We start from the raw sequence: 63,640 nt of genomic DNA on the forward strand, positions 1-63,640 counted from the left end.
AGGAGGTAGGTTACCTTGTTACCAGGTTAAATTCAAATTAGTTGAACCGCAGCAAATTTTTGTATTTTGTGTAATATGATGTTTTAACAGCTACAATCTCAATTTCGTTTTTCTCTGGCCCTTCAAGTTCAATTTTTATCCAGGTTTAAAGAACATGACCCTCCAAAGGTATTTTATATTGAAAGAAGAAGGAAAATACGGATATTTAACACTTTTCAGTGTATTTTAGTTTCACTGATATCCGTAGAAGTCTGCATAATTGATAATTTTACTAGTATGCGCGTTAGCTTTCTAATATAAGCTTAAAAAGTATATGTCGCGGGGCTCGTGTTTCCTTGGTAACGCATTTTCGCTCATTTTTAAACAACTATGTATAAAAACGGGGTTTTCGACGGCTTCAGTGCCATTCTGTTAATAACCAACATGGAATATTTCGGTAATATTATTAGCAAAATACCAAGCACTTTACATGGTACCCTATTTTACTTAAAGTTTAAAGTAACCATGGCAACAGAGATGTTTAAAATAGCTTATATCTTGCTTTTTGTCGCAGTTTCTTATAAAAAATATTGAATAAAATTATCTTTCTTGTTAATGTAGCTTCAAAACATATTATTTCAAACGTAAGTTATATTTTCATGTTATTTGTATTTATTCAAACAAATTTCACAGCTTAAAATACTTACAGCAGTACCATTCGTCTTGCATTTTTCATGGAAAAATCGTTCAGCATGTGCTATTATTCTCATGGATGTTGTTGAAATGAAAATAAAAAGCCGAAGCTGTGTTCCTTAAATAGACCAGTGTCAACGCTTTTGAATTTTACATTTAGATATATAGGTCACGGGCTTCGTTTCCAAGGTAACATCAATTCAATTCAAGAAATCACAATTTTCTACTGAAATTTGAACAATTTTAGAGCTTCGTTTTAGTATATAACTAACAAATTATCAACGAAAACTGAAAAATAGGTATTGCAAATCAAACTGCAAGTTTTTTATTGAAAATGGCCGTAACAAGTAAACTTTCACCCTATTATATTCCAAATAACATTGGTTACCATCATCCATTTTCTTACATTCCGCATAAAATTTCAATATAACTACATAAAAGAAGCAAAATATTGATTGTTATTCAGAGGAAAAGACTCATAAATAATATTTCAGCAAATAATATCTGTTTGAAAATAGTTCAAATAAAGAAAATGCACAGAATTACGTACTTTCAAAATAAAAGCTACTAATTTTGCGCGGTAACTGACACGTAACGTCATGACGTCAATGACGTCATTTTAATACAACATTGTTTTGAAGCGTTTCTGCGGCAATTTATTCATTATTTCTGCATTATTAAACCATAAAGCATCAGATCGGAGACAGGTTCATGATTTGTTTTCAGAAGAATGGATATATAAACACATTTAGTTTGTCGTAAACGTCGTCGTAAATCGTCACGTTAGCTTCCGGTTGGACATGCGCACTTACAAATATGAAGGTAACCTACCTCCTTAAAGACCTTTATAAGCTGTTATAAATGGATCTCTTAGGTGAAACAAACTCCGTATTGAAACCTACATGTATATACAACCAGACATAATGCCAGAAATCTGTCACACTATAAATTTCATCAATTCAAATGTCACAGTGACACAAAATAAACCACGCAACCCAATTTGATGAACACAAGTTTCAAATGGGTACCGCTGTCTGCAATATTTTGCCCACCATTGCAATTGTCATGTGATTGGGGCACGCTTCACTTTGAAAACAAACAGGTAGTACAGGACTCCAGATAAAATGCGTATTAGCTTAACTTACGCTTTGAAATAATGCATATACACATATCTGATAATTTTTAAGAGTATATAAACGTATATGAACAGGGTTCTCAGAAAGGCCGAAATTGGCGTCCCTGTACGCATAATTGGTCCCGGTATACGCGTGTTTATTGCAGCTTGAGAGTCCCCGGACGCACGTTTCTGCAGTGAGACGCAATGAAAATTAATTGATTACATAAACCTGCGAATACACAAGGTGTGACTCGAGAGCAAAACATGTGGGCAGAGTTACTCGCTTGTCACGGATAGCCGCATATAGCCAATCAGCGTTGCCCGTTTCCAGTACACCGCGAGACAGGCGGCATATGTATGATCAACTCGAATACATGTGATTGTGACAATTTCTAATTGTTAACGACGGATTACGTGGTTTTAGAAGTAACTTCAATTGTTTTCTCACGTACTAATTACCAGGCAGTTTTCAAGATGTTTTTAGAAAAAGTGATAATTAGGCTTAATTATGAATGTCCGAGTGATTTTAAGATGCTGTCGATGTCGGTCTTAGTAACGTGATTATTTTTCTGCAAAATCGCTTTATTTTTATGTTTTTATGTTTATTTTTACTCTTACTTAAGAAGCATTTATTAATATGTTGATCATAGACATACTGTGCATTCTTAAAATATTTTAGACCAAATGTTTTAACGTTATGCTCTTAATAAGTATTAAAATTAAAGTATAATTGTTCATATATTTTATTTTTTCAATGTATGTTTATATACGTTACCATTCTGAAATAAAAAGGTAAAGAAAAAAATTATCAGGAGGGATTTTGTCCAACTTGGTATTTTCACAAGGGGGATTTTGTCCACCTTGATAATTTCACAGGATATCGTCCAGGAAGACTAGAAACAGCAGGGAGGTGGGGGGGGGGGGGGGGGGGGGGGGGAAGTGTCCAGGGCCTGGGTGATTTTGTCATACATTAATTTTTGACTACACCTATTTTACATTTACCTTTTTATCTCACCTTAACAATATTTGGGTGAAGAATTGTGATTACAAAATGTCTGTCGGTCTACACTTAATTTGACAGTAAAGTAGAGGCCTGTGTTTTGACGAAAGTTTAAGCCTGTCTGTCAGGTCTAGTCAGTAGTTGGGACTGCAACTTTTTCAGCTTTGGGAGTCCCAGGACTGCAACTTGAAATTGCTAGTGAGAACCATCAGTCCCTGATGAAATTACAGAAACGCACGCAATTTTTACTAGCATAAACAAAATCTAAATCGTCTGGATGTTTTACGTAACAAAGCACAGTCGGCATTATTTCTCCCTGTCCCACATTGAACATACACACACATTAAATGGTACTCTATAAATCTAGGTTAAACTATATTATACACTCAATGTGTGCGTAAATCAAATGGTTGGGAATCAAATCAATATTTATGGTACGGTACTGTATTTTATAGTGGTGTTGTTTTAAAATATCAACTTCCGGTGCAGAGTAAACAACAAAAATTTATGTCTCTTTCTAAGAATGTAAAAATTGCTCTACGCATTCTTTAAACCAACAAAAATGATCCTCAAGACATAGTTAAAGGTATATTGGATATTCCAGGGATCGAATTTAGCGGTCACTAACTCGAAAAATTCGAGTAAGAATAAAAAAAAAAATGCGATTAGGAAACCATAAGCCTCTGCTGATTCACAGGAGTCTGAAATTCTATCAATAAGACCATAGAAGTCTATCTTTACAAAAATTACCCCCTATATATATAAAATAAACACCAGGAATGAAATGTCAATAACCCAGGGTCGCCTGAAAATACGAACGGAACGCAGGGTGATCGGAATTTAGCGAGCGTGGTGAAGAAATAACACTGAAATACACCTACCCCACTCGACAGTGTTCAAATCTGATACACTTTACGACAGAAATCAGACATTTTCTGAGGTTTTCAGAGATTTTTCATCTGTCGCTGAAGCCATTCGCTGACGTCACAACAATAACAACAATTACAGCGCCGAGATAAAGATAAAATATTTATTTTATCCTTTAAAATTTGTACAGCGAGTAAATAAGTATGAGAATATTTATCTGTTTATATCATTATTATCAGTCTATAATATCCGCTGGATTCCTTTTGCAATAAAAAGATAATTTACAAAATCTGACTGGGAAAGCCCATAAGGGGAGGTTACTCTTTGGAGAATCCTTTTCCGATGCAGCGGAATATCTAAATTTCAGTAGTAAAATTTAATACTTGGTGTACCATAATTTTTGATAATATATGATAATGCCTTTTATGTAATTTGCCCATATGGAAACCCGAGAAAGTTCGGGAATCGCTACTTGTTTATTTTTATCCCGGCGCTGTAACTGTTGTTACTGCTGTGACGTCAGCGAATGGCTTCGGCGACAGATGAAAATCTCTGAAAACGTCAGAAAATGTGTAATTTCTGTCGTAAAGTGTATCAGATTTGAACAATGTCGAGTGTGGTAGGTGTATTTTAGTATTATTATTTCACCATGCTCGCTAAATTCTGATCACCCTGCGTTCCGTTCGTAATTTTCAGGCGACCCTGGGTTTTTGACATTTCATTCCTGGTGTTTATTTTATATATACTGGTATAGGGGGTAATTTTTATAAAGATAGACTTCTATGGTCTTCTTGATAGAATTTCAGACTCCTGTGGTTGATTTGATCACGACTGATCAAGTCGGCAACGCTTCAATAAGATAACGCACTGACACAAGCTTGCATGAGATTATCTCCTGTTGCCATTCCATGTATTTTATACTTCTTTGGTTATCTGTTAACTATGGCAAGAAGTATAAAATACACAGAATGCCAATAGGAGAAAATATCTTTACTTTTTAAAATTTTGCACCAATAGTAAATTTCAAAACATGCTGAATGTATAACAAAATAACTGACCATTGATACATGCTTACTTAGTGTTTTTTTTTAAAGACTAAATATATTGGCTGAGATTAGGCAGCCTGGCCCTCGAGTGTCAAAACAAAGAAGTATAAAATACACAGAATGGCAACTGGCTGTAATCGCGCGTGAGCTCGTGTCAGAGCGTGATTCGGCGTTATCTTACTAAAAACAAACATCGGCGAGCATGGAGTTACAATTTGTACCTTTAAAACTATAGACATTTAGAATACATGTTAGCTTCTAAAACAAAATTAGTTTAATGTGAAATGGTCTTAAGACACGAAGTACACCTTTTTTTTTGTCATCGAAAGAAGTGTGGTCAAACGGTGATAATTATTTTACCGATGAATAATTGCTTTCGCATACAAAATGGCGCGTGGAGAAAGCGCCACTTCCGGTAAACGAGATCTCGATTTTTTGTCACGGGAGGTTGGCGAGATTTGCTCTATATGCCTTTCAAGTTGCCAATCTATTTATTTTTATAGCTCTTTGGTCAAAACAAGTAATTTAGTAAAAAAAAAGGAAGTGTCTAGGGGTACGGATCCGTACCTCTAGAATCTGATTCTAGAGGTACGGATCCGTACCTCTAGACAAGCCTGTTAGGGGTTTTCTAGGTCTACAGACCTCTTTTTTCTAGAGATTTAGGGTTATTTATATCTTAAATTTTGTTGAAAATGAAATAACAAATAAAACTTAACCAGTGTTCACTTAAAACTTGGATCTAAATGGTTTACAGATACCAGCATTCACTCGATTGTTTACCTTATCTTTCAAGACCTAAATAGCCGAGGAACTACGAATGAATACACACTATTCTGTGCCGATTAGTTTGTTTTAAAATAAACTGTTGATAACAGATTAATGAGTGAATCTAACCATTAAATGAATTATGTTTTAAATTCAGCAAAAAAATAATAAATTAGGCATAATAATATGCACCTATTTATTTTGTTATTTAACAAGATATAATGATAATCGGCACGGAACTGATTGTTAAATAATCAATTAACCGACATTAAATAAAAGAAAGTGTTTGTGAAAACGTCCCTTGTTTCTCGTAACGACTACAAAATGTGTGGAAAACATAAAAATTATCAATAAAAATAGTTTTTCCCCAACATATTTAACATTATTTTGTTTAATCTTTATATCTTTTTGTCTTCAGTTCGAATCCTCGTGGTGTTCCTCGGTTAAGTACGTTCCGAAAGAAAATGTATCAAATCGGATGACTGATGTTAGAGCTGTAAACCATTTAGATCAATTTAAGGTGAATTCTGATGAAGTCTTATAAATTTGTTATTTTATTTTCAACAAAACTTGAAATGTAAATGACCCTTAATCTCTACAAAAACAGAGGTCCGTACCCCTAGAAAACCTCTAACAGGCCTGTCTAGAGGTACGGATCCGTACCGCTAGAATCAGATTCTAGAGGTACGGATCCGTACCCCTAGACACTTCCAAAAAAAAAACACAAAAAAACAACACAATACAACTGTTGAAAACAATGCAACTTCTTCCATGGTGACATGTCAAGCGTTTACATGCATAGTATATGCTTGTCAGGTGATCATATGCATTGTGTAATTAAGCATGTTTCTTTGTTGAATTTGATATTGAAAACATAAACAATATTACTGTCACGAAAACACATTACAAATGGTATTTTATACAAATCTTAGTCACTAACTATCAAAGCTATATGCTAATGAAACATATTCTTAATCATAAATGACCTGTTATAATAAAAGAATTACCCTTGCTATGAGAGAATCAACACTTGATATATAGCGTGTGTGACTTTTTCTGTGTTGAGCGAAGAATTTGTTCAAATCCCGCGCCATCTTAGGCTTCGCTAAGTTTCAAACTGCATCGTTATCATCCTCGCTGCATTAATCGGCGGGCTCGGCATCTGCTAAAAAGGAAAGCTGTTATGTTATGATCATTCAAGTGTAAAATAAAGCTTTAACTCAATAGAAAAATCATGCTTTTTATACATCTATAGATCTATGTTACAGCAATCTGATTAAAATCTCGATCTAAAAGCAAACCAAAGAGCTATAAAATAAATAGCTGTGTATTTTATACTTCTTTGAGCAAACAAACAAGTTTCATGGTGGTCAATCACATTTTAGCAACATTTTCTGACATTTTTCAGTTTTCTGTTAGAGATTTATTTAAGGAACAAAATGAACCCATTAGCCTACAATAAGTTAGATTCCTGTTAGAAATGTATAATTATTTACTTTTCATGAAATTTTGTAATACTCTCCCTTTAATACAAAAGTGTTTAAAAAGTGGATAATTACTTTGATCTCATTATAATTTCTAGTTTTACATTTGCATTTGATAAATATTGGAATATTTCACTACCTGAAACAAAAGGCAAGTTTTAAAACAACGTGTACTGTAGCTTCAGAATTAATCTAAATGGCACTACCTCGATCTGATGCCATCCCAGTATCATCAGGTGTCCCGCAGCGGTCTGTACTTGGCCCCCTGCTCTTCCTAGCTTACATAAATGACCTCCCACAAAACATCAGTTCCAAAGTCCGTCTGTTTGCAGATGACACGGCAATATATCTAACATTGTCATCTGCAGACCAATCTGTCACTCTCCAAAATGACCTAAAACTTCTAGAAAAGTGTGAGTTGGAGTGGGATATGGAGTTCAACCCCTCCAAGTGTCAAGCGATCCATGCCACTAGAAGGAAACATCCTATCCCTACCCAGTATTACCTACATGGAGTCCAACTTGAATCGGTCAGCTCAGCTAAATACCTAGGCGTGGATATCTCAAATGACCTATCATTGGACAATCACATAAATAGGTCAACCAAAAAAGCTAACCAAACCCTAGGGTTCTTACGAAGAAACATTAAGGTCGAATCCCAACCCATTAAGACCATTGCTTACCAGACTGTAGTCCGACCCCAGCCCGAATATGCTTCCGAGGTATGGTCGCCCCACACCCAAACCCAGATCGACCAAATTGAAAGCGTCCAAAGGAGAGCCGCCCGTTGGATCAAGACTGACTACGGCTGTATTTCTAGTGTAACAGATATGCTACACTCCCTAAACCTTCGTCGACTGGATTTAAGGCGTATAGATTCTAGGTTATCACTCTTCTATAAGATTCATCATGATCTGGTTGCTATCCCAATCGTAGATTACCTTACCCCAATGACCCGATGTGTCCGCTATGGCCATTCCCTAAGTTATAGGTTAATTACTTCAACCACTGACTATTACAAGTTTTCTTATTTTCCGAGAACTGTGTACCATTGGAACCAACTTCCCCCCCCCCCCCCCCCCCACACACACACCCAGTGTCGCCCACCTCCCTACCCTAGAGCAGTTCAGTGCCGAAGTTTGCAGCCTTGAACACGCCTCGCCCTAGTTATCCTGCAAACTCAAGTTTTAACCTTTTTATATCACCAAAGTTATTTTTTAGTTTCTTCCACTCTAAATTTTTATCACTATATTCTTTCTCTTTATGATTTTGACGCGCAAAACGTCTACGTTCCCGCAAGGGGTTTGACGTCTACGGAAGATTGATAGATAGATATTTTCAGTCTATCTTGGTTGCACCCCAAGATAGACAAAGGCGGATAATAATATTTTTATTAACTTGCATTTCTAATGGACTTTAGCAAAATATGTACTTGTCAAGGAAATCTTTGACAATTTTGTTACAATGGTGCTTATATTCATATCAATCCTGAGGTAAAATGTGTTTATTAAATTTTTACTTATGCTAAAATAACGCTATCTTGGTTGGGCAACCAGGATAGGAAAATCAATGTTTAAAAATACTTAGAGTGAAAATCTGACAAACATTAAGAACTCGGTAAACACAAATAAGTGAAAATGATCAGTTGGTCTAGTTTCAAACAAATTCATCAGTTGACCAAAATCTGATTGACCACCTTTAAACTGTCAGTGAACAGCGAATATTCCCCCAAAATGAACAGTTTACTCTAGCCTGGGAAGCCGTTGATAATATTCATGCTTTGTCAGAAGAAATCATACCTAATATCTATGCATTAAAGATGCCACTTAATTTGCGCAAATTAGTGTTATTTGCAGTCATCGAGTTTCGGATATTGAATTTACAGGTAGAAAAAAGTTAGAATTGTCAGACTGGATTCCCAGGCTACATATACCCCCGTAATCCCGCTTAGCTCAACAGGGAGAGCGCAGTTCTACCGATCACGGGGTCGTGAATTTGATCCCTGGACGAGGCATATATATGTTTTCCGTGACGATTTGATAAAAGACATTGCAATATTGTGTCGGAAATCCTTCGTCCTCCATCGCTGATTCATATGTGGAAGTTTGAAGTTACTTGCTGAGAATAGGTTTGTACTGGTACAGAATCCAGGAACACCGGTTAGGTTAACTGCCCGTCGTTACGTAATTGAAATACCCTTGAAAAACGGGGCTATACTCTGAACTAACAAGTATTTCGAAATAAATTACACACCACGACAATTTTCTTACAGTGGTAACATCACAGCAACAAAAACAACCGTTTGAAATGAATTATTCCTACAATAGTGATATATAAAGCTATTAATCATCTTTTTATAACGGAATGTTTATGTGGTATCAAGGCCAGTCAAAAATATTTGCTTCTGATTTTCTCCAAGAAAATGAACATTAAAACTTACGCCAAGCTGTGAATATATCACATAAGGTACATATTCCCATTCTTAATTATTCAAACGATTGAAATATCAACTGTATTTGATTCTACTTTCCATTTAAAAATAATTAAGTCTGATTTTTCAACCCATTTGCCTAGACAGTTTTGCACCAATACATGTTATGTTGCAATCTCAAAGCAGTCTGCATAATTATGTATAAACTGGTCACATTTGCTTGATAGAGGCTTCAAAGACTCATTAAACAAAATGTCATTTCAGTGGCACATAAGAATTCCATCTACAAACAGTCTCTGAGAGGTAGGTGCATTAATTTCCTATTTTTCATATAAAATTGCTTCACGGAGCCGTTAGATGGATTCTCAATCCTGAACATCTGAATGTCTTAAAATGTGGAATTTATGTTCTACAAACGAAATTAATTCATATCAATCCATCCATCCGCACGTACTGCTTCAAATGTATGTAACACTAAAATTTAACTTGACTAAATTTTATGAAGGTAGACAGGTTTTGAAATGTATGAATCCTGTTTGATAATTAACAATATGATTATACATCTCCTGTATTTAAACAGTTTAGACAATATATTACAATGACATGTATCTTCTGCCATATGTTTACAACTCGGCTCATCCTACCGGGGACGCAAAGTTGAATTTTCGTTTCATTCAGCATAATTGAAAACCATACATTTTTTACTTGCATCTATCCCTCAAAATTCAGTACATTTTTAAAAGATATGAAAATACTTTAACATTGTGTCACTTTTGTAGAAATAATCTATTTTCAACATTTACTATTTCTCGTTGTGAAGTTACCGATAAGAAAGAGGCTGTGGTGCCCAGTTCATTTCGAGATATTACAGAGATATAAAGAGATATTCAACTTACTTCGACGCGGACTGCGTACTTACAGTAGGTGTTTTCTCAGAATATTTAAAGGTTCACAAGAAAGAAAAACATATATAGGGTATATATGTTTTTTACCTATATGTGTATATATAATAACTTTTGGCTTCGTCGTAAAAATTGGTGTATTGTGATATAATTATCTGCTAATACAAAACATACATTTGAAAATATATGGATAGTGAACAGGCTACATTTAGCACACGTATTCGCAATTTTCAGATGTCATATTCTATTATTTGTTAGTTCATGACATAATTATTTTAACGATTCGGCTTCATAAATGTCTTTATGTAGGATGCCTCTAAATTCAGCTAAACAGTACTCTGTCGCATTTTATTTGCCATGTTTTTCATCTATCCGTACGCTTTAACACTTTGTTTTGATATTAAAACCAATCTTCCGCGCGACACGACATGTGAAGTTTCGAACACACGGTACTACGATTATACTTCACTTTAATTAATATGTTCACACGTTAAAAATACAACTTGAAACATGGAATTGAAGATAAAGGCGCTTTCTATAAAAACAGTTTGGTTTTAATTTGTGTCCGTCCGTACGATTCCTAGACTTGTTTTTCCTAGCAATTAGATATGAGAAAAAACAAGCAAATTCGATGAATTGGTATCCCCCGCCAAAAGGGCTTGTGGTGAGGAATGGCAAAAAAAATATATCCGGCAAGAAGTTAAGGATGTTACTATGAAGCAAATAATTTCATTAGTCAAAATCATTTTAACAGAAAATGATTGTTTTGGGGTTTGTGTGTGAAGTGGTGGGGGGGGGGGGGGGGTGGCTGGGGGGCGTGGGCAGCGGGGTGACCAGGTGAGGGTATAAAATTTCACATATTGATTATAAATATTGATGGAAAATTAAAAATGATGAAAAAATGGGTGGGAGATGGGGATGCATGATCGGGGTGGTGGGCAAGACTGAGTGGAGAGTGAGGTGGGGGAAAAGACTGAAAGAAGTTTAATAAAATTCTACTAATTGGTTGGTTTGTTATGTACAAATCTGTAGTTTTTTAAACAATTAAAGGGCAATAACTCTAAGGAAAATTGACCAATTGAAAAAAAATTGACAGGCACCATCGAAGTATGTTGGTTCATATTTATGTCAAGTTTCATGAAATTCTACCAGCTTATTACTGAGAAATGGCTACAGACGTGGATTTTCATTAAATCAAGGGCAATAACTCTAAGGGAAATTGACCAATCCCTCCCCCCCCCCCCCCCCCCCCCCACCTCCAAAAAATCTTGACGGGCATCATCGCAGTATGTTGGTGCATGTTTATTTCAAGTTTTATGAAATTCTACCTGATAGTTACTGAGAAATGGCTACGGACGGACATTTTTCATTAAATCAAGGGCAATAACTCTAAGGGAAATTGACCAATCCAAAAAAAAAAAAACTTGACGGGCATCAACGCAGTATGATGGTTCATGTTTATTTCAAGTTTCATGAAATTCTACCAGCTAGTTACTGAGGAATGGCTGCGGACGGACGGACGCACGGACGGATGGACGGACGTACTCACGGTATGATACTTAAGTGACTTTTCAATGTTAAATTTTAGCCACATAAACCCAAAAATTAGTCACATAAACCCACTTTTGGACACTTTTTTAAGTGACTGTCATATAAACAAAGAGTCCAAACCCTAACCTGCTAGACACTCAAGTACCAACTCGTTAGCCCGGACTGACGGACGGACAACGCCATTTCAATACACCCTCCCGATTTCATCGGCGGGGGATAAAAAAACGCAGTATAAAATATTGTTGTGAAAAAAAAATCATTCTTAAAAAATTGAAAGTCAGTTTAATATTTGTTGCATAGTATAAATACTGGGTTCTCGTAGAATTCTGTACGGAGAAAGTCACTGTTTTTCATTAATTTTGATAATTGTAGGATGTTCCATAAAATAGAAATTTTAATGAAATATCTTGAATGATTTAGTTCAACACTTTGGCTTAACATACAAGAAGTTCTCATACATGTATCTTTCATCCCCGTCGAAACGAGATCCGATGCATTACCATAATTTAGCGAAAACTTCCTGATTCAGAATTAGATATGTATCAGCAATTCAACATGTTTGAAAATAAACAGGAAGTATCTTCAAAAAAGATAAGCAGCCGCATAAGTCAATGCACACTTAAAGCTACGAAACGTGCATGCACTCTACACGTTTAACTACGATCGGGTATTTATAAAGCAAAATAAAATGTAGTTTTTAAAGTAAAATTTTCAGGTTTATTATGTAGAACATATTTTACTGACCACATAGTTTACATCATAATTATATTAATCATAATCTAGGAAACTTTGACAAAAATAAGACTAAAACGGAGTGGGCGGAAAGGTGGGAGGTGGTGGTGGGTTGGGGGAGCATTTTTGGATTCGTCAAGGGATAAGAAATGACCAAAAAGGAAACGAGTTGACTGGGGGACGATTTGACTAGGGTGTGTGTGTGTGTGGAGGGGGGGGGTTGACTGTAAATCGTTTACTGGAGATTACTCCGTATCAGAGTGGCAGAGTCGAACTGTGCCGCAGGTGTAATACCGGATTCGGATTCATGACTTTTTATATATTAATATACTGTCTAACAATACGGCTCAAAACGCCTGTAAACCCTAAAGAAAATATTATCTTTTCAAGTTTTATTTCAAATCTCGGCCCGTTCAGGGCATCAGCATTACAAATAAATGCATGTACAAATTAATTGCCAAAACAGTTCAACAAACAAATATCACAAACCATCTTAACACTAGTAACATTTACTAACATAGCAGGAATGTGACCAACACAAACTCGAAGTAGCATGCATGAGCCATACAAAATCTTTCTTACTCAAATACAAAATTATTTGCATTAATATGGGATGGTATGAAAATTGAGCATTTAAGTATGTAAAGTTTGTTGACCCGGAAGGTGGTATACCATTAATCAATTGCAGACATAATCTTTTGCACAAAAACAGCTAATTTAAGTAAAGTTGTCCGGTCTCTATTTGCAAACAGTTGTTCAAAATTATACATGTTTGGTCTTCTGAAATGTACCGATAAATATTTTCTGCGAAGATCATTAAAATGGGAACATTCGAAAATATAATGAAATTCATCACCTAAAGAGTGGTTTAAGTTATGAGCTAAATTAATAAAGCGACCTTCCTCAATCGGTAGTTTGTGACTGCTGCATCTAAAACGACAAAGAGACTGAGCCAGATTTTTTGGTAAAAGTTTAAGTTTTCCAGTTAAAAATCAGATTTAAATATTCTGTAGGTACAACATTTACTAGATCTGTTTAACTGCTCATTCCAAAATTGGATATATTGGTCCTTTATTCTATTCTTAACCATATGTTTAAAATACAGTGGAGACACAACAGATTGGCTTAACCAATAATCAGCAAAACCCAACTCTTGCAAAGAGTTTTTAACATAATTCATCCAAAAAAAAAAAAAAAAAAAACGAGTGGTAAATATTTTTCTTATCCAACTCATACATAAGTCTATACATAATGCTACAAATTTTATCTTTTTTAGCATTAATTATTCTACACCAAAAGTTAAGAATTCTACCTTTTATCACTAAATCTATAGGCTGTGTGCCAAGTTCACCAAAAAACCATAACATTAGGTGTACACTTTTTAACATTCAGTAACATTTTTAAATATTTCAACTGGAATTGTTTTATAATTTTAACATTACCAACACCCCATGTTTCTACACCATACAACAGTTTTGGGCACATCATTGTACCAAACAATTGTAATTGTAGGTCTAGATCAGGAAATAATGCTCTTGACTTCTAAAGCACTGCAAACATTGCTTTCCTTGCCTGATCACACAAGTACTTTGTAGTCTTATTAAACGAACCATTATAATTAAATTTCACACCAAGATAACTGAAGTCCTCTACAACTTCTAACTATTCCGACCGGTGGAATGTTTTATCCGCTACGTACAGTTTTAATCAGCTGTTAAATGACCTTCACCCCAGATATAAACAGGAAGTAAAAATGAAATCAATACCGGCCTTCGTCCGTAAAAAGGGAATAACCACTTTGTAGTTTCATAATCCGATATCAGATTTTGAAAAATGATCAAGAAAGGCACGATCTTGATAACTTAGGCCACGCCAAGATTGAATTCCTGGACTTCCGTTTTCAAAACATTTTGAGTCTCAGCTGAGTTTGATAACGAAACTTTTTCATTGATATCAAACTTACATGTTAGAATTTAAGTTTTAAATTCATGACAATTTTCAAGTGACTATTCAGTATGTATTGTCTGTCTCAACTGGAATTTAATCTTAAAGTGCCATTAAAACAAGCTGTCAAAATTTCAATCTAATACCCAGCTGAGACTGAAAATTGTTTTGTGAACATGGGGCCTGGGAATTAGCGTCCGATCATATTCCAAAAATGTTTAATGGCCAGTACATGCATAGAATTGTGAACAAAATTAAATTTTTGACTTAGTCAACTCCAATGCCACCATTTGAGCAATTCTGTGTGGTCATTTGATGCAACTAGCTTAGTAGTCGAGATTAGCCTTTTTAGTCGAGTACGTTTTCGAACACATGCGTATATGGTATGTATAGATACTCTTTAACAAAGATTAAACTCATGAAAACATAAGGTCAATTTTGGATTAAAAATTCATAATGTAGCCATCGTGTAAAACTGAGTGAATTCAGTTCCGTATAAAACTGAATTTGTAGGGTTTGAAATGGTTAAGAATATATAATACCACGTGCGGCATTTTTTTTAAACCGCAGTGCATTAAAATGTCACGCATCGTATAGTGCATATTCAAAAATTTGCGTCGCACAGTAGCATTTCCGCGTCGGGAGTGCAATGATACGAAACTCCTTGTTTCCATATACACTATATACATTCTTTGATATCAAATATTCAATTAAGTAATAATTTGTAACATATGTTGTTGTGATGCCCTATGCCTGCATAGGGGACACCTGATCTGAAATAGGTGAACTTCTTGCGGCGCAGGGGAAGAGTGCCTGTCTCCTCACCAGGAGGTCATTGGTTCAAATCCAGGATTATAGGGTATGTTGGTCATTGAATCAAACAGCCGCTTTTACTGCTGGCGAATACCGGCTAGACCTCACGAAATTGACAGCAAGCATATCAATAATTAAGTTGCAACACTTCAAAATAAAAAAGAACAACTTTGCGATACAGAAACTCTAGCTTCTTGTTCATAAATACGGTAGTCGAAAGATTTGAATATATAGACACATTAATAAACAAGAGCGCCGCCAAGTGGGGCAATATACGCCCGAAGGGTTACATCAGAGGATGGGAGCAAAATTTAAAGAACTTGACTGTTGAAGCCCAAAGGACAGGAACAACAAAAACAAGAAATTCCAAAATAAATTCTAAGTCAACAAAAAATTCTTACCAGGTAAAGTTATGTCAAAATACATCTAAAAATTGTATGTACCATCCATGTTGTACCACAGAAAGGTGGTCTCAGTTTTTCCCTTTGGCCAATAATAAAAAACGTTTCAAAATAAGCTATTTATAGTAACAAAAAAGGGAAGTAATTCACTAAAAATTTATTGTAAGAGAACAAAAAAAAAGGGATCTGCCTAATAAAAACAAGAGCACTGCAATGCAGAGCAATATACACAAAGCAAAGTCATATATGACCTTTGACTCCTAAGTGTGACCTTGACCTTGAAGTGAGTCATCCAAAACATGCACTCTGCGCGTCGCCTCAGTGTGATGAACATTTGTGCCAAGTTTCTCTGAAATCCTTCAAGCAGTTCCAGAGTTACAGAGCGGACACAGCAAAGTCATATATGACCTTTCACTCCTACGTGTGACCTTGACCTTGAATTTAGTCATCCAAAACAAGCGCTCTGCACGTCGTCTCAGTGTGGTTAACATTTGTGCCAAGTTTCTTTGAAATCCTTCAAGCGGTTCAAGAGTTACAGAGCGGACACGAAACACACTCATATGACCTTTGACCCCTAAGTGTGATCTTGACCTTAAAGCAAGACATCCAAAATATGCGCTCTGCACGTCGTCTCGGTGTGGTGTACATTTGTGTCAAGTTTCTTTGAAATCCTTCAAGGGGTTCAAGAGTTACAGAGCGGACACGAAATTGGTAACGAACAGACTGACGGACAGACGGACGGACACCGGGGTTATAACATAATACGTCCCTTCGGGCGTATAAAAAGTGATGTAAAAGTTTTTCAAAATTTGCCCACGCTGTTAAAAATATATCGGTAATTTATATACAATAGAACCGGATGCTTAATATGCCACTGTTCAGTTATGCACAACTATATATACAGTTTGAGAAAACCCCTATAGTAAGTCCGCAGTACGCGTCGAAAAAAAAAGAAGATTTTAACAGTGTTCATCTTTTAGCCTTCAGCCAGAGCGGTTAGCGACAGATATGAAGACATGAGATTTACAGAGTAGTCAAAGAGACCACAAACAATTAAGATGCCAGTTTACAATGGAGAATGTCATGAGGAAAACAGATGAAGACTTTGAAAAGATCCAAAATGTATCTCTGATTTTGGCCACTGTTTTCTCCTATAAAACACGAAACACCATGGCAAACATTAAAAGAATTTGTACAAAACGTTGTATCCAATAGTTTTCTTTTTTATTAAATGCTAGGATGGTCTTCTTTATCAAAATGAAACTTCATCATCCAAACAATTTTATAAATTTCAGTGTGGAAATTCATGTTAAAAACCTTCTATATGAAGTCGTCACTTTTAAATTTTCTGAAACTTTAAATAATTAATTTCGATTTTTTTTGCTATTCAATGGATGGTGTGTTTCTGTTAATAACTGAACTCATTATATTTTGACAACCTCTTACTCCAGATAGAAAGTTTTAAAAGTTCCATGAAACTGCATTTTTTTAGTTAGTAAGAGGTTCACAGTCTTTCTTAAAACCTGTCACCTCTTTAATCAAGTTTGCAAGGTTAGAAAACTCCATACGGCTGGTAATGGTTTGCTTTTAAAATCACAAATTAGATAAGTAAAATCCCCATTTGTTTCACAGTGATCAAAACAGCTTGTTCATTTATCTAAATTCGTGCAGAAAAGGTCCGTCAATTGTCACCGTCGATATACAAATAAATAGCACCGTTTTATTTCTTAAAAATATTGTTTTGCAATCAAGATATTGGCCCGCCCGCTAAGCTCAATAGGGAGAGCGCAGATCTAAGGATCGTGAGGTCGTGAGCTCGATCATGGCGAGGCGTATGTTCTCCGTGACGATCTGATAAAAGACATTGTGTCTGAAATCATTCGTCCGCCACCTCTGATTCATGTGGTAAAGTGGACAATTACTTGCGGAGAACAGGTTTGTACTCATACTGAAGAATTGGATAAAATCGATTCTATTATCTTCCCTTGTTAATTAAGATCAACGCTATAGTAGTTGTCTCCCTTCCGGAATCCAGGAACACTAGTTAGGTGAACTACCTGCTATTACTGTAAATACATAACTGAAATACTGTTGAAAAATGGCGCTAAACCAAAACAAACAAATAAATATCGTTCCATCATATAAACGCAACGTCCGCTCGTACAAAAGCAGCAACCCTTCACCAAATGTTGATGTTTTTATTTCTTCTTTCGAGTGTATACCCTAATGTCTTTACATTGAACAAGTTAATATCTAAATGTCCTATAACGATTCTGCTTGTACTTTTTCTTGTTCAACGAAGAGAAATCGACATATTCACATCTGCGTTCAGCAATGTCGGTATCACTAAAGGAGAGTCCGTAAACTGGAATTACCACGTGTTACAAATCCATGCTTCTTCACTAAGCTGTGCTTGTTTTATATTTATCCGGTGAGGTTTATCCATATTTGATGTGTTGGTGTACTAAGTAATGTGGACTTGTGGGATGACAGGATTAACAATGTGTCTACACACTGTGCCGACATCGGGGGTATAGCAACAACTCTTGTGACATTACTTTCCGTTCTAATTACTTGATGATTGCCACAGCAACATTGAAAATATCGATCAAGGTTAACTCTTACCATGCTGGACAGGATTGGTTCTGCCTTTGCGACCAAGTTTTTCTTTGAAATGCTCTAGTGACAGTTTTTGACCTCAGGTATCCCACTTTGGATCTTTACATAGATTTGATAGAGACAAACATTCTGAAAAATATTTATAATGATTGATCAAGTTGAAAAGTAGCCTCTAAACAAACGTTTTCTGTAACTTGACCTTGTGACCTATTTTTTCTCAAGTGACCCAGTTACATGTTTTCGTTAATTTTAAACAAACAAACATTCCGACCAAGTCTCATGAAGATCAGGTATAAAATGTGGCCTTTTGAGTGTTAACAATGTCTTTCTATTATCTGACCCAGTGACCTAGTTTTTGACCTGGATAATCTAGTTTCAAACTTGACATAGATGTCACAGAGACAACATTCTGACAAAGTTTTATGAAGATCAAGTAGACAATGTGGTCTCTAGAGTGTTAACAATGTTTTTCTATGACTGGACCTAGTGACGTAGTTCAAGTAACCAAGGTAACCCAGACCCAAACTTGACTTACATTTCAAACAGAGAAACATTCTGACAGCAAGAAGTAAATGTTGCCTCTGAAGAGTGACCGATGTTTTTCTATAATTTGACCTAGTGACCTAGTTTAAGATCTCAGATAATTGAGTTATAAACCTGACCTGGATTTCATAGTGACAAATATTTTGACAAAGAATTTTTATGATCAAGTAGAAAATGTGGCCTCTAGAGCGCTGACAAGGGGTTTCTATGGTTTGACCCAGCGACCTAGTTAAAGACCTTTAGACTGAACACCACTAAATCCAAGTGTTCTTTATTTCTTATAAAATCTACTTACTTAATTTTTTTTCGACATTTCTTAGCATAATGAGATTTTTTCAGTCACTTTTCGGGACATAAAATTCTTACGCCGCCATTTTTACTTGGCATGCAATAGGAACATGCAGGTTTCGATAGAATGCTACAGATACATACTGAAACGCAGTAGAGTAAAAGAAAACACGATGCTATTGAGAAAGGGCACGAGGAAAGGAAGAGAGATTATTACTATATATATTTGACTACTTGAAAGATTAGGACTATTTATTTGGACTACTTGCGGTGAGGGTAGGCTTATATTTGATTTGGTAGATATCAGCTTATATAAACTTAAACTAGATTTCATAAGGAGAAACGTCCTGAAATAAGTTTTAAGAAGATCAAACAGAAAAGTTTTAACAAGTTTTTTTTTCTATTACTTTACCAAGTGACCTAGTTTTTGACCTTTGGCAAACCAGTTTTGAATTTGTACTGAATTATTACAAACTTTCATAAACATGAGGTAGAAAATGTGGCCTCTAGAATATTGCCAAATTTTATCCATTAACTGGCTTAGTGACCTAGTTTTTGACCAAGAAAAGAACTCTCCCGATATTTTATTGATGGTAATATTCTGAGATTTTGAAGACTGGGCAAGAGTTAAAAATCAAAGTGTTTAAGATACACGCCAAAGGATGATGGACACATATCACACCTAGATCATTTTGTGCTCAGGTGAATTAAAAGACTGAAGACGTCCCAGGGTCTCCGTAGAAATACAAACCACTGTTTATCTCATTAACAACTGGGAAGACTCTTTCATCAACACATACTTAGCATTCTTAAGCAATACGTAAACCGTCTATAATTAAAAAATAATCTGGCATTAATCTTTGAAATGTACCTCAAACACATGTGACAGTATTTCTTAATACATGCTGATAAATTTACTGATATGTATTTCTAAGCTAGGAAGAAAAAAACAAAGTTTATCAAAGATAAAGAACATGTACAATACATTGCAATTTATAAACGATAGAAACACAAATCAATCTCAACTTATTTTCAATCAATCTGATTTATTGCAATTCAGTGTTCACTTTTTATATGTCACATGTGAATTATCTTATTTTGTGTTCCTGGTTAATACAATGAATTACTGAATATGCAGACATAACTCTGTCACTAACGAAATTTAGAATCCCCATGCGTTTTCATACCCATTTTGAATAAAGTTTCTCCTTTTTTAATAAGATAACCTAGTAAACTTGTAGGCAGTACTAATCAGCGACAAGTAAAGAGAGTGAACGGGGTATGCATTGAATCATTAAATTTCCCCGGCTAAAAACCAGCATACCTACTTGGCGTAGATACACGGCACGTGACATTTATACAAGACATTGACAAGCACAGGACCCAAAAGAGACAGCGAGATAAGAAAACCTGTCGTCGTCATATGATAGCAGGGAATATGGACAAAATATCTTGCGAAATAATTTCTTTATTTATTATCATAAATTATCATAAAACGCTTGAATTTTAATTCCGCCTGTCGTTCTTATACGGATATACATGAGGCAATAAAATATATCCAGAAATTATACCCAGAGTGCCGTAAAGGGTTATTTTATGTATCGAAAAGCGGGTTTTCTTTCATTTCTTTTTGAATTATTGCGCATATATATATACATTTTTAAAACGGTTTAGCCATATCAAACAGTATCATGAACGTATTACAATTTGAACACTCTACATAACTAAGATCTTTTTAACGCTATGAAATCCTTCAGCAGATTTGAATATAATAGGGTTATAATAACAGTAGATCGATCTGGGATGCTGTATTCGGCTCGTGTGGATTTTACCAGATCGGATCTCACGAGGCCCGCAAGCTAGATCCGAATACAAAATCCCAGATCTAGCTACTGTTATAATGACCCTTTTATTATATACCTCTAACTTTTTGTTTGTTGTTTTGTTATTGAACGAATTCTTTAATGTTTATCGATATTAAAATGGAAAAGTGAAGTTTTTTATGTGCACTATTTATAGAACTGTGTCAGGTAATGCATTTTAATGAAAGTAGTCCGGCAGGTACAATACGGAAGGTACAATACGGAATTTAAAAGGTACAATACGGATTTTTTTCTGTCTGTTCATATTTAATTGTGGAAAACAAGCCGATTTTTTACAGAATTTACATAGGTATATAATAATGTTTTTACAAATGTTTTTACAAGGGCTACATAATAAATGGTGTGGAGCTTATTTTTCCATATGAAAAAATGTCAATTAAATTTCTACAAAACTTTAAATTCTATATAAAATAGATGAAACGGAAGTCCAAATAGATGTTATGCATACTTATATTGTTTGAAAAGCGCTACTTTTTATACTGCGCACGGGCTTTTATATTTAGTGGACAGAAAATCAATAAATAAATTCAATTAAACTTTCTACTATGATCATCAGTATTCAAGCCTTTGAAAAATATTAGAGAAAACAAAAAATCTATATACAATGTGTTTTATGTTCATAACAGAAAATGTGGCAGCCACATTTCAAGACTTTATGAGCATTTTTTATGTGCTATTGAAGATCCAGCCTTTACTCAATTCAACTTTATTCGGCATTCGGCATCTATATACATACAATGACATTGGCCATTTAGATATGATACAAAAGTGAAATACGGCGAAGACGATATCAGCATATCAAATATTTCACAGGTCTAACATTATCTTAAATAGCGTATGATACTTTACACATACGTATTTACATAAGATGCATATCCATAATGATAAGTTATTATTCACAAATGATTCAGCTTACATATTATTAAGAGGATAGTACCTAACATCGGATGAATTTTTATGTACTTAGCAATTTTGTATTGCACAATTCTAATTTTTTTAACTAACAATGTAATTGAAATTGCCAATGGAAGGCCGTGAAATATTCAATAACGATGTTTTTTTCTTTAACTGGACAAATAGATTTAAAAAGTGATACTGCAGTCTCAACACTTACTTCGTTACACAATTGTCATACTCGTTTATACCTATCAATACCATTAAAACGACCTGTTCCATCGGCCAAGTTATGCGCTGATATACAACTGTTTTTAATTTAATGAATGTTCTGTGAAGTAGTAAGATTTTTTTTGTTCCCTTTTTCCTTTCCATTCCAGGGCTGCTTTGTTAAAGTTTGCTTTTATCGATCCTAATTTTTGACTTAAAGTTTATCAATCATATTTATTTTGCAAAATTTACAACAACTTCCATTTATAAACCCCCTTAGGTAAATCCTTATAACTGGTATTTTTATCATTGCACCTGTGTATTATAAATGTTTCCTTATCAGAAATAAATGAAGATAAAAACTTCCTGTTGTCATAATAAAGTAGGAGTTTTGACTTTTGAAGTTTGAATCGTAAGCTTTCATATAATAAATACTTGTAAATACAGAATGTAAAATACACAAAACGATTTACTCATAAACACACTTGTGTTTCTAACAGTTTTGTAAACACTGCTTCTTTTCTTTTTTCAATATCACCAGCATTCATAGAAACAACATAATTAGAAAGTCAACACATTTCATGTTTTTATATTTCAATTAACGAATTGTTATTATATTATTCCAAAAATAGCATACATTTGTATATCCGTAAAAAAAAAGAAAAAAAAAAAAAGATTAAATATCTTGAACTGCATTTAATTGGCGACTATGATAAACGGAAGAGAAATTGCTGCAACAATTAAAACAAACGCACTTCACCGTGTGTTTTAGGTGTAGACTTACTTTAAATTTTAGTAATACATCATACAATGCGCTGAGATAATGACAAAACTATAGAATAGAACAGAGCAGAACAGGACTTTATTCATAATAATATGACTTGAACATAAGAAGTTCCTCGTTATCATGGCTATTTACAATATGCAGTAATAAACTTTTTACATATACGTACAGTGAGAATGAAAATATATACAGACATCAATGATAACAATAATTTCAATTCAAATATTAGCAAATACACTTTGTATGGCGATCAAATTTTATGAATTCGTACTAAATATTTCATAGACAAACTGCACGGAGGAATATATGTTTAAATACTAATCGTTTCAATCATACTAGTAATTTAAATTATCATTTCTCATTTTAAATGGTTTATTACAAAATTACAACCTATTTAAAATGTTCAAATTAGTTGTGTTTAAAAGTTATATGAAATGAAACATACTTGAATGGTTGTAATAGTAAAGTGGTATATACCTTTTTCTCAGAATAAACAGGGTATTTTAGTATAAAGTGATATTCATCTTCCAAATCGTTGTGTTCACATAAAGAACACTTTCTTTCAGATCTCGATATATTTCTATGTCTACCAGTTTCAATGTTTAAATGATGAGACGACGTTCTTAATTTGGCAATACTGTTTCGCTGTTAAACACAATTCATTTTATTTAGGCATACATATATTCCAAATGTCAACTTAAGTTCTTTAAACAAACAAAGAGATGATTGTTATGCATGTCATCACAGTCATGTGTTCGTAGTACCGGAATAAACAGTTTGATATCAACTGATTTTGGATATAATCATACATTATTAAAACCAGATTCTTTTAATAACTGTTTTACTTTTTAAGCCCAGTTGATCACATTCTCATCTCTACCAGTATCATGTCTAAGTGACATACAGTTGTTTACAAACAGTTATTACTTTTCTCTAAATGTTGTTTTAAGTAATATTTAACTATTCTTATTTGTCTAATTACAAACAATAGGAATCTACTGGTTTCACTATACAATGCGGCGTTGCATGTTGACATTTTTACATTTAAAATACAAAAGTTGGAAATGTGTGTAAGTCAATGGGAAAATGTTCTTTGCAGTTTAATTTTGCAGGTAACTGTAGTTAATTTTACTGATTCAAATAATATTAAAGCTTTTTAAACAAGTAACTGTATATATAAATATTCATAGAAAGTTACAGCTCGTCATCCAACCACATGTTTACAATCCTAATTGTTTAGAGTCAGTATTAACGGCTAAGTGGTAGGCACTTATTTGAATCACTCTAAGCCTAGTTACGCTTTCCTTACTTGAAAGTGTATGGTCTTTTTTATAATCTACAATGATTATAAGTGCTTTTTCGCAAAGACTCGGACGTTTCCGTATCCTTCCGTCAAATTAAAGATCAACAGCGTACTTATTGGCATTGAGTACTGCGAAAAGTAGTTTCATTGACCGCAGTTTAAAAACGTGACATAATGTCGTCAAACTACATGATCTTCATATTTCCTAAAGGAATAAGTTACAACATATTTTGACGTCCGCGCTTTTATATATTCCTTGTCATGCATGTGCGTTAATAAACATAACACATTATAATGTAACCTACATTAATAATGAAATCATATCATTTACATCACGTAATTTATAAACTGTTTTGGACAACTCAATACATTACTACTAACATTTTCCATAGCACGTATACTACATTACACTATATTTTCACAGGGCATTTACAACGTAGGAAACTTACTACATTTCTCGTACATTTTAAGCCATTCGTTATACTGCACTCAGCATTTTTACCATTGAAATCGGTAAAAAATATTCTCACGAAACCTATACTTCATTGCACATTTTCTCTCGTCACATGCTTTCATACCTTCACATTTTTCCCTCCGCAAATGGTGCATTTTCCTTACTGACATTTTCCTGCTACACCTGACACTCATACTTTCACGAGATTCTTTATGCTCACAAGGTGACTTTATGGATGATTTATAGGACAAGAAAGGCACAGTCATTGTACGCAAAAACAATATGCCTAGAGGGTTTGCAGAAAGTAGGGCGGTTCCACCGACACCCACGCCATTGTCAGTAATAACGACGAGAGTTCACCATCTCGTAAAATTAACGCTGGGAAGTTGCCATGTCACATGAATCACTTCAAAATGAGACAAATCTTCCGCAAAAAAGAGGTATATATTTTTGTTCAGTGTACAAGGAAGTATGAAAAAGATATCTTAGATACATGTTACACTTTAAGTATAGGATTTATAGCTGTCACGAACAAATTATTGATGTAAATGATCAAGTGTTCTCTTTTCGGATTACCGTTGGAATTTTTATAAACGTTTTATCAGATATATTGCATTTGGGACATCTTAACACGAAAAATAAGATATTTCTTTGGCACTCGAAATATGCGCCTGTCAGTTTTGTTTCGTAAATTAAGAGCATAAAGGCCGTAAATTTCAATGATTGTAAGCACGTATTTTCATATATTATGTTACTGTTAACAGATTTATTATACGGAATGTTTAAAAATATCAGATTAATTTCAGACATATACATTTTATTGCATTCAATATTTTGTTGCAATATTTTACAAAGTCATGTATTCAGTTTGATTCCAGTAGTTTTCCTTTTCACATTCCCAATTGATTGGGGTTATAAAGTAATCTAATATTTAAAACTGCGTGTAACTTTAGATGATATATCTTGGTTGCAAAACCACGATGCACAAAAGGGAGGTAATCATAACATTCAAAATCTGAATTTCTGTTGAACTGCTGTCAAAGATAAATATGATTTTGATACAAATCTTTGACCAATGTATTTTTTTTACAAAATAGTCTAAATTTCATGCATTTGCCATGCAACGTTGGTAAATATTTTTTTCTAAAACTAACTTGAAATCCCTTCTTTAGTTGGACAACCTGGATAAACAATCAAAATTCATAACGAGTGCTCACTGGATATTAATTAAAATCCAGCGATCACCCAGCATGTAACGAGTGCTCACTGGATATGAATTAAAATCTAGCGAATACCCAGCATGTGACGAGTGTTCACTGTATATGAATTGAAATCCAGCAAATACCCAGCATGTGACGAGTGATCACTGGATATGGATTAAAATCCAGCGAATACCAATCACGTAACGAGTGTTCACTGGATATGAACTAAAATCCAGCGAATACACAGCATGTGACGAGTGATCACTGGATATGGATTAAAATCCAGCGAATACCAATCACGTAACGAGTGTTCACTGGATATGAACTAAAATCCAGCGAATACACAGCATGTGACAAGTGATCAATGGATATGAATTAAAATCCCGCGAATACCAATCACGTAACGAGTGTTCACTGGATATGAATTAAAATCCAGCGAATACACAGCATTCGACGAGTGATCACTGGATATGAATTAAAATCCAGCGAATACCAAGCATGCAACGAGTGTTCACTGGATATGAATTAAAATCCAGCGAATACACAGCATTCGACGAGTGATCACTGGATATGAATTAAAATCCAGCGAATACCAAGCATGCTACGAGTGTTCACTGGATATGAATTAAAATCCAGCGAATACACAACATTTATCGAGTGCTCATTGGATATTAATTAAAATCCAGCGAATACCAAACATGCAACGAGTGTTCACTGGATATGAATTAAAATCCAGCGAATACACAGCATGTGACGAGTGATCACTGGATATGAACTAAAATCCAGCGAATACCAAGCATGCAACGAGTGTTCACTGGATATGAATTAAAATCCAGCGAATACACAACATTTATCGAGTGCTCATTGGATATGAATTAAAATCCAGCGAAAACCAAGCATGCAACGAGTGTTCACTGGATATGAATTAAAATCCAGCGAATACACAGCATTTATCGAGTGCTCATTGGATATTAATTAAAAATAAGTGAATATCTAGACTATCTAGTGGATATGCATTATTTAGAACTAAATTAAACGTGTATTTTATGTTTGTTTTTTTTTTCTTCTAATAAAGTCAACCCTTTTAAATGGCCAAAGTTAGATCGACCGCCAGAGGCCATTAGGTCGAACCTTTTAAAAAGTGCGAAGAGCAATAGTTTCAAATGTTTAAGTTAACAAAACGTCAGTAAACAAGATGGTAATAGTTAGCTTGGCGACTCATGCTTGGCTTGCGTTAATAAGAAGAAAAATGCCAAAATCAAATTGGTTTCGGAAGTTTGATATTAAGTGGCTGAGCCTCATTAGTAAACATATAGGCTTAAACTTCCCCACTCCAATACACGATTTTGATATACCGTGTCGCATAATTAAAGACGCACCGAGTAACGTTAATCCTAAATTTGTTTTCATAAATAGGAAAAGGTCTATTTACATTGATTTCTAAAAACCTTTTTGTGAAAATATTGCAAATGCATGTTTAAAGAAGTAAACACCGGTAGTTGCATCAATAACATTTTTTTAGAATATAATTGTGCGTTCTAATTTATGTGTCATCTAATACTTAACACAATAAGATGCTAGTACAAATGCACAAGTTAAAACAAACTAAGATATCCTATTTTGATAAAAAGTGTTGTTATCTATAGATATCGTGGATGTCACGTGAGTGTTTACTAAAACAGGAAGTTTAAATTGAAATATTCGACTAGATGTGTCGTAAACGGGCTGAAAAACAAATATAGTGATCAAATTTGGAATTAATTAATTAGTTTTATTAGCGTAGTTTGTTGCCGCGAAATATTTAAATATTTGTGAACAGTGGAAGAGTGATATTTGGACGTTTAAACCGAGGATATAGATGTTAATGTGACAAAATTGACACTCCTTCACAGAATATGTAAACGTGAGTATTTGATCTATATACCCACTTCACTTTGCCCCAAGATTAAAAGTATTTACCCGGAGTGAAATACGAAATGCTGTCTAGAACTTTAAAGTTAATGTCACATTGCTGGGTTATCAGCAAAGTATCCTCTCACCCTCTCCCCGTCTCTTTCTTACATCAAACACTTCAGAGTGCATTTTTACCAAAAAAGAATCCCTAGTCCTATTACAGTCACACGCTGTTTACTGAATAAATGCATTCAAAACAGACAGGTTTCTTTATTTAAACTGAAAAAGTAACTTCAGCTGTTTAAGTGCAGATATATGTAAATATGAAAACAAGAGTTAAATCATTTTTATATGTATTGCATGAATTTGTGTGGAAGATTTTATAGTTCTACGTTTACGGAAAACTGATGAAATGATTGCTTAAATGAGGTCGTACGTCAAAAGAACACATTAATACCGGGTATGGCAACCTTGAGCACAGAGGACTGTCTGGCATCGTTGGCGCATAGTACCGACAAGTATGTTGATTTCGGCCTGTGGAATGTTGTTCCACTCCTGAATTAAAGATTGTGTTAGTTCATTGACGTTCGAGACAGTAGAATAGGGCGACGTCCAAATTATCCGACAGGTGTCCGGTAGGATTCAGACCTGGACTTTTGGCGGTCCAGTCAGTAATAAATGCAATGTTATTCGTCCTAGGAAATTCAAAGTATCTCTAGTTGCATGGCTTTTAGCATTATTCCGTTGAAACAGAGTGACATTGGAATTAATTAAAACAATGGGATGGCGTGCCTCGCAAGAATCTCATCTCGGTGGTGTTGGGCATTCAAATTCCCATCGATCACGACAAGTGCGTAATGCGTGCACAGACCAAGACGGAAACTCCATCCCCCAAAATACCTCTCTATAGTACACAAAAATCGACGGGCATTTCTTCAGCGGTGTACTCAAACCCTGCCATCACTTCTATGAACGGAAAATTTTGACTCGTTGGAGAAGAGAACTGCCTTAACCAGCGGTGGTGTGTTCGTGCCCAATTAACACAAATGATGCGGTGACGCGGAGTCATAACACAGCCAACGTAAGGACGACGTCCACGTAGACCACACTCGAGCAGACGATTGGTTTGGTCAGATATTCGGCTGAAATGTGTACCAGGGGTGTTAGTAGCAGTGGCAGTGGCAGTTTGGGAATGACTGCGTAAGTGGGTATTCATGATATAGCGGTTTTCTCAGGCGTCTTGACGCGTGGACATCCACTACTCGGCAAATCTTCCGTACGCCTTGTTGCTTGTAAACTTTGCCTAAGGGTTTTTAAGCATACCAATGGCACGTTCCCGTAAATTTGGTGCAATTTTAGGCATACCAAAAAGAAAGAAAAATGAATAAATTTCAGTTTTAACGTCTTTTCCTTACTGACAACAAAGTGAAAGTTTATAAAATCAGTCTGATTTTATAAACACGTATTATACTAGATGTGCGTGAAATTAGCCAGAGCAGCCAGAGTAGCCAGAGTTCAGCCAGAGTTTAGCCAGAGTAGCCAGAGTTTAGCCATAGTTCAGCCAGAGAAGTCAGAACTCTGGTTACTCTGGCTAGCCAGAGTAGCCAGAGTTCAGCCAGAGAAGTCATAACTCTGGTTACTCTGGCTGGACAGAGTAGCCAGAGTTCAGCCAGAGTAGCCAGAGTTCAGCAAGAAAAGCCAGAGTTTCTAGGATGTTAAAATATTCTGGCTACTCTAGTCAGCCATAGTATTCAGAATAGCCCGAGTCGCCTGGATTTTATTTGCTTTGGTTAGTCTGGCTGGCCAGAGTAGCCAGAGTTTCTAGGATTTTAAGAGTAGCCAGAGTAACCTGGTTCACAAAACATTTTCCGTCTTAGCTGAATTTGATTATGAAACTTAATATGTTATTTCTATCTAAATAGCATGCTTAAACTGAATTTCAAGTTAATTAATATTTTCAAGTGGCTATTTAGGATAGCCAGAGTAGCCAGAACTCTTGTTACTCTGGCTGACCGGCCAGAGTAGCCACAGTTCAACCAGAGTAGCCAGAAGTCAGCCAAAGTTCAGCCATAGAAGCAAGAGTTTCTAGGATTTTAACATGTTCTGACTACTCTGGTCAGCCAGAGTATCCGGAGAAGCCCGAGTCACCAGGATTTCATTTGCTCTGGTTACTTTGGCTGGCCAGAGTAGCCAGAGTTTGTAGGATTTTAACATGTTTTTGCAACTCTGGTCAGCCAGAGTAGCCAGAGTAACCAGGTCCCATGTTCACAAAAGTTTTTCAGTCTTAGCTGAATTTGATTATGAAATTTAATAATTGAGCCGTGCCATGAGAAAACAAACATAGTGGCTTTGCGACCAGCACGGATCCAGAACATGCTGCACATCCGCGCATTCTGGTCAGGATCCATGTTGTTCGCTTTTAAAGCGTATTGGACTTGGAGAATCTGTTAGCGAACAGCATGGATTCTGACGCTCAGGCTGGTCTGGATCCATTCTTGTCTCAAACCCACTATGTTGGTTTTCTCATGGCGCGACTCATATGTCATTTCGATCTAACTAGCATGTTTAAAACTGAATTTCAAGTTAATAACTATTTTCAAGTAGCTATTTAGAGTAGCCAGAACTCTGGTCGCTATGGCTGGTCAGAGTTTAGCCTGAGTAGCCAGAGTTCAGCCAGAGTAGCCAGAAACCTGGTTACTCTGACTCGCCAGAGTAGCCGAGTAACCAGGATGTCAGTTGCTCTGGCTACTTTGGCTAGCCAGAAACAGCCAGAATTTCCGAGATGTCTATTGGTTCTAGCTACCCAGGCTAGCCCGAATAGCCAGAGAAAATACTATTGCGAAATGACCCTTTTGGTTCTCTCAGGTTCGATTTTTTAGTGTTTTATATGTATCAAGTGATTCATAAAACGGACTTCAAAAACTTGTCTTATTTTTCAGACAGCAGCCAGAGTAGTCAGACGTTCTAGGATTTTAATATGTTCTAGCTACTCTGGTCAGCCGGAGTAGTCAGAGTGACCATGATTTCATTTGCTCTGGCTACTCTGGCTAGCCAGAACAGCCAGAATTTCCGAGATGGCCATTGGTACTTGCTACCCTGCTGATCAGAAATAGCCAAAGAAAATACAGTAAAACCTGTTGCCAGAGTAGCCAGAGTAATCAGAACTCTGGTTACTGTGGCTGACCAGGACAGTCTGTTTCATAATTGTTACATAGTCTGGCTACTCTGGCCAGCCAGAGTAACCAGATCTATGACTTCTTTGGCTGAACTCTGGCTGAACTCTGGCTACTCTGGCCAGCCAGAGTAACCAGAGTTATGACTTCTCTGGCTGAACTCTGGCTACTCTGGCTTTGGGTAAACTCTGGCTAATTTCACGCATATTTATACTAGTCCGTGCATGCACGAGGAAATTGAGTTCAACGTTTTCTTTTTCGTGTAATGCGTACAATAATTGGTGTTTTTCGCCCGAACATATGTAGGCCATTTCACATGTTGATTTCTTAATAACATTAAAAAATATGTATAGAAATAGGAAGTTTTTTTTGTTCTGTATACATATACAAAATTATTTTGCAATATTCAATACAAATTTAAATGTTTTCTTGTGCGTGTTGGAGTGGGGAGGAGGAGAGGTTACACTAACATCAAGAGTATACAAATTGCAAGGCCCATCAAAGACTACAGCACTGACAAAAAACAAGTTTCAAAAAATGGGCACTAGCTTGGAATAGTTAAAGTAAAACTGGAGGTTCAGAAATTCGAGGATAAAAATAATTTGCCTACCTATATGAAAAAATTAGAAATCTGCAATCAATTGAAATGCTTAACAGAGTTAATATGACGAAATAAAAACAAAAAACACCCAAACAATTATAAGTAATTATCAAAAATATGTATTTGTCTAGTGTTTTTATTTCTTTAAGTTTTGTTAAAAAAAATGTTAAGAGTTTCTATGGTCTCTAAAAAGCCCTACCCAGTCAATGCCAAAAAATAAACAAAGACTTATTTAGGCACCAGTTTTATAATTTACAATAATGTCAATGAGATTTATTATTTCTCATTCTTAAATCAAATAAGTTATTTTCTACACTCAGAAATGCAGCTTCTTTCCATTGGGTGTAAAAATTGTTTTCAGTATCCCGACCACCTCTAAATTTTTGGCACGACCCTAAATTTTTTATGGCCTTGGAGAATGTTTTTTTTTTCAACTTTTTTTTTTTTTAACAAAAAGTTGCAAAACGCACGTTTTATGCTTTATACATGGTCAGTGATGTTAGAAATTAACTTACTGATGCTCAAAAGGCATTACCCCTTCTCTGTATTCATTTTTATTTGACAAAAAAAAACAATTTCCGAAAAGTCTCATTTAATAAAGATTCCCCCCCCCCCCCCCCCCCCCCAAAAAAAAAAAAAAAAAAAATCCGAACTACATAGTATTACCCTAATTTTTTGAGCATGTTACCAGAAACAAAGAGTTTTTTCTTATCATTGTACATATATCATATTACGAGTCACAGCAAAGTAAAGGAAGAATATTCATTTTCATGTACCTTATGCAAACAAAATTAACATAATTTTAGCAGATGGCATGTCGGCATTAAAATGGAATTGGCAATTGGCAAAAGTACAATTGATATACAGTCTAATTCATATATAGAGGCATTCGAATGGACTGACTGGAAAATTATAACTACATGTAATTGTCATGATGAATCTAGCTCTTAAAAATGTTGAAAAATTCTGGGCCAGAAACTATAGAACGGTATCTCTGACCTTCAGAGTCTGTACGATAATCAAACAAATAATTGTAAGCAATGTTGAGTGTTTTAGATACCTTCTAACCCTAATCATAAACAGCAAGTAGTAGTAGACGGAGCAACCTCATGCATGATCCCAGTAGTGCCTGGGTTTCCACATTCTTCTGCTTCTACTCTACAGTAATGACTACGAGGGTCATTCAAGATATAATGACTAACGCGTGATTCCTAGAAGTTTCAACAAATTTCGTTATCAAGTAATTTTATTAGCCGCAACGTCGCGTTGACAACAGACAGTGACTGCGAAAAAGTGACCGTAGACCAGCAACGCAAAAAATAACTGAAAGTATCAAAAATGTTTTGTGTTCCACCTTCTTTAACTCAAGGAGTACTGTTGTACAAGTTCCCACACCGTCAACAAAAGTCAGTCACTGAAAAGTTTTATAGAGACAAAGTACCGAAAGCTGTTAAATGAAATACAAAAAAAAAAATACGTGCAAGGAATGGTCCGTGATCTCCAGCTGATCCATGACAACGTTGCGGCTCACAGAAGTGCTATCGTTCAAAAGTTCCTGAGAGATGAAAAAGTGGTACAAATCAATCATCTAAGTCCTTGTGACTTTTTCCTCTTTCTAAGTCTGAAAAAATGCTGGCTGGGCGCAAATGTTTATCAAAGAAAGCACATGGGAGTGGTATTTTTCAGTTACTTAAGACCATATCAATAGGTCACCTCATGGATTTCTTTGCTGCGGAAGGGCATGGGCGCTAGGGAAGGGCGAATACTTTGAAGAAATAGACTAGATTTGAAGTCTGTATGTCATTGTCTTTAGAATGGCTCTCGTACTTGATGCAATCCGTCATTTTCCCATCCAAACCGTCACGCATGACCATACAGATTTGAAGCAATTATTATATCAGAAAATGTTTTGGGGATATGATATGATATGATATGATATGATATACTCTAGTACAAAGAAGTGCTTTTATAAAGTGTAGAAACGATATTTTGACGCATGCGCGTGTTTAATTGTGCTAGAATAAGGATAAGAATGAACATGTGTATGTTTGTGTTCATCATATTATTTCTTCAAAACCAGTCCATCCGTCCGTCCGAATTTTTGTCGCACGTAGCTACAGTGTAGTTGCCTTAGAGTCATCAAACGTCATAGTGTCATTCAGCAAGTGAAGATGTCAGGACCTAATAGTTTGTCCGCATGTTTAGCAAAAGGTATTTGAGTTGGAGTCATCAAATATCATGATTATTGTTAAGCATGTGAAGTTGTGCAGATGTGGTTTCGTTTAGGATTTCAGCTATGGCCCTTGTCTGAGTGAAAATAATTATGTATGAAAGACCTAAAAATTTGTGTCGCACATACCTCAAAAATATTTTAGATAGACTCATGTAAGTTTGAAAAACAAATATGTAGTTAAGCATGTGAAGTTAGGCATTTGTGCATTATTTTTGGATTTACTTCCCCTCGCCCCAATTTCTTTTTCACTTTTCACTCTCATTTTCTTTCATCTTTCATGATGATGTTTTGTAGTACATGTATCCTTAACAGCACCAGCATCCTCCCCAACCCTCCACAGGTATCACAATCACAATAAAGATATAAAAGTTTATTTACATTGTCAGAGAAAACATATGATCGTATAGTTAAAGTAAATCAGAAAAAATGTCCTGGGATGTTGCAAAGACTTTTCAGTTTTACTTAAAGTTTTTAATAAAATTAATAGAGACTTTTGTCATTCTGATAAATTGCCCACATGAACCAGAGACCTTAGACGTATCGACACACGTTTCTCAAATAAAATGTACAATAGATTTAATCAGCTTTGATGGGTAAGTCCCCACTGGTGTCACACCAATACAGGGCGTAAATATATTGTACGATCATTAGGGAAGTCTGATAAGAACGCGTACTTAGGGAATGGTTTCTTTTGCATTTAATTAAACAAACACATTAAAACTTCAATTCAATTATAATGAGAAACATTTTACTATTAAACTTTCAGATTTAAAGAACGAGGACAATGTTCAAAATGGCAAGCACAACAAGAATTTTGGCATTCCTACTTATAGTTTTGGTAAGTACATGTTTCAAGACTACTTTTGCTTTTGCTTTTATTCATTTTTGTCAAGTTACCGTGAAAGTGTCTTTGAAAAAAACCCCAAACATTTCATTAGTACTGGTTACAAGATTTACATTTCAAGTCGCTTATGGCTTAGGAATGACTTTCCATAAGACATTAATAGAGTGTTTTTATTTAAAAAAACAAGCTTCAAATAACTTAATCTTTGTAAGAGACGTAAAACGCAAAACTGATTCTGGGATAATACATATATCATCATGGTCATGTACCTCATATTTGTTTTGTTCTATTTTTGTACATGGATGTACATGTTCATATAAGATTATGCCCTTTGTAACTCATTGATTCAGTTACGGAAAAGTTCTCTCTGATAGTGAAATTTACGATGACACGGCTGTAGTTTCCAACACACATATTTAGCAACTGACACATTTTCCATATAACCTGTCAAATTTAAAAAAAAAGTAATATTTTGGAAACATAATATACATGTCCATAATAGATCAACTTATCTATGCCGAGAGTGAAAGCAGTTGGTAATAATACAACCTCAACAACGTATGCTTCTGAATATACAAGCGTAACGGATTTTTCTGCAACAACCACTCCCAATGCACATGTAACGACAGCAGTAGAGGAGACGGTAACATACATTTTTCCAATATATACGCCCCGCCTCTTGCTAAATGATTTGCTTAACATACTAATATACATTCGTGAAATTCTGACTATATCTTGAACATATTTTTCTCCTAAATCTATCTGTTACATATATATGGCAATGGTTTATGAACATCTTCGCCTAACTTATATGCTTAAATTCTGACTATATCTTGAACATATTTTTTCACCTAAATCTATCTGTTACATATATATGGCAATGGTTTATGAACATCTTCGCCTAACTTATATGCGTTCGACTAAATCTATTTGTAGCTATACCGTCTTTAAGAAATAATACTAGTGACGGCTTTCAAGTTAAAAGGTGACTTCTCTGCGACACATCAAACGGTTTGAAATTCTACACTGTCACGTTGTTTTGCTTTTCTGCCTTATGTGGTCACGTATATCTTTTCATGCTGCCTTTAGATCTATTATAACATTTATGTTAAGAGACTATTCGTTCAGGGCAGTTACTTAATAATGCCTTCAGTAAACAGTTTATTGGAGAGGTCTATCAAGACTCTCCATAGTGTTGGCTTTCAAAATAGGAGGATTTAGGCTAATCTACTAATTTTTCGGCGTTAGATTTCCCTTTCTAGCGCAAATTACGGTGAGCCAGTCTAAAATGGCCCAATGCGCTTGCGCACAAGTAAGTTTTGAAATCCTCTAAGACGAAAATAATTGTTCCTTTAAAATAAAGAAATATAGTGTAATACGTACTATTGTTACAAATGTTGGAAACGGTTCAGTTATTGACAAAAAATATATATAGATAATATTTAATATTCTTTGTTCGCAGTATTCAAAGATATGCATATGTCTCTTGTTAAATGATAGGTTGTGCTATAGACGAAAAACAGTTTCCCTGTTGCAGGTCACTGTGACCTATTAGGGGTCATAGTCGCTGTGACCATGACCTAATGACCTCAGAATGAATAAGTCATCTTCAGGTTATGATCAGCCTCCGCCAATCCGAGGACTGTAGGCCCAAGCATTTCCTTGTTACTGAAATTCATTTCAAAATGTTCAAAAGCAACCACTGCAATAATTGTACACTGAACTTGGCCCTGGTGAAAGCTGCCAAATTAGCATCTTACCATTTCTGCGAGAACCTCATCTGACAGGCTTGGTTGTCAAATGCCCCGTTCGTTTGGGCCCAAGAAAAAAGCTTCCGAGAAGCTTTAGAAAAGCTTAGAAGAAAATCCCAATCGAATGGACGTCTGCCGGAAGTAAAAAAAAAATATCAGTCTTTTTTAAAATGTATTTTTCAGAAATTTTTATTGTTAATGTGCTATTTGAAAAAGAAATACTAAACATTTCATTTGTTCTAGTTTATTACTCAGTTTGTAAGTTTATATGTCGAATTGCCGCCTTGTTTTATCATGTGATTAACATCTCCGACTATCAGGTGGAAGACACAGAAGCTCGGAAGAACTCTTCTTATTCCGGCAGATCTTCCGAATGGGGCAAACGGACCCACCAGTTAAACAATAAATTCATTTAATTGAACGAAATACATTTTAACGTGATTCGATAACAATTGTTATCTATGTCTTAGATATAACTTTAAAAGGAGCAACACTTGACCTCTCCTAGGTTTCTTTTTTATAAGAAGCCTACTTGTTTGTCTTGCAGTGATACGTTTAATGGAGTTAAAGAAAAAAATACGCATGACCATAAGTAAACCCTAGGTAATAAATGAAAATACTTGACACTCAGTGACTGCATTATATTATCAATTATAGATCATTTAAAACAGAATGTAATTTTTGGAAAAGTATAAAGTAATCCATAAATATGCAAAATATTTACAGTAGCGTCATCTTGTCACCTTACCATTTTCAACAGCCTCCTATTTTCAATGGTACTGTGTTCATTGATCTATTTGGTGATAATTTCCTTCCATAACAATTTAACGTAATCTTCTATAAAAATAGTACTTGTATTTGACTTTAATTAATAGGAAACGTAAATGGCAAGAGTTGGATGTTAGCCGAGGCTCAGCATGTCACTACTGAATGGCGCTTTGTAAGACACATTATCTTTGGTTTTATGCATAGGCCTTTAATTATGATTCTTAAAGTGACTATTTGGTATCATATAAAAAATAGATATGATGGATTTGCATAGTAATCAAGGTATTTAAATTAGAAATTAATCCACTCTGGAAATTCAATTGTACTTTCACTAAAATACACACCCTGAAAGATATATAAGTGTGGATCTACATTACCACTGTTACGTTAACTTTCTTGCGCCATCATACCTAATATTGTTTTCAGTCCTTCTCCAGATCTACTTCTGATAAACGGAATTAAACCATCTCGACCTTTGATCACCTCGAGCACAAGTTCTAACAGATATTGTCCGTGTGGCAACATTTCAATTCAATGACATAGTTAACAGCAAAATGTTTTTATTTTTGTCTTGTCCTCAGAGCTGGGATGTTATATCATTATTGATAAATTGGCCAAATACTGCATTAGACGCCACCATCTTTTTGCGATAACTGTCGAATATACCAAACAAGAGGGTCTTTATGGCCCTAGGTCGCTCACCTGAGATACACTGCTTGCTTCATTAGTTTTGAAAGATAATTATGCCAGGAAAATGTCTGTAAAATTATTATAAAACAGTATATTTGTACAATCTATGTAAAGGGCCAGCAGTTTCTGTCTATGAATTTAAAATTGGGCCTGTGATTCCTGACAAAAGCATTTTTAAAGTTTGCAGGATACAAAGATAGGGAAAATAAAAATAATTTGAACAATCTTGGTAGAGAGTCACATAAGGGCCATTTATTTGAAACTATTAAAATTGGGCCAGCAGTTTCCTACAAGAAGATTTTTAAAGTTTCCAATATACCGGTATACATATAGGGGAAGTGACCACTGATCTTTGTGGCCATGTTTTTAGACGAATCGGAAAAAATGAACAATCTTGGTTGAGGGTCACACAAGAACCATTGTGTGAAATTATTTTAAAATCAGATAAGTGCTGTCATACAGACAGATTTTTAAAGTTTCAAATATATATAAATGTAGGGAAAAGTGACCACGCCCTCTGGTGGCCATGTTTTTTGAGAAATCAAAATTATTTGAACAATCCTGGTAGAGAGTCACACAATGGACATTTGTGTGAAATTATTTCGAAATCAAGACAGCTGTTTCATACAAGAAGATTTTTAAAATTTCCAATATATATATACATATAGGAAAAAGTGACCACGTCCCCTTGCGGCCATTTGTTTGACAAATCAGGATAATTCGAACAATCTTGTACGAAATTATTTCAAAATCGGACCAGCCGTTTAGGAGGAGATGTCGTTTAAAGATTTTTTCTATTTTTAGCCCTGGCGGCCCTTACGTGCAACCAAGCGGAACTATTTGAATAATTTTGGAAGGGGAACACCCGAAAAACATCCAGGCCAAGTTTCATGTACTTCCGCCAAATGGTTTCAGAAGAGATGTTTTTAAAGGAAAGTGTGGACGAAAAAATAAAAACAACGAAAAAAAAAAGCATTTGGGCAAAACATTGCGACAGTGGTTCTAGATCTCTATACAAGCAACACATACTTTAGTGATTGCCAAACACTATTTTCATTATCGTCTGTAAGGGTTTGAAATACTTCATCATATTAAAGCTGTTCTTTTACAAGTGAATTCATCTTGCAAACGATGGGTTAATGTGCCATTAAATTTCCATATCCATTCATCACTTGAATCATAGAGTTCTCTACATCCCTACGTCAAATTGCCCCCATTATCGCTGAACAGCTCTGATGGCCTCACTCTGCGACCCTAAGCCGTTTCAAAGCACATAAAAATTAGTCATTATCAATTTTATATGCAGTTTCAATATGTACAGCTCTCGTTGCCAAGCAAGTCAACAAAAGCTATAAATAAGTGATGTATGCGCCCTTAGTTTATCCTGGACACATAACCATCATTGGTAAATAAGACATGAATGAACAAACAAAAATAACAACGAAAAGGAATATAACTCTTTCATCATTGCAAAGTAGTTACAGTTTAGTTATTCAAAATATTATTTGAAACCTATTATACGAACAATATTATGCAAAGTCCTATTGCAAACAGGGGAGATTAGGCTATACTTAATTTTCTTTTCCCGTTTAAACATTTACCCGCATCAGTCATCAGAGACTTTTTTTTAGTTATTCATCAAGGATAATCTTGGAGGTTTGACTGTACAAGTTGTGTGTTAACCACGCGTTAAGGACATTCCGCAAATTTAAACTTCTATCAAAAATTGAAATTTTCGAAACAGTAAGGCCTAAGTTGTCTGCGGATCAGTAAAAATATATTAGTTGAAAAGTGCCTTCATTCACCAAAAAAAAAAAAAATAAATAAATAAATAAACGAGTATATCTAAACTGTAAATATATTTAGCAGCACGATCAGTGGTTGTCTCGGAATAATGAATGTTGCGAAGGATGCGGAAATATAAGGGCCGATGTTTCACGAGTGTCTCGAAAGGTATTTGCATATATCGGGATAAAACAAATATTACGAACTTCAAGGCTAATTAAAGTTTGCAGGAATATACAATTACGTATGTGTGTAAATGTTACATTTAGCAATATTTTAGTACTTATCGCGGAAAGTGCCGAAAATTCCGTTTTCATCAAAAGAACTGAAATGAGCATTTTCCGTGAAATAAGCAGCGCATAATATTTTTCAATTCCAGTGTAATAAATTAAGCCTTTATTTTTGGACAGTCCCTAGAGGAAATTTTGCTAAACCTAGTTCACACTGCATCTGAGACGTTTCTTGCAATTTCTAGGTATTTTGGTGCACCATGCACAGAAAAAATCTTTCTGACACCTTGTACTACTTTTCTGTACGCTCAAAATTGCAGCATGCATTTAACATATTTGAAAACTGATTTTGAATTAAGTTTAGTTCTATTCAGTAAGATAATTCTTCTAATGATTTTAAAATTGTTCATTTGAACTAGCTTTTTCCCGTTCATGAATATTTATGATATTAATTAAAAAGGCTCTATAAATGCTACCGAAAATTCAGAAAATTACAGGTAAATATCTACTTTGTTTATTTCTGAATTTTGCAGTTTTACTTCTTTACAGCTTTGTTCGGCTCTTGCAAACTGTGCTGTTTGGTGCTATGGGACAGTTGCATTTGAATGTTTTGGTTCACTATTTTGTTACCTTTTACATGAAGGTCATTCTATATTCAAGATGGCAGAAATTCCTTAAATTGTAAAATCGTCTGCTGATTTGATCGTCTTCATAAAATGATAATGGTTGTTGCTACTCATTCAACCAAAGCCGGGGTTTTCTTTGACAAAACCACTCAGAAATCTTAACAGTTTCGGTTTGGTATTACTGGACAACCATTGATTGATTGTTCGACCTAAATAACGCAGGAATTAATATGTGAAATAATTAATGAGCTTGCGCGGACGATATATTATTTTAAATATGTAAAAAAAAGTTAGACAAAAAGACAATGTTTGATAAACAAATAATCTGCTTTTTGCTTGAAATCTCTCACCTTTCTGTTCTCTGGCAACATTTCTGGAAAGCGCTAGCACTTCTACACTGTTTTTGTACTCGAAGTGTCAAGTTGCATGTCATGCCGTGAATTCCCAGTCCAATATTACAACTTTGTATGTTCGCAGTAGCGAACTGTGGCAAGTCTATATCTGCATGTAGTTCTCGTGTGGCTATCGGTGTGTAACATTATCGTGTTTGCATTAACCGTTAATTATAGGCTATAGCGTTTATTTTTATCCATCGGTATTCAAGAAATTAGAAGTGTTAAAGACCCACCAATACTTAGTGGTCCACTTTTTCCTCTCACATTAACTTGGTGCAAATAATCGTGCATACTACTACATTCATTGAATAATATATTTAGACATTAAATACATTGTCTTAACCCTATATCTGTAACTGTCAAATTGTAACTAGATACTTGTTATTTCTCATTTCTTCATATAAAATGTATAATTACCATCATGGAAATACAAAACATTACAGTTATTTTGTGGTGTGTCTTAAAGGTAACTTAACAATAGCCACTACTGACCTTGACATTTTATAGGGAAAAAAACAAGTATATACAACTATCAAAAGATACTAAGTATTTAGAATTGAAGCTCAAATAAGAGCTGGCACTCTTAGTGACTAACACCCCCGAAGTCACGAAGTGTGACCAAAAATGCTACAGTTGTCTGTGCAAAATATGCCAGCATAGTTTAGGTATGACTCATTTTGCGACCAGATTAAACAAGTTCTCCGAAGATAACCTTGACCTTGGAGCTAGGGTCTGGGTTTTGAGCATGACACACCAGCTAATAACAGCTGACAAGTAATTTCTGATGAATGGCAGTTATTGACCGCACAAGAAAGATACAATGTTAAGTCTAACAGTGATTTTGACCTTGAAGCTAAGGGTCTTGGGCTTGTGTCTGACACGTCATTTCAATAGAGGGAACATTTATGCCATGTAATTTTAAAATGGAAGAGTTATGGAACGGACAAGAAACACACTATGTAAACTGTTAACCTCTAAATGTGACCTTGACCTTAGAGCTAGTGGTCTGTTTGTTTTCTCGTTATAGGGAATATTTATGCCAAGTAATTTCGAAATTCTTTGATGAATGACGTAGTGACGAATCGGACATGAAACAAACTCTATTACAACACACAATTGGAATTTCGTAGGAATGAAACTCACTCGGTTAACCTTCGTCTTTTGTCTTCTTTCGTGTAAGGTTAACTTTTCTGTTTTGTTTCATTCCGTTCTGTTTCTAGTTGCATAACATATTTTATTATGTCATATATGTGACATAATTATATGTACAGACATATGTAGATTTTGAATGTAATTTTCTGCATAATATTTTAATTGTATACTGTACCATATATTGATATATGTCACAGATATAACTGTAGAGACAGGTGTAATATGTAGTAGTGTTGTTTTTTCATGTATGTAAATGTGTATATTATATACCGATAACAAATTTCTATTTCTCAAGAAAGTATTACAGAACTTTGATAATGTCAGAAATATCTAGGAGTGTTTATTGCCACGAGTGTCAAGTCATTTTTAACAAGTTACAATCGAGTAAATTTATGCATTAATATTTTGCAGTACATGCTGGAAACTAGTCCAATATTTATTGAAACAATAACAACAACAAAAACGTTTACAACATTTTGATATTTAAATAGTGGCACGCATATTATTATTAGTGCAAATGTCAGAGGACAGAATTTTCTCATAGTTATTTCTGACCTTCTCCTTAACAATATTTCTAATTCCAATCTAAAAAGATATTTTACATAGTAAAATGTTCACCATTGTTTCGCTATATCCTGTATTATGTAAATTGTATGTCATCATGGGTTTTGTAACCTATATGAAAGTAATAAAGTTATCTATCTATCTACCTATTAAACTTTGACTTGACTTCTAAGTGTAAATTTGATCTTGGAGCTAGGTGTCTGGGTCTTGATCGTAACACATTGCCTCATTATGGTAAACATTTATGCCAAGTTGTTTCAAAATCCCTTCATGGATAACAGAGTTATATACCGGACACGAAAAAGATCCTAATAACCTATGACTTCTAAGTATGACCATGACCTTGGAGCAAGGGATCTGGGTCTTGCGCATGACACATTGTCTGATTATAGTTACCATTTATGCTAAGGTATTTCAAAATCCCTTCATCGATGGCAGAAATATGGACCGGGCACAAAAACAGATCCTGTTAACATTTGAACTCTAAGTCTGACCTTGACCTTGGAGCTAGGGATCTGAGTCTGGCCCATGACACGTCGTGTCATAAAGATAAACTTTTATGCTAAGTAATTTCAAAACTTCTTGATGAATGGCAAAGTTACGAACTGGACTCGAAACAAACACTATTAACGTTTGACTTCTAAGTGTGATCTTGATCTTGTAGCTAGGGGTCTGATTATTACACACGAAACGTCGTCTCATTCAGGTTAATGTTTATGCCAAACTATTTCAAAGTTCCTTCATGGATGGCAGAGTTACAGTCCGGACAAGAATTTACAAAATTACAGCCGGACGGACGGACGGACAAGGCGAAATTAGTATGCCCACCTTCGAGGCATAAAAAATCAAAGAACATACTGTAGTGAAAATAAGAAGTTATTTGCTGAAACATCGTTAAAAGATGTAAGGATGTTTTTGATAAATTACACCTAAAATTATCAACTGCTTTTGTAAATAGATATATACTTATTAGTCCCCTACTGGTTGAAAACCAGTTTTGGGGACTATAGGAATGCACTTTTCCGTCATTCCGTCATTCCGTCCATCCGCAATTTCGTGTCCGGTCCATAACTCTTTTATCCATGAAGGGATTTTATTATTACTTGGCACAAATGTTCCCCATGATGAGACGACGTGTCATGTGCAAAATCCGGACCCCTAGCTTAAAGGTCAAGGTCACAATTGGAGGTCAAAGGTCAACAGGGCTTTTTTCCTGTCCGGTCCATAACTCTCCCATCCATGAAGGGATTTTAATATCACTTGGCACAATTGTACCTCATAATTAGAAGATGTGTCATGTACAACTTTCAGACCCCTAGCTCAAAGGTCAAGGTCACACTTAGTAGTCAAATGTTAACATGGCATGAACAGGGTCTGTTTCGTGTCCGGTCCATAACTCTTTCATCCATGAAGGGATTTTATTATTACTTGACACAAATGTTCCCCATGATGTGACGACATGTCATGCGCAAAACCCACACCCCTAACTCAAAGGCCAAGGTCACAATTGGAGGTCAAAGGTCAACAGGGTTTTTTTTCCTGTCCGGTCCATAACTCTCTCATCCATGAAGAGATTTTAATATCAATTGGCAAAATTGTACCTCATAATAAGACGATGTGTCGCGCACAACTTTCAGACCCCTAGCTCAAAGGTCAAGGTCACACTTAGTAGTCAGATGTTAACATGGCATGAACAGGGTCTGTTTCGTGTCCGGTCCATAACTCTGTCATTCATTAAGGGATTTCAATATTACTTGGCACAGATGTTCTCCATGATGAGACAACGTGTCATGCGCAAATCCCGGAGCCCTTGCTCAAAGGTCAAGGTCATACTTAGAGGTCAAAGGTCTAATTCAAGAATGACTTTGTCTGGAGCATTTCTTCTTTATGCACGGAGGGATTTTAATGTAACTTGGCACAAATGTTCACCACCATGAGACAAATTGTCTTGCGCCAGAACCAGGTCGCTAGGTCTAAGGTCAAGGTCATACTTAGAGGTCAAAGGTCAAATTCAAGAATGACTTTGTCCAGAGCATTTCTTGTTCTTGCATGGAGAGATTTTGATGTAACTTGGCACAAATGTTCACCACCATGAGGCATACTTTTTTTAGAATTACGTCCCTTTGTTGTTACTATAAATAGATTACATTGTAACTTTTTAATTACTGGCCGTAGGGAAAAATCGAGACCACTTTTCTGTGGTACAACATGCATGTTACATCCAATATTTAGGTGTATTTTGATCTATCTCTACCTGGTAAAGATTTTCTTGTGGACTTACATTTTATAGATTTTTTTTTTTTTTTTTTTTTAGGAATTATTTCACTTTGTTGTTACTATAAATAACTTTATGATAACTTCTTGTATAATAGGCCAGAAAAATTTCAAATGAAAACAACTGTACGTTTTTATATATGCAAATTTTAATCCAAGTGCTTTGTTATATTATATTGTATATATAGTACAATATTGTTTATACATCATTCACAGATACCAGTTTATTATGTTATACTGCAGTAGAGAAAATTAGGTGCCTTCCAGTAGGGGACTTTGTATTGCTTGGCAATACTTCATTCGCTTGTTAACTTAATAATATATATATAATTAACAAAATCTGAAAAGTGGATCCCTCGGAAGCACTGATGACAAGGCTAATAGTGAATATTGCAGACTCAGTTTGATTGAGGCCGCATCAACTGTAGTTGGTTTATTTTGTACACTAGTCAGCATTTGCTAAAGTATAAATCCAGCACGATAACTCAAATGATAACATGTTTGATAATTATGATTTTTCTTCATTAAAACGTTCCAATACAGAAAATATTTTTGTATAACATTACAGTATGCACTTAACTTCTATCATTGACAACCTTTTTGAGTTCAACGATGCATGAGAACCATAAGAATCAAACAATAATACAAACATGCTGTCGTTTAAATTATCGTGTGGGAGTATTACATGTATCTAGATAATTTGCAATCATGCTTTGCACGGAATGTCACGGATCAGAGGGATAGACTGGCTATATTCATCACTACAACCCGGCAAACTGTATGAAATCTAAAGTGGTAGTATAATCATGGCATGCGAGATATTAGTGAAGGAATGAACCGGTATCAAATGTAAAATGACCACGTCCGTGAACTGCTTGTGCGTGAAATTGATTTATAATGACACGTTTTATTATATGGACTGGACTGACACGCTAAAAGGAATAGGCAGAAAAAATTGACTTGTGTGTCTACTAAAAATAACATTTATTTATTACACAAGAGAACATGAATTCCTATATTTTTCCGTCCTACATAGCTTATGTCAACACACTTATTTGTTTCAGACTACCCTGACAAGAACATCAGTAGCTACAACTAAAGAACCACAATCATCATCAGCAACAACGGCAATTCCAATAAGTATGTTTTATGAGGTTTTAATATGCGCCTAAATATATAGTATATAAAATGTCCAACTTAGTTTATTGTATGTAATATATAGCCCAAGAAAAGATTCGTCATATTACCAATGAATTATCAGTATATCCTTACCTTCGGAAACACGGGCAAGTCTGTGGTTTTGTATTAGAAAAAAAGCAGTAATCTTTTGCAAATTTACAGATTGAATATTTCTTAGACTGAGTAATTAGTTTATTTCGTTTTGTTGGGTCAACACATTTTAGGTCAAACAGCAACTTTCCTGCTTTTATTGTAAGAGAAATACCCTTAGTGATCTACCCCACGGGCTGACACCTAGTATTACCAGTCGGCTGGATAAATTGTTCACATGAACGCATTGTACATTCCTGGCGGCTGTTGCAATTAGACCTTTACAACGGACACGGACAATGTATACGTACTATGTACTATGGTCAAAATCTAGATTTCTCAAAACATGAAAATTGTAACTCATAATCAATACACAAATCCACAGGGATTTGTTTTTTTTTGTTTAAAATATAGCATACAAATGTTTTCGCCTAATTATCAAGGCACAGCATATCTTTATAACTCTTGGCAGTGCCATCCACTGATCCAACAGCGTTGTAGGTAGCATTTCATTTTAGCTATTGAATGTTCAACTGTTACTCGACACTTACGTACAAGAGCCTCTAATTGACCCATTGGTCTCTACACGCTCGTTGTTTGTTGATGGATATGTCACAGCCTCGCTTGACAATATTAGATAACACGATTATATTTTCGTATATCTATTTGTACATATTCCTTAGATAATAATTTAAGGACAAACTTAGGTGCCGAGGGGTGACTTGCTTTAACATGATCTTTCTCCACATGCATGTTGTGTGGCATACCAAAAACAATGTGAAAGATTGAACTATAGCATGGTACTATTTTTATAACATTTTATGCATCATGATTTTTGAAAATAACAACATATGTAAAAATCTATGGTTTTATTGAAATAGATTCAACTCTATCACCAGCATTTCAAATGTGTCTTAATTTTGTGTGGAGTATGGGAGGCCCATAATTATTTCTTTTAATCCTTCATAACACGAAGAGATGAACAAGATACATAATTTGTATATAGAAACCACAGACAACAATGAAACATGATGATAGATACCTTATAAACAATATTCACAATCAGTATGAACAATGAAACATGATTATATATAACTTACAAACAGTATTCACAATGAATGTGAACAATGAAACATGAATATATATAACTTACAAAGAGTATTTACAATGAATATAAAATAAATACATAATCATAGATTTCATCAGAATTTAGAAAGTCAACATCTTTAATTGCATATAACTTCTACATTATATAATAAGTAACTGATATTGTATCAGACTATACCACGAAACAACACTCGAAAAGGTATACAGTCATGTAAACTGATAAAAATACATTTATAGAATAAGCATATATTAGGCTATACCGGTCCGCTTAAATACGAAACGAAAAGAATTAAGCTGGACTTGAAACTATTGTTAAGAGTTTAGTGAGACTATTGACTGTACAGCAACACGGTGATACATCGTACAGCGGATATTATAAGATTCTTTCACTGGTTGTAGGTGCAGATGGTAATATCCGGCCTCGAGGGTAACTGTTTAGGCGGTAACGTGGCTCCCTGCCGAGTTACCGCCTAAACAGTTACCCGAGAGCCGGATATTTCCATCTGCACCTACAACCAGTGACAGAATCTTTTTCTTGCATACCGATTTCAAGAAATAATAATAAAAATAAAATCAATCGAACGGCTTTCTTTTTAGAACTATTTCTTATAGCAGTGTATTTAAACAAAGCGCGGGAAACCAACGTCCGTAAACAGGAAAGACGTCATGACGTTTCAAAACAAATAATGTTTAGTTCCGGTTTTGTTTTATCAGTTGCAGCGTAACGTTATGAATTTTTGATAAAATAACGTGATTTGAATCGAAAAATGTATTATCAGGAACCAATAGAAACTGACAAGGTATTGAATTTTTATTCCGTTTTTTAAATAAAATATAAATTACTACATAAATCTTCTACATATATGTAGTTCGTAATACGTCACTTACAGCACGAGAGTCATCTTACACCCCGAGGTGTAAGATGGATTTTTCCAGCTCCGGTAAAAATACCGGAAATCCCCGTCTGGTATGCAAGAAAGCTAGTTATTGAGCTGTAAATAATGGCGTCTTTTGAAAATCTGCATTACCACTGGTTAAGATTTGACATTATTTCAACACCTATAAGACAAACATTATGTAAACGGCGAATTTTATCAAAAGTGGAATAATTTCTATGCCCGAAAATACATCCATATAACTGGTAACGTGCGGAATGGAGTTTATAAATAGACTGATGTTCTGTTTGCTCACTGTCGAACCTTTATTTTTGAGCTAATTTCAATAACTAGAACGCTTTGAGCTAGAGTCTTAAAATTTTATATGGAGGTTGGACACCAGTAGTTCAAAACCCAAAACGCCAAGAATTGTTCAATACCCTTGCCTCTAAAGTTAAGACTGGCGTTCCCGTTGGAACAGAAGTAGAAAATCGCAATCATGTTTTGCATAGAATCTTATGTAATGTCCCCTACCCCCACTTGTCCAGTTATGTAAAATATGCCAAACCAGCCAAGCCTTTCCTTTTTAAAAGGAAACTTTATTTTGTATTACCCAAATGAAATTTGACACGAGTGTACGGGGTATAGACATTTGCAGTACGGGGTATAGACCGTTCACAGAAATGTCCTGTACGGTGTATAGACGAAGAAAATTGAGATGTACTGAAGGTTTCATTCAATATGATAACTTATCTTTTCTGCCAACAATGATGTACAAATGTGGAGCCAAAACATGAAGCTTAAAAAAGATAATGAAACATTATTCAAGTTATGAAACCTCATTTCATTTCTTAAGTATTATTGATATGCTTATTCTTCTTTTTTTTCATTAATAGTCATGTATGTAACTCTGTATAAAATTGTGAAACGTTATATAATGATTTGTCGAAAGGTGCATGCTGCAAACATTTAGGGGTCTTTCTGATATAAGTACCTACACTTTTTTTAGTACTTGCATTCATATCTTTCCTGCTGCATTCATTATAAAAATAGATCATATAAAAATAAAAATGTTTTATATATCAAATCAATTATGATTTATTGAATTATGCATTTACAGTGCTTGATTTGCACTGTGTAGACATGTTAACATTTAAATATGTGCACTTGTTGTCCATTCATGTATAACAGAATTATGTCCCTTCAGATTGTACATTAAAATAATTACACTTAACAAGAATGTTAATCAGCTTGTGAAGATACCCACTTAAAGTTTTGTTTTTGCAGAAGAGTTATGACCCTTTAATCAGTATTTTTTTTATTATTTCTAAAATCTGGTTGAAATTCCTAACAACATTCTTTTAAAGACAATATTCCAATTCATCAATGTCTACATAGAATAAGCAGCTGTTATGTTGCATTTGCTGGAAAGAATCCAATTTATTCTAATTAAATCTTGCACAATGACTAAGGCATACTAGTATATTACAGACTATCATTCTCATCTAACTCATACAATTTAAAAACTGCAAAACAGCTTCATTCCCTGAAAATATTTAAACACATAACTTTTGGGTAATGAATAAGGCTCTTACGTTGTACCATAGACCTCCCACAATGATTAAGGCAGTAAGAATAGTTACTAAATTATAATTAAATGTTTTACTATCATGTAATAAAGTATCCCGAAACTCTTGTGACAAGAATGACAATTTATCAATTACCTGAATTTTCAAGAAAACTTGTCACTGGGTAAAACACATTCTATAAATTGTATTCAAGGGAAATTAATACATTTCAAAACACTCTTCTATCCCACTTTTAAGTATACATCTGAATATTTTCCACCAGAAAAGACAAAGGATGATCAGGTAATAAAAGTTATTTTCAAAAACTGTAAAAACGGAAAACTTAAAATCTAAATCACATATTACATGTAGTAACAAATAACAGCAGCGTAACTTTTTCATTGTAATTATGATAAGAAGTGTATTTCTTTGAGAATTTATTGTAATGAGATTTTTTTCAAGAAGATAACTTAAATAATTCTTGCCCAAATCTAACCTAATTACAAGTTAAAGCATAACCAATGGAAAATAAGTTATGTAATATATATTTTTTTGGTGAAAACAGTAACAATGCATCTTGTTTAACATTTAATTTCTGAGAAGAATCCCATGTATCAAATTTGTAAGAACGTTTTAGCCTAAAGCAAACAAAAGAAACAACTGAAAATATAGGTACGTAGTATATGATACCATTTTTGCAACTTCCAGTAAGACACCTTATAGACAAACAAACAATCCCATCCATTACAGATATGTACTTCTAATCTATACTCCGTACAGATTAAAACTATCCCCCTTACAGTATACAGGCGAGAGGAACTATACCCTGTACAGTCCATGCATGTGATTGATGATGAATTTCTTTGCAACTTGAACACGGAAAACTCCAGTATTTGGCATGGATTGATCTAAGATTATAATGTTATTAATCAAGCAATTTCATATTGGCCTAGTTATAGGCCAATATGAAATTGCTTGATTAATGATAATATTATTATTCAACTTTCGACTGTTGGCGGTAACAGTATAAGAACTCTGTGAGTTAACTTATTGCAGCTATGCGCGTTCAGGTGAAAGATCTTGACAAGTTGTTTAGACTTATTTTAGAAATCATTATCATTTTAGCCGGTAAAACAGAATGAGTTGTATGTAGGTACTTGAGAATAATTTTGAGAGATATTTTTGATGTGACATAATCAAGAGTAACTAGAACTTACCTTATTTTTGAATTCCTATTTATTTTCTTTAGTGAGTTATCTTAGCATTTGAACTGTGATAAAAACTTCTTTAAAAGTCATTTCCTTTTAGGCTGCAGGCAACGAGATACAAAATTGTACACATATGTGTTGATCAAGATAACAGAACCAACCAAGCACAAATTATACACTCCCATGCCTCGTTTAATTCTTATCCGAAATTGTTTGCAGTTCATAGGTATTTCAGTGACTTTTTAAGATAAAGAGTTTTCATTTCAAAAATGATGCAGATGTGTTCATTAACATTATATCTTTCATAATAATACAGTATTTTACCATATATATTGTTTTACAAAAAAATACAGCACTTTCAACTTTTGCCTCCCATATTTTGTAGGTCACTATTTTTCATAAAAAATTGTGTAACTAATTAATTTCAGCGACAAATATTTTAATTCTTGTATTTTTCCTCAAATTATATGTTTAGGTATTGAGCATGATATGGTTTATCATTCCAAGAGTCAGTTAGCAGTTTCTCAGAAATTTTCATATAGATGAAGAAGGAATTATTGGAAGTGGTCACATTTTTCTAATTTTTAACTTATTTTGGACAAAAAGAATTTCTGCAAAGTTGTATCACCAAATTCAGAATATTATTAAGATTAATAAACAAAGTGTTTTGGATGAATTTATTGATTCCTGACTAAGCTAAAGACACTTTCCACTTTAAAAAGCTTTGTTGACAATAGGGGTCAAGGTCATTGAAATACCTACAGTTCACAACTGACACTCATGTTCGCCAATTTATTCATCCACTTTCCAGCATTTGAATCGCTATTTATCATTGCACAAATAGTCCTCACTATCAAAATGTCTGTTAAAGATAAGCCTCATCCTTTTAATTAATCTGAGTTTCCGTATTTTCACATTATTTTCCTTGACAACTGCCAGAATTTTTGACAGGAAACACTTGCATTTTACACAATACCGAATAAGCGAAAGTATCGGTGTAATCTATGGAGACGTACATCCCGCTCAATCATACTTGGTTATTACATGAACATGCAAGATGATTTTTTGTCAAAATTTAAAAAAAATTGTAATCTATAACTCTGATGTAAAACAAAATGGCGTCATTTAAAAATCTCACGGAAGTGACTTCTCCGTATTGGCCCTCTCTTTTGAACCAATCAGAATGCTTGAATTCCGTATTGGCCCTGTTTTTCTCGTATTGGCCCTGTTTTTCTCACATTGGCTCAGTTATGTTTTGTATTAGCTCTGTCTGTTTCATATGATGTTTGCAATTGATTTTATACAGTGTGTAATATTGTAAAGTTGAATAATAATACAATGAACACATTGTACGATTCACATTTTTGATAACTTATGCAGTTACGTTTCTAAACGAAAGAAACTTTGCAGGTGTGTTCAAAGCAGCGGTGAGTATCCGAACTTTACACAGTTAATTTCGTCTTTTTGGCCACGGCAATGTGCTTTAAATGTTCCACTTGCATTGTCTATACACCCTAGCTATTTACATAAGTTTGAATGCAAAAGGCCTGTATGAAAAACGCATAAAATATGGATTCAAAATTTTATTACCTCGATCTTCTCGTTTATTTTGGCTCACTATACTAGCTACATCCGCTGTACGATGTATCACCGTGAGCAACGACCCTGCATTTTCTTTTCAAAACACAATGCCTAAAAAGTATTTGATAAAAATTGATATGATTTAATACCAACGAGTAATACTGACAATTGTTCATGAACGTTAATTATATTGTACCAGAGACGGTCTTCACATATGCTTATAAACTGGGAAGACCGCTTGATTACTGAGTACACAGTTTTAGTCTCAACTGACTCTGCACAAAACAACAACAACAACTGTTTTGCAAGACGAGACGCTTATTTATTTGGTTAGCATAACTGATTGGGAGTCGGCATACAAAATACGTAACTGATTACATACAACATGTACTTTGTTTACATACAACAATATAATTACTAAATATTCTGTTAACAGAAAAGTTCAATCTTTCACGGCATCCTGCATTACAATGCAAAGTAAATATTGCTCACATGTGTAAATAAATATTTGATACCGTTATCATATCTATTATGACGCATGCCACAATCGAATCTGTAAACTAAACAATACCGTTTTAACATCTACATTGTGTTACTAAATTAAACAAATTCGATTGTATATTTGTCAAACGGAATACGAGCCGCCCACGAAAAAAACCCTCTCCAATTTTTACTTTTAGACAGAAGGAAACGTGTTTCCGTATCCAATGCATAAAACATTGAAATGCTCAGACTATTCCTCGAAATACTGAAAAACGAAACGAGTTCAGACATGCTAAAACATATATCAAACATACACTTATTTCAATACCAACATTTAGTTTAACCTTAATACCAATTTAAATATTGAAAAGTTTAAACATTAATCTTCTTTAAAAAATTGAATTTTAATGCTAAGTATGCACTAACCAAAGAGTGGTCTGCGTAGAACTGACTATTCTACAAAATCTCCGTATAAGCTGAATTTTAGCTAAAAACATTGTGTTGGCAGTGATCAATGAGCGAAGCGGCAAGGGAGATCACTGCGTTGGAGTTTGATCAGTGATTGTGAATTTGTTTTGTGTGATATTTTCGTGTGTGTATTTTTAGTTGTGTTATGTGTTTTACTGTATTTTAGAATTGTGTTAGCACCCTCTTTATTTTACTGTTTTTGAAAGAGTGGAAATTTGGGTCCAAGGATCTAGTTTAGAATCAAAATTCTCATTTTTCGAGGAAAGAGTTGATAAGAAAATTTAATTGAAATTCGATATGATTTTGCAAGAATTAGACAGTCAGAAATCACGGAATTCCAGGAACTGTAACTGTAATAATTCGCCCAACCGTTATTATAACGAAACAAATTATACCCCCATCTCTCTCTTCATTTCTTGGTTCATACCCCCAGTCTTCAGGTCAAGGTCGCGGTAGAGGTCCGGCCAGTTATCATGGAGGTCGAAGAAGAGGTCATGGCAGTTACCATGGAGGCCGAGGTCGAGGTAGAGGCAAATAGAGTTACCTTGGATACCAAAACAGAAACAGTGGTTACCATGGCAACCAGTCAAACAATTGACCTCTTCTGTTAAAGGGCGATACTGGGGAAGGTGAGACGACAGCCCGATGGGAATCCTTTGTTGATAGACTCAATGGTACTGCAAATGAGAATTCTGTTACTATCAATGGAATATAGTAGAAAAATACCACCAAATACGAAAAACTATTACAATTTTAATATACCGACGTTTCGCCGAAAGGCTTCATCAGAGTAATACATAAATAGCGGAACTGACGTAACGTCAGTGTGAAAAATAGCGACAACGCGCTTAACAACGTTACATACATAAGCGGCAAAATGCATTTAACAAAAATACAACAAAATGTATATTTGTAATATCAGGCTGTAAGATACGAAAAGTTTCTATAACTGTTACTATCAATGGCAAGTCTTTTAAATGTTTGCTTGATGCAGGCTCCATTGTGTCTACTATGAGCCATTGTGCTATTCATTAACACTCTTTGGATTCTCTTGGCCTTTCATTGTCAGTTGCAGATGGTTCTACTCTGAAATACGATGGATACATTAAAGCAACAGTTTGTTTACCGTTTTATCTTCTTTTAATTTAGATGTACCCATTCTGGCCATACCAGACAATTATTTTAACCATTGTTGTCCTGTTATTATAGGGACAAATGTATTACGCGATTGTAGTGTATTTTAGATACCGTGCCAGAGCAGAGTACCGTACCACAAGAATGGCAATTAGAAATGGACAGTCTCAATTCGCGCACTTACCCAGTTAAAATTAGTTGAAAAAGAGCCATTTCTGAAATTTATACTAAAACAGAGGCCAAGGTCATTGATTATATTTCGTCTTACATTTCTCAGAAGGTTCCCTCTGAGCCACCCATCAATGATATTTCGGAAGACACATCCAATTTGTCTTCTGAAAAGACACTTCGTTTTTATCTCTATTGACTTCTTGAAGCCCAGTAAAGGTGGTATCGAAAATATTCTGGTTATAGTTGATCATTTCATGCGTTTCGTGCCGGTGTAATGAAGTATTTCGACCCCCATAGAATAATGACCCCCCCCCCCCCCGGTCATTATTCTATAGAAAAAGTGACCCCCCGGTCATAGTATTATGACCTCCAGATCATAGTACTATGACTCCCCCACGTGAAGTAAACTGAACCTCACGAAGAATATTGACTCCAATAAAAAAACGACCCCCGGTCATTTGGTCAAATTTAGTGATAACTCATGTATCTAAGGCCTAATTGCTGCATTTTATGCCCCCACTCGGGGGAGGGGGGCATATAGATTTGCCCTTGTCCGTCCGTCCGTCCTTCCGTTTGACCATTAGCCCCAGATACCATCACTTGACACAGAAATCAGAGCATTCCGCAACGGGAAAAGGGATTCTATTTCTACACGCTTTATCTTTGTGTATACATTTTTCAGGAAAATAACAATTCACAATACGTTCACAAAACACACCAGTGTCAATAATCACTGCAAACTTCGGTATGAAGTAATTCTTCAGAAGAAAACTGCACAAGAAACTGCTAGCATAGAACTTAGTATTAATAGAAGTTGCAATACTTAGCAGTGGCAGTAAAGTACGGTAGCGGCAACAATAGAAAGTAGTAGTAGTAGTAGTAGTAGTAGTAGTGGCAGTGGTAGTGGCAGTTGCAGCAGCAGCAGCAGCAGCAGAGGAATAAGTGACAGCAACAACAGCAGCAGGAGAAGAAGAGGTAGATGTACAAGACGTATTAGTGAAAGCAGGTATAGTAGTATCAGTAGTAGCAGTGGTAGTAGCAGTAGTAGTAGTAGTAGTAGTAGTAGAAGAAGAAGAAGTACATGTAGTAATAGCAATAGAAGTAGCGGCACCAGTGGTAGTAGTACAATCAAAATGTTAACTATTGGCAATGGAGGGTATTAGAGTTGTAGATCTAGTAAAATTGTCCGTTAGGTTTGGTGGGGATCACTTTTTAATAGATATTATCGTCGAAAGTCTTTTTAGGAGCCGGTGTTTTACACGGAAAGAGTAACTTTTTTAAAATAGAATAATGTCCGGGAATCGATATTGTATGAGAGTTCGAATGTAGTAATTTCGGCAGTGAGTATTTTACATGGAAGGAGTCACTTTTTCTATAGAATAATAACCGGGGTCGTTATTCTATGAGATTCGAAGGGAGTCATCTTTAGGGAGTCAGTATTTTACTTGGAGGGGTCAGTTTTTCTATAGAATAATGACCGAGGGGTCGTTATTCTATAGAGTTTTCAAAGGGAGTCAGTTTTTAGCTCGACTATTCGAAGAATAGTCTAGCTATTCTACTCACCCTGGCGTCGGCGTCGGCGTCGGCGTCGGCGTCGGCGTCGGCGTCACACCTTGGTTAAGTTTTTGCATGCAAGTACATACAGCCATCAATTAAAGGCATATAGCTTTGAAACTTATTTTTTCTTTTTCTAGGTCAATTACCAACCTCTCTGGGTCAAGTCCCATAACTCTGACATGTATTTTGAGCAAATTATGCCCCCTTTTGGACTTAGAAAATTTTGGTTAAAGTTTTACATGCAAGTTACTATCTCCAAAACTAATGCAGATATTGATTTGAAACTTCACATGTGTCTTCAGGGTTATAAAACTAGTTGATAGCAGCAAGTCCCATAACCCTGACTTTCATTTTGGCCAAATTATGCCCCCTTTTGGACTTAGAAAATTCTGGTTAATGTTTTGCGTGCAAGTACATACAGCTATTTCTAAAAGGCATATAGATTTGAAACTTATTTTTTCTTTTTCTAGATCAATTACAAACCTCACTGGGTCAAGTCCATAACTCTGACATGTTTTTTGAGCAAATTATGCCCCCTTTTAGACTTAGAAAATTTTGGTTAAAGTTTTACATGCAAGTTATTATCTCCAAAACTAATGCAGATATTGATTTGAAACTTCACTTGTGTCTTCGGGGTTATAAAACTAGTTGATAGCAGCAAGTCCCATAACCCTGACTTTCATTTTGGCCAAATTATGCCCCCTTTTGGACTTAGAAAATTCTGGTTAAAGTTTTGCGTGCAAGTACATACAGCTATTTCTAAAAGGCATATAGATTTGAAACTTATTTTTTCTTTTTCTAGATCAATTACCAACCTCACTGGGTCAAGACCCATAACTCTGACATGTATTTTTAGCAAATTATGTCCCCTTTTAGACTTAGAAAATTTTGGTTAAAGTTTTACATGCAAGTTATTATCTCCAAAACTAATGCAGATATTGATTTGAAACTTCACTTGTGTCTTCGGGGTTATAAAACTAGTTGATAGCAGCAAGTCCCATAACCCTGACTTTCATTTTGGCCAAATTATGCCCCCTTTTGGACTTAGAAAATTCTGGTTAAAGTTTTGCGTGCAAGTACATACAGCTATTTCTAAAAGGCATATAGATTTGAAACTTATTTTTTCTTTTTCTAGATCAATTACCAACCTCACTGGGTCAAGACCCATAACTCTGACATGTATTTTTAGCAAATTATGTCCCCTTTTAGACTTAGAAAATTTTGGTTAAAGTTTTACATGCAAGTTATTATCTCCAAAACTAATGCAGATATTGATTTGAAACTTCACGTGTGTCTTCGGGGTTATAAAACTAGTTGATAGCAGCAAGTCCCATAACTCTGACTTTCATTTTGGCCAAATTATGCCCCCTTTTGGACTTAGAAAATTCTGGTTAAAGTTTTGCGTGCAAGTACATACAGCTATTTCTAAAAGGCATATAGATTTGAAACTTATTTTTTCTTTTTCTAGATCAATTACCAACCTCACTGGGTCAAGACCCATAACTCTGACATGTATTTTAGCAAATTATGTCCCCTTTTAGACTTAGAAAATTTTGGTTAAAGTTTTACATGCAAGTTATTATCTCCAAAACTAATGCAGATATTGAATTGAAACTTCACATGTGCCTTAGGGGTTATAAAACTAGTTGATAGCAGCAAGTCCCATAACTGATATGCATTTTGGTCAAATTATTCCCCCTTTTGAACTTAAAACTCTTTTGATATTTAACCTTTTTAGGTAATATTTTCCTGCCTCTGGGACAATATTTCGAATAGTCGAGCTTGGCTGTCTTACGGACAGCTCTTGTTTATAAGGGGAGTCAATATTTTACAGGAAAGGAGTCACATTTTCTATAGAATAATGACCGGGCTATTTTCGGTACTACGGGCTCCCAAAGCAACTGCATAGTGACCAAGGTCGCAACTTCCTGAATCGCACTATCCAGGAGCTAGCCTGGACTGCGGGCATAAAGAAGTCAAGGACTACTTCATACGATCCGAAGGGAAACAGTGCAGCCGAACACTGGAACCGAACACTGGAACCTAAGTCGCCATATGACCTATCATGTGTCGGTGCGACGTTAAATCCAACAAAAAAAAAAAAGAAAAAAAAAAGAACACTGGAACCAGACAGTTCTGAACATGTTGGGTACTCTGGAAACATACCAGAAAATCGGCTGGAAGTCTTATCTCGCTCCTCTGGCTCCCTGGCTCCCAGGCCTATAATGCATCCAACCAAGAATGATGCTAAAGGTTATGCCTCTCATTTTCTCATGTTTGGTTGGCACCCAAGGCTACCTGTTGATGCGGCCCGCCCGCTTAGCTCATAGGGAGAGCGTTGGTCTACAAATCGCTCGCGGGGCGGGGCATATGTTCTCCGTGATAAAAGGCATTGTGCCTGAAACCATTCGTCCTCCACCTCTGATAATTGATGTGGGAAAGTTGGCAGTTACTTGCGGAGATCAGGTTTGTACTGGTACAGAATCCAGGAACACTGGTTAGGTTAACTGCCCGCCGTTACATGACTGAAATACTGTTGAAGCACGGCATTAAACCCAAAACAAACAAAACCTGTTGATGTATACCTAGGCACCAATCCCTACGAGGAACATACCGGAAGTCAAACCTCTTATGCATCCAGGCAACATTAGCACCTTCAGTTTGCCTACCGTCAGGCTGCATCTGAAGCTGCCGGGGTGTCCTCCAAGAATAAGCAACAATATGATGAAAAAGGGAGGAACACTCGGCTCGAGGTCGGAGTTAAGGTTCTGGTACGTAAAATGTCTTGCAGGGGATTAAGAATTGGCTGATCGTTGGGAACAGGAACCATATATAGTCCTTTCCATGCCCAAACCAGATATTCCAGTATATAAGGTACAACAGAAAAATGTGAAGGGTCCAGTCAGGACTTTACACCGGAATATGCTGTTGCCTTATCCTTGCAACAATCGTTAGAGGAAAGCTTGTCCTCTTCCGGGAGCAGTCTTTGCAAGAGAAATACAAGAAGACCAGGTAGGAAGTCCACTCCGCAAATCCAGTTACAGAGACAGTAGCAGACAGTGCCAGTTCTAGTATTTCCGAGTCGAATGACTAGTGATGATAATCGGACAGCATTATGATAATCGATTAATCGGATATAATCGGAAGGCCTTCCGAGCGATTAATCGGAAAATAATCGGACGTTAACACTGAACCTTCTGTAACATTAACTCACTTGGCTAACTGTATCAGGATATATATTTAGCAGGAGTAATATAATTTGTGTGTGAAGTTTTAGCCCTTGTATGCACATATCAATGTGGTTAATTAAAAAGTATCTTTTATTTACTGAGGTAAAATGTGGCATTTTTATATGATTTGCACCCAAATGTCTGTGGGACTATCAGGACTCCCTGAGACACTCACCATGCTGTCAGACCTAACACACCTCAATAAAAAATGCTATTTTTGTCCCTTTTTATACATTTTATTATTTGTTCAAATTTCAATGCCCTCCAATTTTTTATTTCTAATTTTCTATTTATAACTATTTCTTGTTTATAAACCACACATCTACAGCTGCATATTAAAACATATCTAGAAGCACAATGCTGATTGAAACTATGAAGTAAATCAACCTACATTACGAACGTGGGAGGGGTACCGTTATTTGCGGTCTTTACGGCATCATCGGCAAACAACAATCCCCATTTTTTATTTTTCTTTCACTGCTGCATCTTCACATATCTTGTAGAATCCAAACTACTTCCACACCTGGATAGGGGAATATAGTTTTGATTGCATTATTATTTTGATCGAATGCAGTATGCTTTGCCTTCGTTTTGAAGAGTGAAAAAGAAATGAACCTAAAGAGGAAATACCACCAAAAAGACGCGTAACTCCCGAATAGGCTTAAAACAAGCATAAGTGTCAAATAATCGATTATGCAAGTTCATAATCGATGTCGGCGACTTTGGCTCATTAAATGATCGACAATCGATTGTCGGCGACAATCGGAACATCACTACGAATGACTACAGTGACAGAATCGGAATATATATTCCTCCCCTCTAAGAAATCCTCAAAAACATCCGAGACCAGTATACCATTCTCCTCTTCAAACTGGAACTGAATCCTCTCTCAGACTCCGTACTCATTTTCATGAACTTAACGGGTTCTGGAATCAAACCAGAGTGACCAGTCTAGACATTCAGTACATAGGACGGGGGATAGCTCGCCACTTCATATCAAATGTACGAATCAGTGTCAGTCTAAACCGGAAGCACCTTCAATAAGCTTGGACCACACAGGACACCGTTGTTTCAATACTACCTTTGTACCTCCGCATCCGAGCCCTTGCCCCGTTAAAAGCAGAGAGCCACCGCAACGTTATAGTAACTCCCGTGCAAGTGGAGACCAGACCGAATTTCGAGATTTTCCTTGTTTGATACCTTTGTACATGTTTTAAGGTTTACAGATTAGATGAACATAATTGTGTCTGATAATTCTGAATTTATTTCTTTGCAGGTATTTATTTGGTAGAGAAGTACAAGTATTTATTTTCAGGATCATGCGTTGTTTTCTGAAATATGACAAATGAGAGTTTTTCTGTTTTTTTTTACTATTGTTTTAAACTTTAACCAATAAAACTGTATCGTATCTTGAAGTTTCGAGATGAATATACATAGCGCATCAGAATGTATTACAGTGCTGTTCAATATAAGGGAGAAAACTCTTACAAGATATTGCGATATAAGTGATCGTATAATCTCCCCTCACAAGAGTACGAGAGGAGGTATGCTTTGGCATGTCCTGCAGCTAACATTAATCATATGCTTAATTATTTCATAGAGTGAAAATGATTCTAGATAAAATGTTTGACAAACTGAATTTATATTTTGTAGAATTTATTATATTGAAATGTCAGGAGTCATTTCCTTAAAGGAGTGGAATGCGTAACCCTGGAAACATTTTACTGTGTTTGCAGATTGTGTTTTATTTGTTTCATTTATATTAACGGCGTACAGTGTCTATCTCCCTAACTTATTATTTTGTATTTGTTTAATTATATATATAATAAAAAAAAAATACCTAGTAATATATCATACAGTGACGTAGCGAGTGTCGTATGGGTCAGTGAAAGGTCGTATGAATGTGTATTAATCCCTCGAAACATTCTCGTCCCGCCTATCTTTCTATGCCCTTTACCGCTTTATACTGTACAAGTTAGACGTACTTTGCAGTACTGTCTACGTACTATTATCTGTTTAGAAGTTGTTTATACAGACATCTATCTCTGTTTAACCCGCCCGCTTAGCTCAGTAGGTAGAGCGTTGGTCTACGGATCGCGGGGTCGTGAGTTCGATCCTCGGGCTGGGCGTATGTTCTCCGTGACTATTTGATAAACGACATTGTGTCTGATATCATTAGTTCTCCACCTCTGATTCATGTGGGGAAGTTGGCAGTTACTTGCGGAGAACAGGTTTGTACTGGTACAGAATCCAGAAACACTGGTTAGGTTAACTGCCCGCCGTTACATGACTGAAACACTGTTGAAAAACGGCGTTAAACCCAAAACAAAAACAAACAAAATCTATCTCTGAAGCCTGGTTATTGTAAACACATGTCAAATATCTACTTTTAATTCTGGAAATTCATCAAATAAAGGTTTTATATTTGAACTTTTAAATTCATTTTTTGGCTAATTATGGTTAATTTATATGAAATAAAAACAAACAAAAACATGTCCAAACAAATGCCAATTGACCACTAAGTGTGTCTTAAGATATTGTTTGGACAAAATACTTTTTCTAACTGATAGGAACACAAAGACAGAGTATAGTTAAACTTCAAACAGCTGGTCAGTTCCTTGATACAGGAAATACTAACAAGGTGCTAACTGCTATATGTCAATCAAAGGAGAAATCAAAAGAAGCCAAAGGAAGTACCAGTTACGTAATCAATCATTTAAGCCTAGAAACTGAATATTACTCAACAATTATATAAACAGAAAATATTATAGAACATATACTGAACAGCAAGAGAAACTATCTACTGGTTCGAGTCGTAAATTCGGTCAGGTCGTAAATATTCGGCCACCCACTTTAAAGCTTTTTTTTCGAGTCAGATGCTTGAGAACGCACCTGTGTTATCACAAGCACTTGCGTTAGCAACAAAGTCGGCAAAAAACAACAAGCTGAGGTGAGTAGAAAAAAGTTGCCCTTCCCTAAAGTTGTGTACTCTAAATAGCAAATATTTTGTCTGGCGGGTCGCGTGACGTCATTGCACGCGCTCGTTTATACTGAGGCCCGGCAAGGGTTAATTCAAATCTAAACTTTATAACACAAAAAGAACATGCGCTAACTAGCATAAAACGCGTTAAAACCAAGAAAATGAATATATTGTCCCTCAACGTTGAATTTCCATGTCTACAGTACGTTGTTTTTTTTCACTTTGACGTCATTTCCTTTTGAATTATCCGTTTTGGGGCCGTAATACGTTTATGCTTTGCCACGGAACGCGCGTATATAAAAAGGTGTTATAATAGCACGTGAGCGAGAGATTCTCTTTACTCTCCTGCTGAAACTCCCCCGAAAAGTGACAAGAACAGCAGATTTATGCTGGAATGTGTGATAAAGAGTGACGTAAAAATTAAACTACGTCATGCTGGTGTGAGAAGGATGACAGGTGCTTTTTAAATCTCTGTTGGCAAATATTTCCCACGAGGTATTATATGCTATTGAATATTGATAGCAGTTTGTTGAGAAAAGAACAATTTTGGCTGTAGTATCGATTTATTTCCAAGAAAGAAGGGGTATTGGACCCCTAATAGTAATGTTTAAAAAATGGCATTTTCTTGGTATATTCTTAAAGTTGACCATGTTTCACACTGTGTCGCAAATTTTAAACAACTTTTACCGTGCCGTTTTCTGTAAATTTTGTATAATTTATGGTATTTCCTTACGCTCAAGAAGAGACAAAATTCAATATGATGGCCACTATCTAAAACGTTTGCAGAAAATTCATTACAGCATTAATTTTGATAAAAGAAACATCAAACTATTGTTAAACAATTATAAAACACAAAATAAAACTGTAAAAATCATTTTTGTCTAGGGTGCCTCAAGTAAACAGATTTAATGAGACAGAATTCTAACTCCAACATTGAAAAATTAAGGTCGAATCCTCTGGGTCTGTTTTGAATTTTGCTCACTTCATTCAAAAATAACCTTGGGGCAATAGTAAAACCTACCTGCATTTCTTCCACAATATGTAATCTAAAGAATGAAGGCAAAATAGAGAACTTTTACCGCATGTAACTCAGTATTTTTAAAGATGTCTAACTCTACCCCTCCTG

General features: G+C 35.2%; 1 long non-coding RNA gene across 2 annotated transcripts; it reads left to right on the forward strand.

Annotated features, from left to right (window-relative positions):
- Positions 1-25,193: 25,193 nt before the first annotated feature.
- On the forward strand, positions 25,194-46,023 carry LOC128553700 (uncharacterized). Of its 2 annotated transcripts, XR_008369414.1 has the most exons (5): positions 25,194-25,427; positions 27,551-27,807; positions 34,571-34,642; positions 35,151-35,291; positions 45,948-46,023. It is a non-coding gene; the product is annotated as an uncharacterized LOC128553700 (long non-coding RNA). The 2 variants fall into 2 exon arrangements; XR_008369413.1 differs by lacking the exon at positions 25,194-25,427 and having other exon boundaries at positions 27,187-27,807.
- The last annotated feature ends 17,617 nt before the right edge of the window (positions 46,024-63,640 follow it).

The sequence above is a fragment of the Mercenaria mercenaria genome, unplaced genomic scaffold (assembly GCF_021730395.1).
Source record: "Mercenaria mercenaria strain notata unplaced genomic scaffold, MADL_Memer_1 contig_4215, whole genome shotgun sequence".
NCBI classification, from domain to species: Eukaryota; Metazoa; Mollusca; class Bivalvia; order Venerida; family Veneridae; genus Mercenaria; species Mercenaria mercenaria.